The 72,089-nt window shown below is 36.0% G+C and overlaps 2 protein-coding genes across 2 annotated transcripts; one reads left to right on the top strand and one right to left on the bottom strand.

The window, feature by feature from the left end:
• Nucleotides 1-17,549: 17,549 nt before the first annotated feature.
• LOC131987739 (protein delta homolog 1) lies at nt 17,550-35,328 on the top strand. The gene is made up of 8 exons (XM_059352603.1): nt 17,550-17,808; nt 17,968-17,981; nt 18,224-18,295; nt 19,382-19,445; nt 20,888-21,018; nt 24,134-24,275; nt 33,025-33,392; nt 34,835-35,328. The coding sequence occupies exons 3-8, from the start codon at nt 18,244-18,246 to the stop codon at nt 35,326-35,328; spliced, it is 1,251 nt and encodes a 416-aa protein (XP_059208586.1). The 5' UTR covers nt 17,550-17,808; nt 17,968-17,981; nt 18,224-18,243.
• A 20,407-nt stretch (nt 35,329-55,735) lies between these two features.
• dio3a (iodothyronine deiodinase 3a) lies at nt 55,736-57,109 on the bottom strand. The gene has a single exon (XM_059352610.1). It carries the CDS (start codon nt 56,898-56,900, stop codon nt 56,115-56,117), a length of 786 nt encoding a protein of 261 aa, XP_059208593.1. The 5' UTR covers nt 56,901-57,109; the 3' UTR covers nt 55,736-56,114.
• Between the last annotated feature and the right edge of the window lie 14,980 nt (nt 57,110-72,089).

A 72,089-nucleotide genomic window follows, 5' to 3' on the forward strand; every position in this document is an offset into this window, starting at 1 on the left:
TTGCAGTGTACTGTGTTTTCCCACAGTAATGTTTTGACTATTTTGTGATTTTTATAGTAAATTATACAGCAATATACTGTAAAAATCAAACACAGTGATGAACAGTTATTTACTGTATTATAGTAAATAACTGGAGATTTCACAGAGGTTATTTACGGAGCGATTTTCACAGGTGACCTATTATTATACTATACTATACTATACTATATTATACTATACTATACTATACTTTACTATACTATACTATACTATACTTTACTATATTATACTATACTATACTATACTATACTATACTATACTACACTATACTATATTATACTTTTATAATTATATCATGATGATGCAAGTCGTCAGCAAGGTGCAACCCACCCCAAAAAGAGAGAGCATCATCATCATCATCATCGTCCTGTTGCCATGGTAACAGGACAGGAATAACTGGCATCAGGTGAGTGAGGCATCAGGTGAAGTCATTCTTCTACATTTGGCTCTTTCTCCCCTTTCTTTCCCTCCTTCCCTCCTTCTCTCTCTCTCTCTCTCTCTCTCTCTCTCTCTCTCTCTCTCTCTCTCCCTCTCTCTCTCTCTCTCTCTCTCTCTCTCTCTCTATCAGTCTTGTCCATCTGCTTCCTCTTCGACCTTCCTGCTTCCTGACAATGAGAGGCTACTGTTGCCATGGAGATAACGGCTGCCCTATCTCCATTAATGAAATTTAGTTAACATCTCTCCAGCCGAGCAGATGGCAAATTCCTCAAATATCATCGTTTAGTTTCTGCCTCCTGCAGACACACACTTAGTGTTTTATAGTTTCAGCAGAGAGAATCATTCTGGCTGTTTACAGAGTAATTCAGCTTTAATTATAATTAAAACAACAGGAAATAATTATGCTATCAATGACTAAATGTCCCTCTTCTCATAACAAACTATTACAGCAGTATTGTAGATCAGAGTTGTGGTAGCTGGAGGTTAAATACTCATTAATAAACAAAGCAGTTCTGCCTGAAATTCACTTCATTAAACACTCCACGAAGAAAAAGACATTTTTGAGGAGCTCTAATCTAAAAAATGAACAACAAATTAATTTAATATTTCACCCATCAGCGCTAACGTGAGGCAACAGATTGCACGCAATATTATTAATTAAATCTAACGACGTTACAATTTGAGATAATAACAACTTAACAGGAAGTGCCTGTCAATTAAAAACGGACTAATTCTATTGTGTTGGATTCATTCAAAATTCTCTTGATTTAGAATTACAGACACATAAAGATTATATTTAATGTGATCAAAATAAGTAGATTCTATCTCAAACATTTTATATTAAAGTTACTTAAACAACTGCCTCAAAATCAAGGACGCATTTATATTTAATACATTTTATCAAATATATTAAGTAAAATTAAATGACTACAGAATAATTCATTACAGTGTTTTTATTTGTAAATTGTTAAAAAAAAGAAGTAAAGATTATCACGTTAACGACCTGTCAATCACAAGGTAGCCCCGCCCCAAATCACATCCTGCTTTATCGTCTGTTTCCTTCTAAATGGGAGAATTATTTACACAATAAACATCATATTGTATTGAAGAAGACTTGAAACTAGCGATTGAGATCATAATGTTGCCACGAGAGTATTTACTGAGGTCATAAATCAAGTGAGAAGTCGTCTCATTTTGTTTCGTTTCGTTTCGTATCCGTTTATTTCGGTCAATACAACATTAAAACAGAAGTAACAAACCAGAAAAAAAACATTGATCAAAGTAAACAATAAGTAAACAGAGAAAGAAAATTGATAATAGACAATTAGAGCGAAAAGGCTGAAGCAGCTTATTACGCCTGTTACAACTCAAGTTAATTTAAAAATTAGAAATGTACAATCTGTTATTCATTAATAAAAGAAATAAGCAGTCACAAAAGAAAGAAAAGAAAGAAGCTGCATGATTTTTCTTTTTCCTAAATAGTAGCCGTATAGTATTGTGATAGATAGGACCGGACTTCTTCTGCAGCAGACGGTGTCGCCCCCTGCTGGACGTTTGAGAGAATGCAGCTGATCGGACTTCCTTCACTGCTCAGAGCGGGAGGTTGCCTCCAACCTGAGGAAATGAACCCTGAGCTCCTGGTTTAACCCTTTGATGCTCAATATGATCTAAAGTCACCTGACTGAGTTTTTATATTCTATATCTTTGCAATTAATTAATTTAATCATTCAGTATTCCAGGTTTTCCTCAATTAGTTTGTTTTTGATCATCAAACGTCCTAATGTTTTGTTTTCAGTTTTTACTTTTTGAATAAAACCCCTTTTTTTTGTATCACTACGCTTCTAATGCACAACATGGGTCAAACATTTCACTATGGGGTATTATAGTGTGTATAATTTTAAGGAAAAATGAATTTAATCAGTTTTTGAATAAGACTGTAACACAACAACATGTGGAAGAAGTGAAGCGCTATGAAAACCTTCCAGATCCACTGTATGTGTGACAAAATGATACATAAACATGTTAAATATATTAAATATATGAGTGTTTGGCCCCTCTTACTGCTAAAGTAACTATTTGAAACAAATTACTATTATTATTATAGTATTAGGTAATTTTATTTTAAATCATTAAATGTGTGTAAAATTGATGTAATAATACAAAAACTATTTTTCTCCATATAGTATGAAAGGAAAAATGGATATAATGATCTGTTGTAATAAAAAAAAGATATTCAAAGAATACTTGGAATATTCAATCATAAAATTAGTTGAAATCAAAAGATAGAGCAAAGAAACACACAGCAGCATTAAATAACATGGGGAATGAATGGTTAAAGTCCTGTGTTTGACAGCTTCTTATTCTGACTGTCTCTTTGTCTTTCAGACTCCGCCTAGCAACCGATGTAAATATGTGGTAATAAGCAGATTGTATGCATTGGAGGGTTTTGGGGGGAAACAGACGAGCATTATAAACGTGTCATGATGCAAATGTGACAAGCTGTGCATCTGCAAGTATATGTGGTTATTTTAATCATATTTTAGATGCTACAGCGTCACATTACAGGCTGCACAGAGCACTGATGTTGTTATTACACTGGAAAAACTGTTAAACCATGACAGTAAAAGACGTAAAATGATAAATGAGTTAATTCAGTTTCAGTAACAATGAAACACTGTAAATGTTTTTATCAGACAAAACAGTATTATTTACATTGTTATTTTTATTTTAAATACATTACTCCACTGTAAAATACTCTGGCAGCGTGTTAGTAACAAAAATATACTGTAATATATATACAAACTTTTTTGTGTATTTGTCTTTTTTTATGTGTTTTTTTTTGTTTTAAAATAATTTGTTGTTAAACAGCACTATTAATGTCACAATTATGATAAATGTTGTGGAGAAAGAAAAAAGCTAATTTGTGTTTCTTTAAGCAGAAAATGTGTCTAGTTTTTATTTTATTTTAAAATAAGAAATATTATAAACTAAATCCCATAAACGGCCAATGTATCATTTATGTCACATCACAGATTTTTGACATTTAGAGGTAAAATGTTTCTTTAAACCATCATAAATGTGCTCTACGTGGTAAATCCCCATTAATCTCCCTTTAAGGATAAACAGGTCTGGGTTCTGATGACTTCATCATATTTTAGATGCTACAGTGACACATTGATGTTGTTATTTATGTTGTTTAGTTGTTTATTGCTCAGGTCTCTACTGCAGTGTGTCCTGTGGAATTATTCCTGTCAGAAAGTCTAAATGTTTGGATGAGATGGAGATTTATTCACCAGCAACAAGAGGAGCTCAGACAGCCGTCGGCCCGTTGCTGCGGCAACCTTCACCCGGCCTTGTTCCCGCCGCTCACACTCAATATATGAAACCACGTCCCAACAATCAATGTGGTCCTCTTATTTACTTCCTTTACATCTCACAGCTTCCTCCAGAAAAGACTCAAAACCATCCGGTTATAACTGAAGCGTGAAGGTTGCTTTTTGGGTTTGAGAGGACGGACTTTAACCTTCTGAACTCTAAAAACGAATCTTGAAATTGAAAAATCAATGTCCCAGATACTGTTAGACTTACATTTTTTAGTTAATCAAAAAAAAATTTCAGCAAAGGTAAATAAAAACACCTTGACCAAGTGTAAATTGTTATTTTCCCTTTTTTGTAGATATTTTCAAATTCTGCAGTGTGCATTCAGCATTTTTATGTAATGTTTTATGTTTAATGTTTTTTTTTGTCATTTTTATAGGTTTTTTTATGTGTGTTTCATGTGCTTTTATATGTGCTTTTTGTCATATTTTGTGTGTTCTTTGTTTGTTTTCTGTGTGCTTTTTGTAATTTTTTGTGGTTTTAAAAAAAATGTATGTGTCTTTCGGTGTGTTTTTGTGTCTTTTTTGTGTGTTTATGTCTTTTTTATGTGTGTTTTTGTTATTTTTTGTGTGTTATTTTCCCTTTTGTTGCAGATATTTTCAAATTCTGCAGTGTGCATTCAGCATTTTTATGTAATGTTTGATGTTTAATGTTTTTTGTGATTTTTCTGTATTTTTGTGTGTTTTTATTTGTGATTTTTGTCATATTTGTGTGTTTTGGTGTGTAATTTATGTGTGTTTTTGTAATTGTTGTGTGTGTTTTTAAAAAAAATGTATGTGTTTTCGTTGTGGTTTTTTAAAATGTTTTTTTGTGGATTTTTTTAAGTATATATGTCTTTTTATGTGCTTTTTGTCATTTTTTGTGTGATTTTTGTCATTTTGTGTGTGTTTTTGGTGTGTTTTTTGTGTTCAAAATGTTGACCCAGTCAGTCAAAATGAAAAAATGACCATGTCATATATAGGTGAGGTTGTGCTGAAAGAAAAAAAAAAAGATTAGTGGTTTATACAGGCAGAATGAAAAGGAGTCAAAAAAGTCCCAAACTCCAAAGAGTTAAAGTGTTGCAGCAGAAAATCAAAGCAAGTTTGGTTTCACTTCGGGGCAGCAGCAGCTTGTTCTGAGAGGAGAGAGGCTAAAAAAAGGACACAAGGAATAAAAAACCCTGCTGCATTTATAAAACAGATTAATCACCATCTTCTCTCAGAGATACAGAGAGTTGATGTAACTGCAGAGCAACAGAAGCTCTCAAGAGTTTTTAGTGTTTAAATGATTAGAGATCATTCAGCAGACATTATATGACATTATATCACATTATATGAATCCTCCTGTGAACCTGCCGATCAATAGTAACCATTAAATGACTGGTTGGCTTCAGGCTGCTGAGTCTTCTAATCGACCATCAGATTGTCATTAATTGCTCATTCGTGCAACAACTGAATAATGTCAGCAGAGGTCGACCCATACGGGTTTTTAAAGGCTGATACAGATTATCAGTCTGAATGATCCCTGATATCTGCTGCTGATTCTTTTGGGCTGATTCTTGAAGCCGATATTGTCTTTTCTCCCTCATTTACATGATAAAAATGACACAATGATAACAAATGTTACAGTTTAAGTCTCAGTTTAACCCATTTAGACCTAAAACGGCTGTAAAACTGCCTGTAAAACCTCTGATTGGCGATTTTAAAATCAGCCCCTAAAACCTGTAGTTTCTCTGTAAATCCAACAGAAGTGTCAACGCTTCTACTAAATAATAGATTTTTCAGCCTCTGTAGCAGATAGAAATGAAATTCATAAAGTATCTGAGAGCGTATAGCTGTTATATCTGAGCTCCCTCCACTATAGTCGTCTTCACCATGATTTATAAGTTCTGGAAAAGTCCCATGATGCATTGGGACACTCCCACATGGATTCTCATTTTGTGTCTTTTTGTGTCTTTTTTTGGTCATTTTGTGTCTTTTTTTAGTCAATTTGCGTCTTTTTTGGGTCATTTTGTGTCTTTTTTGGTCATTTTGTGTCTTTTTTTAGTCATTTTGTGTCTTTTTTTTTATCATTTTGTGTCTTTTTTTAGTCATTTTGTGTCTTTTTTGGTCATTTTATGTCTTTTTTTAGTCAATTTGTGTCTTTTCTTGTCATTTTGTGTCTTTTTTAGTCAATTTGTGTCTTTTTTTGGTCATTTTGTGTCTTTTTTGGTCATTTTGTGTCTTTTTTTAGTCAATTTGTGTCTTTTTTTGGTCATTTTGTGTCTTTTTTGGTCATTTTGTATCTTTTATTTAGTCATTTTGTATCTTTTATTTAGTCATTTTGTGTCTTTTTTGGTCATTTTGTGTCTTTTTTAGTCATTTTGTGTCTTTTTTGATCATTTTGTGTCTTTTTTTAGTCATTTTGTGTCTTTTTTGATCATTTTGTGTCTTTTTTTAGTCAATTTGTGTCTTTTTTTTCATTTTGTGTCTTTTTTGGTCATTCTGTATCTTTTTTTTTAGTAATTTTGTGTCTTTATTTAGTCATTTTGTGTCTTTTGTTTTTTAGGTGATGATTTCAAAGTTCTGGAAAAGTCCCATGATGCATTGGGACACTCCCACATGTATTCTGATGCATTTCATTGGCCAAGAGACCGAAAATAGGTGGAAAAAACTACAAATACTACAAAACCACGTATCCTCTTTCCTCTTTAATGGTAGAATAACTCAACAGGACCCAACAGGTTTTAATGGTAGAATGTGTTGATGCTTTTCTACCGTTTCTGCCGTCTGGCATGATACTGAATCCAACTCACACCCTTCAGCCTCTCCATATACCAGAGAATGGCAGATGTTGCCCCGAACCTTTTCTTTGCTGCATTATGAGACAATGTTCCTGCACTGAAGCATTAAAGTGGAGCTGAAGGAGCTTGAAGTCCTGCTGACCCTCTGGGGGCCTCAGTCTGCAGAGCGTTGGGCCCCCAGGGGTCGAGCCGGGCCGGTCCTCCTCCAGTCAGCTGGAGACGGATGGTCTTCTTATAATTATTTCTACTGAAAGAGAGAAATGTTCTCTGAGTGTTCGGCCACCAGCCAGATGTCTGCAGGGCTGAAAGAGAAAATCTTTCTGTTCTCAGCAGAGACAGGAAGGAGAGGGATGCTTTACCTGGGAGCACCTGCACCGTGATGCCTTCACTGGCACCGTGATGCCTTCACTGTACCTGTTTGGCTCTAAAAGTAGAGGAATTACTAGCTCTCTGGAGGTAAACTCTGAATGGAGTTTGGTTTTGATTATAAAAAACAGTTTAAGGAGATTTTAAGATGCTGAAACACGAAACAAAAACACAATAAGTTCACTGAAAAAATGTAGATAATTTAAGGTATAAATTAATTTCATGTTATTTGGGCAATTTTATCTTTTTTACACAATCAGTATGAAGACAAAATAAAGTGATTAATCTGTGTCGGGGCGTTTTTAAAGCAATTCTGTAAAACAAATGCAAATTTACTAGATTAAAGTGCCAAATCTACAAGAAAGAAATGTGCAGATTTAAGAGGTTTAAAGTGGCAAATCTACGCAAAAAAAGTTGCAGATTTACGAGACAAAAGTGGGGAAAAATACTTTTTTTCTCGCAGATTCACCACTTTAAATCTCATAATCAACAATGTTGGGTTAGCATTGATACGCTAATGGCTACTCTTGTAGCTTTAACAAGCAGCGCCGCTAGCATCAGTTAGCCGCTAGCATCAGTTAGCCGCTAGCATCAGTTAGCCGCTAGCTTTCGCTAATGACCGAATTTCACCGCTTTCCAGCATTTCCCAACAAAGAAATAAGAGTTATCAGAACTATTGTCCCTTGTTGTGAACCCCAACTTAAAGATATAAGTAACAACAACTCACCAACTTGTTTTTGAGCAGACAACTGGCTTCCTTTGTTGTGCTAACTTACATTATTGCCCTAAATGTCAATAATTCATATTTCCAAAAAAATCACTGTTTTAGGCCAAAAAATACAAGTTGGCTTGGGACATTTTAACAGTGCAGCAGTTATTGAAGGAGATAGAAATAGTCAGCTATCCCAGCTGTTGGAGTCCATGTAATTGGAGCCGCAGTGCAGAAATGAGAATAAATGAGCAGCAGAATCAGTGAGGAAGTGACAGAGATTTTGTCTTTCACCTTTTCACCGAGCCGTGATTAAATAAGCCAGTGGTTCCCCACAGCCAGACACAGGTTCCTCTCCTTTGTGACTAATTACTGCATGTATTTAGAAGTCGGGAAGGCAGAAATAGAATTAGCCGACACATCACAGTCTCCTCTCTCCCTCCACAGAGACAGAAAACTGAAGCTGGCAGCGTCCCGCCATCACCAGGAGCCACAACATCGCCATGACACGGGAAACTGGAGTCAAGAGACCAAATGACTGAAGGAATCAGCTCCGTCTGTCTGTCAGCTACAGACTCTCTGACTGGTTCAGAGACGATAAAACCACAGACTGTATATAAATAATGGACCTAGTCACCATGACGTCATGCGTTGGTTTGTGGCCCGTTGGAAGCATCGAGTTCAGCGTTACACTCGTCGCCATCCTGTTTCTGATACAGGAAGCAGACCATATTTGGACTGTGGAGGAGGAGAGGGATCTGATCACTGACTACAGCCTCTCTACACCTCAACCTGACTGAGAGAAGCTGCTGCTAATTACTGTTAGCATTAGCGTTAGCATTAACTGGGATGTTAGTTTTGGCTAGCAAAAAACAAAAACAAAATGTATCTTTCTGACCTCAGAAAACTGAGCAGCGACTCCTTGGAGTGTCTGTTAGTCCAACCAAACACTGAACAAGACATTTACTGAACAAAACGTTCAAATAAACTGTCATTAAGTGAAAATACAGTGAAAGGGTCAAAGTTATGAGACCAAACCGATAAACGTCCTCTTTTCTATCTATATTACGTTATATATAACTTTATTGACACGTTGCCGTGGATACGCATTGTTCTGCCTCTCTCCTGGTGACGGCTCGCCTTGTCAGTGACCTGTCAATCAAAGGTAGCCCCGCCCCAAATCATACGATTCTTTATCTTCTATTTTCTTCTAAATGGGGCCATTATTAGAACTATTAACATCAGATTTTTTACTAGCGATTGAGACCATAGTGTCATCCTGAAAAAAATGTTCTGAGGTAATAAATCAAGTGAGAAGTTTTCAAATTTTGCACTGAAATGAATGGGCAGATTTTTTCTGCAGCCAAACTTAGCGCCCCCTGCTGGAATTTTCGGTGGATTGCAGGCTTACGGCACTTCCTGGTTGGCCTCCATGCTCAGACACGGAGGTTGCCGCCTGGTTTAAACTATAAATCCAAAGCAGACGCTCCGACTAATAGAACCATCAACGATCTCCTTTATATGCATGTTTATGGTTCTATGGCAGCTTTATTGCTGTGGATCATGTGTGTTAGTGTTCCTGCTGAGCTCCACCTGCTCACATCCGCTGGCTAATGAAGCTCCTGACACACACACACACACACACAAACACACAGACACACACACACACACACACACACACACACACACACACACACACTATTATCCACATAATGTGTTTAGAATTCAATACTCCAGATTCATTTCCTGCACAGACACAGTGTGAGAGCTTGAGTGAGATGATTTGTATCAGAGCTGATCTTTACATTTCCACTCAACAGGGATTTCTTTAATCAGATCTCAGAGTGAGACGAGAGACTTTATAGCTAATTTTACTCTTGCATGTTGAAAATTCAGATGAATTCATTTTGAATCTCTGGTGGATTTAAAATTAAATAATCTACAGCGGTAATAAGCAGATCTGCTGGCTGATTCTCATTGATATAGTAAAGTCCAAGAGCATTAAATACATATTTTATTTGACCCTTTATAACAAATACAATCTAAAGCCACTGTTATAATCTATTTTTAAACATTTTTAAGGTATTTTCTGACATGTTTAGAGACACTGTGAGCTAAATTCATTACCGTAACACATTTTTAAATAAAAAATAAAAAAAATAAAAAATTTTTTTTTTCTTTGGCAAGCTCTTAAATATGCTCAAAGGTAGCTGGTATCACCAGCATTTATTTTATTAAAATATACACATATTTTAATTCAAACAATTCTATCATTACCGTAACATTTAACCATTTTTTATCAACAATTTTCATTCAGATTTTGTTCTTTATACATTGCTAAAAACCATTATGTTTGATTATATTCTATTGAAATGTATTTATTTTATTTGTATAAAGTTTATTAAATATTTATTGTATATAAGTGTAAGGAAACCATGACATTTTTATCCGGACGCATTACAGGAATGAATTTGTGAATCAAAAATATGTTTAAAAATATAGAAAATATTATTTTAGCACAAAACAATGAATTGTGCCTCATTATGGCGATATTGTTCATTCATATAAAAGTGAAATATATGTAGTTTAATAAAGAATGTCCTTATAATCTCCACAGAAAGACCTTAGACTGGCTTCATGACAGTAACCCTGCTGTGTCTCTAGGTGTGTGATGTTTTCTTCCCAGTGTGGAGAAAAAAAAAAACATCTGAGTGTGTCTGACCTTCACTGGGATTAGAAATAATCCTGGTGTATCTCTGAGATCAGAGAGGAACGCTGGTTCCCTGCAGACCAGAATTATTATTACTGGGAAGGAGATCTGACTGCACTGTGATTTTAACCTAACCTTTCATATACATGCACACATGGGTGATTGTCATTTAAATAAGCCAGAAATACTAGAAACGAGCACGTTTTGGTGGTAGAAAATGCTTTTGAAATATCATTTAAACTTCATGCAACTAAAACTCTCAACTGGAGCCAATATAAAAAGCTCACAATGTCAATCCTGAAAACAAGTCTTTACAGTGTGTACACTATGATGAGATTCTTCAGAGATTTCAAACTATGCCCTTTAACCTCAAAATGTGTGTGTGTGTGTGTGTGTGTGCGTGTATCTGTAACTGTAATCACATCAAAGCATCAAAGCGTGGGGTCGACCAATCAGATCAGAGCAATCAACAGAATTAACAGCTGTGGAATCTTCTGGCAGAGTGAAAGCAGCCAGAGGTGGGCAGAGTGAAATTTCTGGCCTCGAACAGAAAGCATTTTTGGCAAAACCATAATACCTATCATTGATCCGACTTCACTTTGAGCGTCCTGAGTTCTTCCTGAACCTCTACATATGTTTTTTTTTTAAGAAAAATAAAAAAAAATAGCTTTGTTAGAGCGATCTAAAAAAACTGTTCCATCACCCTTTTTCAGAAATCTTCCTGTGTTTTTAATATGGGAGCCAATGAGGCTGTTGGTGGTGTTGGTGGATCATCTGTGCGTCCTACGCCCAAACTATAACTCTGACAGCTTTACCAGAGGATTGTGAGGGAGAAGACTAATTTTCCTACGTTTCTATGTATAAATTATTTCTGTAGAGTGGAATTTGCGGCCTGGAGCGCAGTTTTCAAATTTATTTTTTGACAGTTTTTTCTCTCCCTCTACACTCTGGCGATGATGTCACACACTGTGACACGAACATTCCGTGCAATACACACCCATTATAATCTCAGAATTTCTCCAAAAATGATCATGGTCATTGAACAGGGATTGATAAAAAACTATATGACCTATCGAAACGTGGATTAATACACCGATACACAAGACTTGTGTCTACTGTTTAAAGTTTAAATGGAGTCTCCAGGTGAAATTATGCCGGAGAAGTAGACGTTTAAAAATCTCCAATTATTGTTCTTTTTCGGTCATTTTTTGTCAGCCGTCCCATTCACTTCAATGCCAAATTTTGGGCAGTTTTTCGTGACTTACGTTGTGAAAAATTCATATTCTGTAGAGAAAAGTAATAGCACACCGATCCCGATCAAACCGCATGTTTTGATATATAATTAATAACTAAATAAGCACATAAAGCTATGGTCAGTAGGTACATTATCCTCAAAACAAGATAATTCAGATGCTATTGATAGATAGAAGAAGAAAATACTTGGTAAGCTTCATGTTTTTTTGCAGTGTACACATTTTAAACATTACAACTTTTTCCTGAGTGGAAACCAAATGTAACCTCAAAGTGTCACAGAGCGACACAAACACTCATATCTCAGATCCATAATGTAACCCTCTGGACCTCAGAGATCAGAGAGCTGATGAGATCAGTGGTGGGAGGAAAATAAATCAATGGAAGAGTCCTTCACTTTAATAAAGCAGATAGAAAGCTGAGACATTTCATTAAGGACGGAGTGATGCGGATCAGACTGATAGCAGAGAATCACATCAGAGCAGATACAAGCTCCACAAGCTCTAAAGTCTCTGGAGGAGTGAAATAAACTCGATCACGCTGGATATGAGACCTGAAAAACATTAGATCTGTTGCTGCTGCAGCTCCTCTCTTTATAACCTCTCATTGGATGCCACAAAATGACAAAAAAAAGATGCAAAATGTCCAAAAAGAACACAAAATGACCCAAAAAGGACACAAATTGACCAAAAAAAGACACAAAATGACCAAAAAAGACACAAAATTACCCAAAAAAAGAAGCAAATTTACCCAAAAAAAGACACAAAATGACAAAAAAAGACTCAAAAGACAAAAAAGACACAAAATGTCCTTCTCCCACAAATAATAATTGATTGTGTGCAGGAAGGAGAGGGAGCTTCTTTCTTTCTTCCTTTTACCCACATTTCACTGGAAAAACTATTGATTTACTCACTCATTTACATTCATATATGGATCCCTCGTGCTCTCGGTCTAGACGCAGAACTCACACTCTGAAAAAACTGAATCTAAGTAAGATGAAATATGTCCGATCAAGGGAATGTCTGCTTTTGTTTGTCTGATAAGATAGTTCTAAATATAAAATATTGTACATACAGATGAAAATCTTTGGAGCTGTATGAAGAAAATGACCACAAAACCCCCCCACAAATTGACCAAAAAAAGACACAAAATCATCAAAAGAAGACGCCAAATGGCCAAAAATAGATGCAAAATGACCAAAAGAGACACAAATTGACAAAAAAAACACAAAATGGCAAAAATAAGCCACAAATGTACCCAAGAAAAGCCACAAAATTACCAAAAAAGCCACAAATGACCAAAAAAAAAGCCACAAAATTACCAAAAAAGCCACAAAATGACCAAAAAAAGCCACAAAATGACCAAAAAAAGCCACAAAATTACCAAAAAAAGCCACAAAATTACCAAAGAAAGTATTTGTGGCTTCATTGAGATTAGATATTTTTACTGGTTTTGGAAAGTCTTGACAAGACAAATTTTCTTGTTCCACTGGCAGATAATTTTGATATTTTTAATATATCAAAATGCAAAATACACCTAATTTTTCTACTTTTTTACTGTTTTTAAGAGCTGTCTTTTTGCAGTGTGGACCTGTTTCAGCCAGAAAGCCTTTGACATATCTGTGTAATAAAGGCAGTAAACTGTAATGTGTGAACCCTGAAGGTGAGAAAGGAAACACAAAGCTGCCGTGTTGAGGATTAGAAGCTCAGAGACTCAGAGACGGTAGATTTCCCCTGACGGTTACCTCGGCCACCGTTTCCCACATCTTTATTTCCGAGCTGCTAACGGCTGAGAGAAGTGAAATTCATAATGAGTTCCCTCGGACCATAAGTCATATTATAGTTTGTGTGGGAAGGAGAACAGTGTGAGTCCCCTTGGGGAGCAGCAGAGAAGGTTGGACACAATAAGTGGACTAAGAATAGAACATAAGGCCATTATTATGGACGACATGTAGGCTGCTATCACTCACAGCATCGGACAGCACGCTGTAAAAAATGTCTAAATCTGATAAACCATGACAGTAAACGACGTAAAATGATAAATGAGTTAATTCAGTTTCAGTAACAATGAAGCACTGTAGATGTTTATATCAGCCAAAACAGGATTTACAGTTTTTTCTTTTTTAAAATACATTACTCTACTGTAAAATACTCTGGCACCGTGTTTGTAACAAAAATATACTGTAAATTTACAAACAAACTTGAATATCATGAATAAAGATGACAATGGCAAAAGACAAAAACTCAGATAAATCAGATATTCTTTGATATAAAAAACGGTAAATTTACGAGTACAAAAAAAAAAAAATCTGAGATTTTAGATGGAAATTTAATTGAAAACAACTGATATTCTGAGATAAAGTTCTAATGTGTTCAATCATCACTGTAATTTTTGCATTTATTTTTTGTAAAAATACTTTTTCTCACTGTTAAATGTACTAAACACCATATCTCTAACAGAAATATACTGTAATATTTAATGGTAAAATATTTAATTTATGCAGCATTTATGAAGTATATTGTCAATTATATGGCAGAACAGTGTTTCTTTTGATGGAATTTTTTTTTTGTCTTTTTTAGTCATTTTGTGTCTTTTTTTGTCATTTTGTGTATTTTGTATGTTTTAAGGTAAAATATGTTATAAAATGTCAATATTAAACGTGAAATCTAGCCTGGCTAACACCAGACCAAATCTCATTTGAGATTTGGTCTGGGAACCAGCCGTTCATTTCTCCGTAGAGGAGGTGTGGTTTACGATCCTCCGGAGCCGTTTATTGGACGCTTAGAATGTCTATCAAAGCGTCTGTAGGTAGCTCTTAGCCAATCAGATCAGTTATACCAGATGACGTAGTAGAGCAACAGAGATGGATGTTTGTTGTGTGTGTGTCTGTGAGAGAGTGTTGCTGCTGCTTTGCTTCTCCAGTTCTCGCTTTCTGCAAGATTATTTATTTTCACGCTTTATTCCCCCTCATGTCATTCAGCCACACATCCACTGATTTTATGGGCAACAAACAAGCTGCTGGGGGCCTCTGGGGGCTCCGCTGTCCCCCGGCTCGGAGCCAGATCACCGCCGTTACGGTAGCGCCGGTGATTAGCGCCGCTAGCGCTGGCGACGCTAATCACCGGCGGTCTCGCCTCAACCTTTCGCTTTTCAACTGTCACTCTAAACTATTTAAAACACCATCTAGAGCTAAAGAGAGTTTCGTGTCTGCTGCAGCCATGTTGGATCTGTAAGAAAACTACAAAACTACAAGCTTCCATCGTCTTGCCGTCCCTCCCCGCTCTGTGATTGGATCCTAAAACAGGGCTAAGAAACCTCTCTGGTTGCCAGACTGGATGGAGATTCGAAATTAAATTCGAGCGCGCAAGGCAGTCTGGGTATACCCAGGCTACGTGAAATCAACAGTGTTAATATCATTTTACCGTAATATTAGAAAAAGTTGCACCGTATTTATTACGGTAAAGTTCTGGTAACCACAGCTGCTGGTTTTTACCCTAAAAACAACAATTGTTTTTTTTACAGTGTGGGAGGAAAACTGAGTCCCTCATTATGGATTTGCGTCTCTGATCCTGGAGGTTTTTACCTTCATCTGATCTTGTCTGCTGGTTGTTTTCTCATATTTTCGTGCGTCTGTCTTAAATCAACGAGGCCGTCAATGATTTATCAAGTTCAGATAAAGGTTTATTGACAGCTGGCTGATATGAAAGTCTTCCATCCTGGATGATAGAAGTCATTTCATACCTCAATAACAATATATATCATGATATACAGTCATGGAATAAAATCATTAGACCCTTGTTTCTTCAATTTCTTGTTCATTTAATGGCTGGTACAACTGAAGCTACATCAGCTAAAATATCTAGACATTTTTGTACCAGACATTAAAATGCATTGAAGAAAACAACAACAAATTGACCAAAAAAGATGTAAAATGACCAATAAAAACACACAAGATGAACAAAAAAGACGTGGAATGACCAAAAAAGAAACAAATTTACAAATTTGGGGTTTTTGTTATTATTGATTTGTCATTCGAGACTGTATAAAATGGTCAAGAACCCTGTGGAATATTACATCAATAAAGCCAGACCTTTGGATCAATGGAGACAAACCCATGCCGTGATCTGGTTTTTAAAGATATTTTGGAGATTTCTGTATTTTCTGTGATTGGATGACGGCCACTTCTGTTTCCTCTGCAGTGCTGAGAAAACCTCCTTATTGATGTATATATTATATTTACATAGTGAATCTCTAGGTTTGTAGTTTGTGAAATGCTCTGACTGCAGAGAAAAAGCGACTTCAGGGACTCACACATGAATAAAAATAGGCTCATTAAATCCACAAAGTCACAGCTCTCCAGTGAAATCCAGTTGATGTGATTCCCAGGCTGCTTAGGGACCCAGTATGCAAAACTATTCATATGCAATATGCAACAAATAATGCATGAAAGAAAAAGATGTGGTTTTGGTTTTAAAGTGCATTTGGTCACCACAGAGCAGCTTGTAGAGTAAAAAGGAGACTGGAGCCTGTTTTCATTCATGGCGGTCTGATCTTCCACTGGGGGGCAAGTCAGATAATAAATCAGGTCCAGTAGTTTCTGATCTTGTTTGTGCAATAAATAAGAACAATTCCCTCACATGCATACTGCACTTTAAACAGTCAGTGTCTTTACTCTGTACAGTCTCACATTTTTTTTTTATTTTTGTGTTTTGTGTGTCTTTTTGTAATTTTTTGTGCTTTTTGTGTGTTTCGTGTGTTTTTTGTATTTTTTTGTGTGTTTTGTCATTTTTCGTGTTTTGTGTTTTTTTTTGTAATTTTTGTGTTTTTAATGTGTTTCATGTGTGTTTTTTGTATTTTTTTGTATCATTTTTTGTTTTTTATATATTTTTTTGTGACTGTGTTTTTTTAAATAGGCGGTCGCCGATAGTGCCATCTGCAGGAGGGGCACCGCCAGTCACCCTCAAGGGACAACAAAATAATATAACAATAATAATAAACAATAATAATTTTGGATGCCCGTTGTCGCCCTCGCTTCGTGTTCTGTCTTGAAATAAAGAAACAGATAAACAATGACATTTTGTGACTGTGACGTGTGGTCATTGCCTTGCCCCCCTTGAGACGGTCAGACCCCCCCCCCCCCTTTAGATGGTCAGATCGACGAACACAATTTCCCTGCGGGGATTATTAAAGTATTTCTATTCTATTCTATTCTATTCTATTCTATTCTAACAGGTTTAAGTAAATGATCTGAATCACGGCAGAGCTTCAGACCAGCAGAGCGTAGATTCGATTGTGTTTTTGATAAAGAAATCAGAGCAAAGAAAGAACAAAAGAAGCAGAACTAATCTGTGATAGAGCTGTTAATAACATCCTCTTTTATACATAAAGAGAAACACAGACACTAATGAGCTCTCTCTCTCTCTCTCTCTCTCTCTCTCTCTCTCTCTCTCTCTCTCAGACTAGAAAACAAAGCAGAGACAAGCTCAAATAGATTTAGTATCAAATGATAGAACTGGATGGAACCCTCTTATATGGTAGATTTGACTCCTTTGGTCACATTTGACACATTTAAAATTCTTTATTGAGCATGATAGTGTTTTGAAAGTAAAAAAAAAGATTCAAAATCACATTTTATGTTGGACTAAAAAAAAATGACCAAAAAAAGACACAAAATGACCAAAAAAAAGATACAAAATGACCAAAAAAGGCACAAAAAGACACAAAATTACTAAAAAATGACTAAAAAGACACAAAAAAGACACAAATTACCAAAAAAGATACAAAATGACATGAAAATGATTAAACAATGGACAAAATAGCCCAATCAGACTCCATCGAGTTAAATGAAACACAGACACTAATGATCTCTCTCTCTCTCTCCTCTTTGGGGGGTCAGCCTGGTGCACCTCCTCCTCCTCTCCTCCTCCTGGTGGGAGGTGCATGGGAGGAGCGTGGTGCTCCGGGACGCGGCTCTCTGCAGCATCCCGTCCAGACCCGCAGGTCCTCCTCCAGCAGCCGGACCTCCTCCTGCTCCTCCTGGACTCCCACTTTCTCTCCTCTCAGCGCCGCTTTGGACTAAAACAAGTCAGATCTGATCCATCAGACAGTGGAATATGATCGGAGGCGCGTGGAGGAGGAGCGACACAGCGACATAAGGTGAGAAACCGATCCGGAGCTCCGGGACCCGCACTATTAAACAGGTTATAAGACCTTAAATAACCTAAATCAATCAATCAATAAGGAGGTCAGTTTTAAATGAAATGGATTTTCTCTTCTTGTCTCCTGGTTGTGGTAACGGACCTCCCCTGGGAGCAGAACATATGATCCAGGTGCGTCAATTATATTATATTAGAGAGAAAAACTACTAAATATAAGATATTTTCACTATGACATTTTTCTGCATAAGCTCACAACATTTGCCATATTTGTAAAAACATCGCTCTGAATTCTGCATTTAAGGTTTCTTTTGTTTCCCTAGAATGAACTTTTAAATAATGTCTATTAAATAATAAATCTTCAAACCAAACAGCTTTTTCTGCAACTTCACCAGCTAATATTGTGTGTTTTGCAGGACAAAGGAGGGAAATAACGATGCATGTCACGGCGGTGCTGTTAGTGGTGGTCGTGACGGGCTTCACTGAAGGTAATGTCCCCTTTATTCATCAGTCCTCAGAGACAAACAGAAACTAACTCTGGACTCATTCACTGCCTGCGTGCAGAGAAAGTCCAACTGATTAATATTTCATCGCTGTGGATGCTTTATTTTGATTTGTGATGTAAGCACACTGTAAAAAAGGAACTGTTGTTTTTATGGTAAAAAAAAAAAACCCAGCAGCTGTGGTTGACAGAACTTTACCGTAATAAATACGGTGCAACTTTTTTTGTAATATTACGGTAAAATGATATTAGCACAAATTAGTGATTTCACGTTTAAGATTGCCATTTTATTCCATATTTTACCGTAAAAAATGCACAAAACGACTAAAAGAGACACCAAAATGACGAAAAAAATAGACAAAATTACTAAAAAAAAGACACAAAAAAGACACAGAAAGACACAAAATTACCAAAAAAGACACAAAATGACAAAAAATACACAAAATGACACAAAATGACACAAAATGACTAAAAATTACACAAAATGACAAAAAAAGACAAAAAAGACAAAAAATGACTAAAAAAGACACAAAATGACTAAAAAAATACACAAAAAAGACAAAGAAAGACACAAAACAAAATGACTTAAAAAGCCACAAGATCACTAAAAAGAGACTAAACAAGTTTTTCCATCAAAAAAAAAAAAAAAAAAAAATTTATATATATATATATATATACATATTATAAATAAAAATTTTTACCATTAAATATTACGGTACAACAGTATATTTATGTTAGGGATATGGTGTTTAGTACATTTAACAGTGAGAAAAATTATTTTTGCAAAAAAATAAATGCAAAAATTACAGTGATGCTTGTTTATATATTACAGTATATTTTTGTTTACAAACACGGTGCCAGAGTATTTTACAGTGGAGTCATGTATTTTATTTTTTTAAATGTAAAAAATCCAGTTTTGTCTGATATAAACATTTACAGTGTTTCATTGTTAGTGAAACTGAATTAACTCATTTATCATTTTACGTCTTTTACTGTCATGGTTTAGTAGTTTTTCACCCTAAAACCTGCAGAGGTTATTTTTTACAGTGTGTGTCCTCTGTGTGTGTCTCAGGTTGGGAGTGCAGTGCGGGGTGCAGCACGGAGAACGGGTTCTGTGAGAAGCCGGGGAGGTGCAGGTATAGACCGCCTCATTCTGCTGGGGATGATCATAGCCTTGAGCCCTGCGGGGTTTCTTTTTTTTTTTTGCCTTATTTCCATAAATCGCTGGAGCTGTAAATGTTCTTCCCTTGGAGAAATGCAATCATAACCCAGCCAACTGGATCTTCTGTTTCTCTGTTTGTTTGGCTCTTGTTTTGTGTTCAGTCAATTGCCAATTCAGCCCTTTGTTGGTTTGAACAGCAGAAAGCTTTGTGATCTCACACAGAGCTCCAAGGACCCTGCTGCAGCATCATTTTATTTAGATTTACAAGACAAATGCTACTGTCGTTCTGCTCTTGAGCCAAAATGACTCTTCCTTGGCATTTTGGGTATTTATTCTACTGAAGAATTGGAAATGATAGCTTTTATATTTCAGTTATTGTTAAACGTCTCCTCCTTCTGAACTGGAAATACACAGCAGCTCCTTCTGGAACACTGTAATTTCCCAGCTAGGGATGAATAAAGTCTGTCTATCTATCTATCTATCTATCTATCTATCTATCTATCTATCTATCTATCTATCTATCTATCTATCTATCTAACACAATGGGTTAAATAGGCTATATTTCATTTTTAAAAATAGAGAAAATTAGATATTCAAGAAGGGAAACTTGAGCAAATTCTATAATAAATGGTGACCGTTTATGGACTTTTTTGTGACGATGTAACACACACACACACACACACACACACACACACACACTCCTTTCTTTTCTTTTTCTTTTGTGTGTTTTTTGTGCTTTTTTGTGAATTCATGTCTTTTTTGTGTGTTTTTACTTGTGTTTTTGTGTGTGTTTTTTATGTGTGTTTTTGTGTGTGTTTTATGTGTGTTTTGTGTGTGTTTTATGTGTGTTTTGTGTGTGTTTTATGTGTGTTTTTGTCATTTTTTGTCTGTGTGTTTTTTTAAGTATGTATTTTCGGTGTGTTTCAAGTGCGTTTTTGTGTGTCTTTTTTGCAAAAAAAAGTTTGTTTTGTGTGTTTTTTTTGTGTATTTATGTCTTGTTTTTCCTCCTCTTTCCCCTCTCTCTTTTACTATTATTCATGGATTTTATCTGTTATGTTTATGTCGTCAGTTTAATCATTTTATACAGACTGTCCAAATATCTAAATATTGTATCGTTTATTTGGTTTCATTTTTTATGTGACAGGTTTGTTCTTAAAATTATACAAATCTAAATCTACAACATGTCTAATTGACACTAATGTAGCCTGAAATATATCGGTATGTCCCTCTGTTGTTTTTGTTTACACATCATTAAAAATATGGAACACAAAATGACTTCCATCTCCGTTCCTGCATGATTTAAATGATGCAAACACGCAGCTTTAACGTGTCATCTCACTAGGAGATAAGGAGCGTGCAGAGGGACCAGATATATGTGGGTGGTGTATTAATAGTCTGGTTGTCCTCCTCCGTCAGGTGTAAACCGGGCTGGCAGGGCGAGGACTGTGCCCGGTGCGTCCCGTTCCCCGGATGCCTCCACGGATCCTGTGAGAAGGCGTGGCAGTGTTCGTGTCAGGACGGCTGGGTGGGAAGCCTCTGTGACCAGGGTGAGTCTACTCACATCACTGTTACATAATGTGTGGAGGAATTACAGGAAAACTCTGTTGGATTACATCAGAAATAGGGTGTGAAATTTAAAATTGTATATCACTGTAGGAGATGCTTTTAATCACCGTAAATCAAGGACACTTGTAAAAAAAAATGACTAAAAAAAGACACAAAAAGGACAGAAAGACACAAAATGACTAAAAAAGATTCCAAATTACAAAAAAAGACACAAAATGACTAAAAAAAGACACAAAATTACTAAAAAATGACTAAAAATAAAAAAAGACAGAAAATGACAAAAAAGACAAAATAACAAAAAAGACACAAAATGACTACAAAAAGACACAAAATGACTAAAAAATGACTAACAAAAGACACAAAATGATTAAAAAACTACTAAAAATTAAAAAAAGACACAAAATGACTAAAAAAGACAAAATGACAAAAAAGACAAAATAACAAAAAAGACACAAAATGACTACAAAATGACTAAAAAATGACTAACAAAAGACACAAAATGACTAAAAAATTACTAAAAATAAAAAAAAAGACACAAAATGACTAAAAAAGACACAAAATGACTAAAAAATGATTTAAAATAAAAAAAGACACAAAAAGACACAAAATGACAAAAAAGACACAAAATGCCAAAAAAGACACAAAATGCCAAAAAAAGACACAAAATGACCAAAAAAAGACACAAAATGACCAAAAAAAAGACACAAAATGACAAAAAAAGACACAAAATGACTAAAAAAGGACACAAATGACACAAAACAAAAAGTTTTTCCATCAAAAGAAACGCTGTTCTGCCATATAATTGACAAGAAAATACTTTATAAATGCTGCATGAATTAAATATTTTACCACTAAATATGACAGTATATTCCTGTCAGAGATATGGTGTTTAGGGCTGGTGGCAGCCTGTGACCAGGTGAGTCTAATTAAGCTCTCTGAGTCTGAGTGTGACAGGGTCAGAGGTGAGTCACGGGGCCCCGGGGCCACAAAGAGCCTCAACATGTCTGGAGAACAGAGTTAACTGTGTTTATAGACGGGAGAAAAGACGAGGCTATAAATAATTAGGGCTTCATGATGAAATATGCAGCAACAAAATAACTGCAGGAATCCACATTATTAATTGCTGCTTTGTGCTTCTGACCAAGACTGCAGAAATTAAAACGTTCAAGTGAATTAAAAGTCACATTTCTACTAGTTTGTACTAGTCTGAGTCGTGCTTTGTCACCATCTCTAAAAGCTGCCTTCTTCCCATTGAGGATTGCCTTTAAATCACTAGTAATCCAAGGTTTGTTACTGTGGAAACAGCGTTCAGTCCTAGTGGGTGTGACCGGGTCTCAATGTCCATACTGGTGTCCATTTCCTGACTGTGAGTTTAGCTGCAGGTTGCCTCCACACACAGGGTTTGTAACAAGTCTCTAAAAAAACTAAGTTGTGGTCTGATCGTCCTATTGGGGGCATGGCAGTAGCTCTGTAAGCATGTTTGACATTAGCATACAGCAGATCAAGGGTTTTATTTTCTCTGGTGGGACAATTAACGAGGAATAGTTTGAATATTTTGAAGTGAGGTTGTATGAGGCACTCCCCATAGTCTACCATAGATGCACTGTAAAAAGGTGTCTAAAACCAGATCAAACAGTAAATCTAAAGGTCTAAAACCAGATCAAATAGTAAATCTAAAGGTCTAAAACCAGATCAAACAGTAAATCTAAAGGTCTAAAACCAGATCAAACAGTAAATCTGAGGGAAATGATCTTGCTGCATGGACAGATAATTTACCTTGACAAGATTTATTAAATTAAGATTATTACATCTAGAAATGTTGTTGAACACTTAAAATAATAAATTAACTCTTAAAACCAGATAAATTAAAGCTGCCAGCAGTGATGAACTGGCCCGAGCAGAGTGCATTTTTTTGTCTTTTGTGTCTTTTTTGGTGTTTTATTGGTGTTTTTGTGTCTTTTTTGTGTCTTTTTGTGTATTTTTTTGTCTTTTTGTGTCTTTTTTGGAGTCTTTGCGTCTTTTTTTGGTCATTTTGTGTCTTTTTACATCTTCTTTTGGTCAAAAAATGACCAAATGAACTGGCCCGAGCAGAGTGACCTGATGATTATTTGTTTCTAACCAAGAAAAAAAAAACTTTAGATTTAGAAGTGTTAAGAATAATAATTGATCTTGTCTTATGAGTTAATTTCTCATTTTAAGTGTTCAACATGCTTATTTCTAGATTTAATAATCTTAATTGCAGAAATCTTGTCAAGGTAAATTATCTGTCCATGCAGCAAGATCATTTCCCTCAGATTTACTGTTTGATCTGGTTTTAGACCTTTAGATTTACTGTTTGATCTGGTTTTAGACCTTTAGATTTACTGTTTGATCTGGTTTTAGACCTTTAGATTTACTGTTTGATCTGGTTTTAGACCTTTAGATTTACTGTTTGATCTGGTTTTAGACCTTTAGATTTACTGTTTGATCTGGTTTTAGACCTTTAGATTTACTGTTTGATCTGGTTTTAGACCTTTAGATTTACTGTTTGATCTGGTTTTAGACCTTTAGATTTACTGTTTGATCTGGTTTTAGACCTTTAGATTTACTGTTTGATCTGGTTTTAGACCTTTAGATTTACTGTTTGATCTGGTTTTAAACCTTTAGATTTACTGTTTATCTGGTTTTAGACACATATTTTTTACAGTGTGCTGGTTCTCCTGCCTGGTTCTACCTCATACAACCTCATCTTAAACCCTCCAGCCCGTTCCTCATTAGTGCATCTACCACCTCCATTATCACAGAGTGTAGAAGTGACTTGTTGGCCCTGAAGCAACAGTAGAAACAAACGAGGAGAAGATTAAAAGAAGTGAGATGCTCCTCAGGCTCCTGGCTCAGTCTGACCTCCTTATCAGCCCACACACACACTGAATGTATTATTGTGTTGAACATATGAGCTACTGTTGGTTCAGTTCTCACTTCTGTTCTGGTGACAAGATGGAGCTGAGAGAGTGGAAACAAAGGAGAGCAGCAGGGAAAACACACAGAGAGACAGGAAGTGAGAGAGAGAGTACACGGTCTATAAAAAGCTCCTTTTCTCTGTTTCTCCTCCAACAGACACTCGGCGCTGCTCCTCCAGGCCTTGTGCTGGTAACTCCTCCTGCATAGAGACCGGGGAGGGGGGCTTCCTCTGCATCTGCCCCCCCGGGTACACCGGAGACCACTGCCACCTGAGGACCGGACTCTGCCTCTCAGACAGGTAACACAGCCCGTTTTATTTATTAACAGTCTGGGGGCTACAAAAGCTCTAAAGCAGGGGTAATTTGAGTTTTTTGGTATGAAAATGACCCAAAAAAGACACAGAATTACTAAAAAAAAGACACAAAATGATAGGAAAAAACTAAATTAATTAAAAAAGATGCAAAATGACCAAAAACAAGACACAAAAAAGACACAAAATCACAAAAAATGCCGGAAAAAAATCACAAAAAAGACACAGAATGAGCAAAAAATACACAGAATCACCAAAAAAGACACAAAATTACTAAAAAAAGACACAAAATTACTAAAAAAAGACACAAAATGACAGAAAAAGGACACAAAATTACTAAAAAAAGACACAAAATGACAGAAAAAGGACACAAAATTACAAAAAAATACCACAAAAAAATCACAAAAAGACACAAAATTACCCAAAAATACACGGAATCACCAAAAAAAGACACAAAATTATTAAAAACGACACAAAATGATTAAAAAAGACACAAAATTACTAAAAAAAAGACACAAAATTACCAAAAAAGACACAAAATTACAAAAAAGACACAAAAAGACAAAAAATGGCCAAAAAAGATACTGAATTACCAAAAAAGATTAAAAAAATTATTAAAAAAGACACAAAATGACAGAAAAAAAACTAAATTACTTAAATAAGACAGAAAATTACAATAAAAGACACAAAATGACCAAAAAAAGACACAAAATTACAAAAAAGACACAAAATTACAAAAAAGACACAAAAAGACAAAGAAATGGCCAAAAAAGACACTGAATTACCAAAAAAGACACAAAATTATTAAAAAAAGACACACAATGACAGAAAAAAACTAAATTACAAAAAAAGACACAAAATTACCAAAACAGTAATTAAAGGGACCTTCCACCACAACACGGTAAAGTGCCATTCATATAAAACTCACATTAAACTTTCATATCAAGGTGGGGGCCACAAAATATCATCACGAGGGCCACAATTGGCCCGCGGGCCGCCAGTTTGAGACCCCTGCTCTAAAGCATGACTTCTTCATCATCCTACTTCTGATGTAATTTGACAGTTTTACTGTAACATCTTTTTACAGTGCAGCAACAAACCTTTTACAGCGTCACATAGTGTGGACCAATCCAATCAATCAATACTGGTATCAGGTTCCCACAGTGTCCTGGATCAATAATCAGATACCAGACTGACGTCACTAATCCATGTCCTGTTCATACGTTTAGAACAATGGTGGACGTTCCCTCCAGACTCAAAGGTTCTGCTCCAAGAACCAGAACCTCGTGAGCTCATCAGGAGAGATTTAGACCAGTTTAACCCATCAGAACCCATAAGAACCCATTAGAACCCATTAGAACCCAGACCCAGTGATCCTTAAAGGAACATTATGGAGGATAGAACACAGACCCAGTGGAACACATAGAACACATGTATGATGTTTTCTCAAAAACATTCTCCCTAAATGTGAAACATGTGTGATGTGACACCTTTAATGTATTCATCAGACTGTAACTGTGTTTATTCAGACTAAACAAACAGGATTCATGAATTCTCCAACATGAATCTTCTGATGTAAAGACAGAATCAGAGGATTAACTCTTCATCTTCCTGCTGTGATGAAGACCACAGCAGCATGTTGCTCTCTAGTTGGATTCACTATCTGTTAGAGAAGCTGCAGCTTCACGAAGATGCTTCATTCAAACATCTTTTGAACTCATGAATTATATTGAAACAAATCATATTTCCTCAATGAGGCTGCCACATTCTGCGTCTTTTTTGATGATTTTTTAATCTATTTTTTGTCATTTTGCGTTATTTTTAATGTTTTTTTTTTTTTTTTTTTTACCATTTTTACATCTATTTTTCATATACTTTTTGTCATTTTGTCTTTTTTTTAAATCATTTTTACATATATTTTTTGTCATTTTGTGTCTTTTTTTAATCATTTTTTTCATCAATTTTTTGTCATTTTGTCTTTTTTGATGATTTTTTTCATCTATTTTTTGTCATTTTGTGTCTTTTAAAATCATTTTTACATCAATTTTTTTGTCACTTTGTGTCTTTTAAAATCATTTTTACATCAATTTTTTTTGTCATTTTGTGTCTTTTAAAATCATTTTTACATCTATTTTTTGCCAATTTGTGTCCTTTTTGATCATTTTTACATCTGGTAATATTATAAAGAAATGTTATATTTCAGTCTTAATATCATTTAATCTCACTTTTTTACTTCATCACTCTAGATAATAATTTCACTGTCATATAAACTTATAATTTCTATCATTTTTATGTTTAAATTAGTATATTTTTCCAAATCAGACTGTGGTAAGTAGAATTACTGCTTGGTTTGAGTTGGATTTTGTGGTTTTTGCATCATTATTTCTCAAAAATAAAGCAAAATTGAAATCTAAAACTTAGTCACAAGATAAAACAGACATCAAGGAGTTAATTTTTAGTTTTAACTCAAGAATGTAGCTACTGCAGTTAGACTGTAGAGCAGCACAGGTATCCCACAATGCATTGCTCCACAGGGGACAGTTTAATGATACATTCAGGGTCTGTCCTTGTCTCCATGTAATTACATCTGCGTTACCTATTACCAGGACTCTAACGGCTCCAGGCTGATAAATATATCTCAACTCAACCAATTACTGTAAAACACACAGGAAGCAGCCTGTACTGCAGCAGGAACCAACTATTTAACACTAAAACTCATATTAAATCACCAAACATCAAGATTTTTCTGATTTTTTCCCCATAAATCTCTTAAACAACATCAGACATGTTCAAAACTACCAAATATTAAATCATTTTTCAGAATTTTAACCCTTTATATGCCAGTTTATGTATTTTAATTTTTCCAAAATTTATTTCAAAAGAACACAAAAGATGAATTATTTCCCATATAATAAATATTATGGAGCTGAGGGTTTTGGTGGTGATTAGAGTCTTTGATATGTCAAATATTAGCAACAGAATTGATTTGATTGCATTAGTATTTTTTATGTAGTAGCAAAAAAGTCCACGAACACGAAAACTGCTATTAAATCACCATGACTGACATTTGTGTTTTGAAAGTAATAAAAGATTAAAAATCACATTTTATTTGGACTAAAGGACTAAAATAGACACGAAATGACTAAAAAGACACAAATTGACCAAAAAAAGACACAAAATGACAACAATGACCAAAAAAAGACACAAAATTACAAAAAAGACACATAATGACTAAAAAAAAAGAAACAAAATGACTAAAAAAAAGACACAAAATGACCAAAAAAAGACACAAAATGACAAAAAAAGACACAACAACAGACACAAAAGTACCAAAAAGACACAAAAAAATGACAAAAAAGACACAAAATGACCAAAAAAGACACAAAATGATAAAAAAAAGACACAAAATGACCAAATTTGTTGGGCTAAACACAAAGAGCCAAATCAAACAGAGTCCCACTAGAATAAAACCAGAGTTGATGACAGGATCACACACAATCACAAGATCACATTTATGTTGGTTTTTCTTTGTTTCTTTTTGGTTCACAATGTTTTAATCCAGTAAGTCAGAATAAAAAATCTATTATTATTATTATCAGGTCATATAGGTGAAAAATATACCAACATGGTATTTAAACATGTTTTAAGGTGAATACAGGCAGGATGGAAGGAGTCAGACATGGAGGAAACAGAACAAACTCTAAAGGGTTAATGTCTAAAAACGGCCTCATCGCTGCCTTTTCTCCGCTGGATTACAGACTGAATGATCCTCCTCCAGCCGTCAGACTCCGATATGAAAGAGTCTCCGGGGGAACGAGGAGCTGAATCAGCCTCCAGACGCTGAAACCGCCATGTTTGTTCTCTGACAGCAGTCTGTTGACATGAACGACACAACGAGAATCCAATAACCTGCAGCTCAGCCTCAAACAGCTGACAGCTCTCCTCCTCCTCCCAAACATCACACTAGTATTATTTACACAGTAAGCTGCAAAAACATGAAGCTCACCAAGTATTTTCTTCTTCTATCTATCAATAGTTTCTTAATGATATTGTTTTGAGGATGATTTACCTACTGACCATAGCTTTATGTGCTTAGTTAGTTATTAGTATTATTATTATGTGCTTATTTAATTATCTTATTGTTTAAAGACTTGTTTTTAGCACCGAACACTGGCCCCTACAGCTGTGCAAAATTTTGCATTGAAGTGAATGGGAGGGACGAAAAAAATGAGTGAAAAGAACAATAATTGGAGATTTTTAAACGTCTACTTCTCCGGCATAATTTCACCTAGAGACTCCATTTAAACTTTAAACAGTAGACACAAGTCTTGTGTATCGGTGTATTAATCCACGTTTCGATAGGTCATATAGTTTTTTATCAATCCCTGTTCAATGACCATGATAATTTCTGGAGAAATTCTGAGATTATAATGGGTGTGTATTGCACGGAATGTTCGTGTCACAGTGTGTGACATCATCACCAGAGTGTAGAGGGAGAGAAAAAACTGTCAAAAAATAAATTTGAAAACTGCGCTCCAGGCCGCAAATTCCACTCTACAGAAATAATTTATACATAGAAACGTAGGAAAATTAGTCTTCTCCCTCACAATCCTCTGGTAAAGCTGTCAGAGTTATAGTTTGGGCGTAGGACGCACAGATGATCCACCAACACCACCAACAGCCTCATTGGGTCCCATATTAAAAACGCAGGAAGATTTCTGAAAAAGGGAGATGTAACAGTTTTTTTAGATCGCTCTAACAAAGCTATTTTTTCATTTTTCTTCACAAAAAACATATGTAGACGTTCAGGAAGAACTCAGGACACTCAAAGTGAAGTCGGATCAATGATAGGTATTATGGTTTTGACAAAAATGCTTTCTGTTCGAGGCCAGAAATTCCAGTCTGTCCACCTCTGGCTGCTGTCACTGTTCAGGAACATTCTACAGCTGCCAGTTAATTCTGTTGATTGCTCTGCTCTGATTGGTCGACCACAAAGCCTTTGATCCTTTGATGTATCTCTCACAGAAAGAGAGAACCAGACACACACACACACACACACACACACACACACACACACATTTAGAGGTTAAAGGTCATAGGTTGCTGTATAAATAAATACTTGTAAAGGAATGCTTGTTGTAGGTGTGCTCCTTGTATATTATATAGTATCATAACATTACTAGTATTAATTGTTATAAATCTCTGAAGAATCTCATCATAGTGTACACACACCGGCAGTAGCCCCCGTGGCCCTTTCACTATTTACCCAGAGGACATTTTCTCGTTTTAATGTTACTACAGTCGGGCTTTTCAAGCAATAATTGCTCTAATTAAGTATTTTTGGATTAATTTCCAGACATCATTGTTCTTCCAGTGCCGAGACAATTTTACTTACTTGAAGAAAAAATGACTTTCTGCACTGGCAGATAATTTTGCTTGTTTCCAGCATGTATTTGCTTATTTGTAGCTATTTATTTCTTATCTTTAGTCGGCTGGTTGTTGCCGTGAGACGAATGAAGCTTCAGAGGAATCCGTCTCCATTAAAAGGCCTCCGTGAGGTTTCATTAATCAGCTCCTCTTCAAAACACCAGGAGACGTCTAAACCCAGAGCTATTTTTCTCTTGGCTCACACAGACGGATTGTTAGGGACTTGTGTAATTACACGAGGTGCATTTAGAGACATCGATTGTTTTTATCCTGCGGTTTCCATCAGAGTTTAAACTGATCAGATCTGCTTTTGCTGCTTTTATATCTTGTTACGGCAACAGATTTTTCATTTGCAGAAAATGGGATTCAGCCAACGACTTTCATTAGGGCTGGGCAAAATAAATCAATATCTAATATAAAATGTTACTCTAGAGCTGAAACCACCAACATCGGTTGATTTGATTCACTGATTAAGTTATTTTGTAGTTAACCCTTTGAAGTTTGGGGCTATTTTGTTGGTTTTTGACTCCTTTTCATTCTGTCTGTATAAAAACCAGTTAAAAATCTTCACCATGATGTGTTGGTATCATTGTTTTCAGCACAACCTCACCTTTATGACATGATTATTAATTATTTTCATTTTGACTTACTGGATCAACATTTTGAAATATACACAAACGAATATTACAAAAAAGCACAGAAAAATACACAAAAACACACAAAAAACACAAAAACCTCACAAAAAAGACAAAAAACACACAAGAAACACAAAAAATACAAAAAAACACATTTAAACACAAAAATACAAAAAAACACATAAAAACACAAACAATTACAAGAAAACACATATAAAAACACAAAGAAACACAAAAAATACACAAACATAAAAACACTCAAAAAATACAAAAACCTCACAAAAATGACAAAAAACACAAAAAAAATACAAAAAATGATATGGGTATAGTAAACATTTTAGAGCAAAATCAAAATTATTCAAATACGACCAAAATAGGCTCAGAGCCCAGAGGGTTTAGTCTTTAATACAGCATGATCATCATTATATAAATGATGGTCTCATTTAGAGTAAAACAGATGTTGAACCAGGTTTTCTTTAGGATTTTAATGTCTCCTCTAGATAATAAACGGCCTCCTTTTAAATGTCTGGATACTTGGTGCAGCAATATCACAGCATCACGTTCCGCTTAACATCATTATCTTTATTATCACGATCCAAATCATAGTTTTAATGAGCAGGCATATAGATAATAGAGTCTCTGGGGTCAGATCCATGTAACAGAGACCGGAGAGTGGTTTATAATTAAGGATTTAAAATTCACTCCTCAATCAAACTAATTAACGGGGCTCAGCAGGAGGACGTGCCATCTGTAAATGTCTGCTAGGGTTCAGATCCTGGAGATTATTCTTATAACCACAAAAAAAAGAAAAGAAAAAGATACCGACATGACGTGGTAAACATTGTTTTAAGTGTTTTATACAGGCAGAACGAAAATGATTCAAAAACGGCCAAAATAGCCCCAAACTCCAGAGGGTTAATATCCAGCAGGGAAATACTGTCGGTTATCTGGTGCAGCAGCTTATAAAACAATAAATCAACCATCCAATCCTGTTTTACAGCAGATTTCATGAAGTGAAAGTTAATGGGATGCTTTCTAGACCTGAATCCATATTTTGCGGGATCCCCCAGGGGAGCGTCATGGGGTCATTGCTTTTGTTGCATATTAATGAGCTAAAATTGACCTACAGACGTGACCTTTTTTTCATGCACACATGCAGTGCTGCACTCATTATTATTACACAGAGAATGTGTTGCTGTCCACAGGAAACCTTTAACATTGTGTTTCTCTGTTCTGCATATTTGTGGTTTTATTGTAGTCGATAGTATAATTTTTTCAACTCGGATTTCATGATTTTTGGGCTCAATGTCTTGATAAAGTCGGTTAAAGTGAGAAAATAACCGTCTGATCATATAGGTGAAGAAAAAATGAACACCAAATATGGGTATAGTAAACATTTTAGGCCAAAATCAAAAGTATTCAAAAACGGCCACACAGTGCTGCATTCATTATTTCAATACAATAACATTTCAATGTTTCTATTGATATATTTTATTTATTGTCTCTTTGCCTTGTTCTGTATTTTTCTATACTAATTTTGTATGTATTGTTCCATCAACCTGATGGAAAATAGCAATCAGCTAGAACCTGCTAGTACGATGCATCTTCTCTTGTTGTACAAGATTAATGTCTTATTGTGCGCTGTCCCTGTTTTGAAATAAATAAATTACAAATTATTATTATTACACAGAGACTGTGTGACTTTATCAACATATTGAGCAAAAAAATCATGAAATCCGAGTTGAAAAGTTATACTTTTTGCTACAATAAAAACTACAAATATGCTCAATGAACTGTTTTGGAACTTAAAAATGTAAACATAGGATGCAAATATGAACATATAAAAAGGTAAAAATTACAAAAAAGTACAAGAAGTCCCATAAAAACATGTATATTTATAGGCTTTTTTCCTTGTTAGCTGCAACTCTTCAAAACAAACTATGTGTTCAATGACACAGAGAGCTCCACCAACGCTCAAATATTTCTGTTCTATCAAATTAAAACTATCATATCTTTGGTTTTACATGAGCTAGGAATGTCAAACAAAAACTGGGAGAAGGTTTCTGGTCTGTACTTTGGAGTGAAGTTGATAGCAGCGCTCCATATGACCTCGTTTTTTTGTTAAACGTCACATGATCTGATCAGGACGCCACCATCACAGACCCCAGAGGGTTAACATCCAGAACGGTTATCTGGTGCAGCAGCTTATAAATCAGTAAATCAACCATCAAATCCTGTTTTACAGTAGATTTCTTGAAGTGAAAGTTAATGGGGTGCTTTCTAGACCTGAATCCATATTTTGCGGGATCCCACAAGGGAGCGTCATGGGGTCATTGCTTTTGTTGCATATGAATGAGCTAAAATTGACCTACAGACGTGACCTTTTTTTTCATGCACACATGCAGTGCTGCATTCATTATTATTACACAGAGAATGTGTTGCTGTCGACAGGAAACCTTTAACATTGTGTTTCTGTGTCTGTTTTTTTGTGGTAAATCAACTCGGATTTCATGATTTTTGGGCTCAATATGTTGATAAAGTAGGTTAAAGTGAGAAAATAACTGTCAGATCATATAGGTGAAGAAAAATGGACACCAAATATGGATATAGTAAACATTTTAGACTGTGTTGCTGTCCAGAGGAAACCTTTAACTTTGTGTTTCTGTGTCCTGCAGCTCTCCTTGTCAGAACGGAGGAACATGTACAGAAAACTCCGACGTCTCGTCTGGTTTCTCTTCCTGTTTGTGTCCTCCGGGGTTTTCTGGAGACTTCTGTGAGATCAGCGCTGACAGCTGCCAGCCCAACCCGTGTCTCCACGGAGGGAACTGCACCAACCACGGCCTGGCCTTCAGCTGCGTCTGTCCGCTCGGCTTCACCGGCTTCACCTGCAACACCACCACCACCACCACCACCAGCAGCAGCAGCAGCAGCAGCATTAGCAGCCTGTCGCCCTGCAGCAGCCTGTCGCCCTGCACCAACGGGGCCACATGTGTCGGTCGACCTGACGGGACCTTCCACTGCATTTGCCAGAAATGGTTTACAGGTATAGGGTTGTCACCAATACTCATACGCATATAAATATTTGACCTGAGAACAGGGAGAAGTCATTTTTTCACATGGATTTTTAGTATACCATTGAATAATGACTGAATACATAAGCTTAAGCAACAAAAATATTGTTTATTTTTGTTCAAGTCCAACAGACCAGTGCAATTTTTGCCATCAAGTGTAGCAATAGCATATTTATAAATATAGAACATTTCATAAATCCAGGTAGCCTATAGGTAGGTAGACCTTCTGTAAACTAGAATACTTTGTTTTTTGAAGTAAAACACAATCCACGCTAGCTAGCACACTAGCCGCTAGCTGCTATATGTTTAGCATTGAGGTGACACTTGAGGCTGGATGTGCTGCTATGGTGATATGTGAATTCCTTGTTGCCTAGCAACACAACCATGCTCTTATGGACGCTTCCATCCGTTGGTTTTTAGTAACTAAATGTCCCATCATCCACGGGGCCAACCAAAGGTCTCATCAGCTTCTTCCTTCATGTTCACTGTGGTTTGTTGTTGTCTCAACTCATCAACGCTAGTTGGTGCGTTCCAAGTGCCATTAAAATGCGTCAATTTTTTTAACCCGTTAATTTTTGTGTAATTAATTCATCTTAATTAACGCGTTAAAGTCCCGGCCCTAGTAATTCGATATTTCTACATGCACCCAAACAGCTGAAACTTTGAAACCCAGTGCTGACATAATTTTCCTGTAAACGTTTTAGCATCAATACTTACCCCCCGTTGGTCCAAGGCAATCCAGACTCTTTGCACTTCTTGTTCCCCGCTGGTGGAACCACTACCAGTTCCAACCAGAGCAGGGGCGTCCCTCTCTACCTTTAAAAAACTCCTGAAGACCTTCAGAGAGCATCTTCTCTCCTAGCACCACACCATAATTCTACTCCTTAAAGAATTGTCACTAGCACTTATTGATGCACTAATAGCTCTTATTGCACTAGACCTTGATTGTTTGCTTTTATTCTTCCTGTAAGTCGCTTTGGATAAAAGTGTCTGCTAAATGACTAAATGTAAATGTAAATGTACATGCACCCAAACAGCTGACATAATTTTCCTGTAAATGTTTTAGTATCAATAACCTCTTCATAGGGATTTCAGTCATGTGTAAAGACTTGTTTTTAGGATTGACATTGTGAGCTTTTTCATGCTTTTCAATCTCTTCAACTGTTGAATATGGTGAGTTTTTACCTAAAATATTGGCTCCAGTTGAGAGTTTTAGTTTAATTATATTTCAAAAGCATTTTCTATCCACCAAAACGTGCTAGTTTCAAGTATTTCTGGCTTATTTTAATGTTACTACAGTCGGGCTTTTCAAGCCACAATTTCTCGAAATAAGTATATTTGTATTTATTTCAAGACATCATTGTTTTTTCCATACTTTTTCGAGTATCAATACTTTTTTTGACCCTGTTTCCAGGTCCGACGTGCTCCGTGCTGCAGCACCGGCCCCGGGCCAAGCCCTCCAAGCCGTCCGGTGGTTCCAGACCCGTGGTGGACCACCGGGTCTTCGCCCTGACCCCCCAGCACTACTCCCTCCCTGCTCACACCTTCCACAAGCTGCTGAGGCCTCCGGAGAGAGACCTGCTGAAGATCACCCTGAAGGAGACGGTGCACTCCCCGGGCGTCCTGGTCACCCACGGCCAGCTCGTCTGCTTCGGCATGCTGGCGCTGCTCACCTGCGTGGTCATCCTCGGCACCACCGGCATCGTCTTCTTCGGACGCTGCGAGGCGTGGCTCGCCAACGCCAAGTACAGCCAGCTGGTCCGCCAGCAGAGGGAACACCTGCTGAGAGAAGCTGGAGGAGGAGGAGGAGGAGGAGGCCACCAGGAGGAGCCGGAGCACTCCGTCAACATCATCCTGCCCGAGAAGATCAGACTCACCAGCTTCGGGAGACATTACACCTCCATCTGATTATGAAGCGTCTTCTCCCTCTGGAAGGAGTTTAATAAACAACAAGATTAAAGTGGCAGATCTACCAGAAAAAAAAGTGCAGATTTATGAGATTTAACGTGGTGAATCTGCGAGAAAAAAAAGTTGCTTCTTTTCACTTTTTTCTCGTGAATCTACGACTTTTTTCGCGCAGATTTGCAATTTTAAATCTCTTAAATCTGCAACTTTTTTTCTTGTAGATTGCGCAGATTTATGAGATTTAAAATGGTGAGTCTGCGAGGAAAAAAAGTTGCTTTTTTCACTTTTTTCCCGTAAATCTACGACTTCTTTCGCGCAGATTTGCTACTTTAAATCTCTTAAATCTGCAACTTTTTTTCTTGTAGATTTGCCACTTTAATCTAGTAGATTTGAAGGAGCCGGAGCACTCCGTCAACATCATCCTGCCCGAGAAGATCAGACTCACCAGCTTTGGGAGACATTACACCTCCATCTGATTATAAAGGAGTTTAATAAACTTGTCTAAAAGTGCCACAAAGGGAATATAATGACTGTTGTACAGTTGTATTAATAAAGAGAGACACACTGGACTACATACTGGAATATATATGAATGTATCGTCTCCTGGACCAAGTGGACCACCATGACACGGGACTGTAAATATACTTTTTATCAAACTGTTGAAAACATTTAAGCTGTATTAACCATTAACCCTTTGATGCACAACAACATGGTCTCAAGTGACCCGACAGAGTTTTTATGTTCTATATCTTTGCAATGAATTATTTTCATCATTCAGTATTCCAGGTTTTCCTCAATGAGTTTGTTTTTGATCATCATACATCCTAATTTTATGTTTTCCTTGATTCGTTTTTAATAAAATCCTGTTTTGTGTCACTACCCTTCTAATGCACAAAATGAGTAAAAAATGACCCATATCCATTTTTTTTTAGCTAAGTAGCTTGACAAGCTAACTACTTAGCTAACATCTTGGCTAAGTAGTTAGCTAAGTAGCTTGCTAAACTAACTACGTAGCTATCTTCTTGGCTAAGTAGTTAGCTAAGTACCTTGCTAAGCTAACTTCTTAGCTAACTTCTTGGCTAAGTAGTTAGCTAAGTAGCTTGCTAAGCTAACTACTTAGTTAACTTATTGGTTCAGTAGCTTGCTAAGCTAACTACTTAGCTAACTTATTGGCTAAGTAGTTAACTAAGTAGCTTGATAAGCTAACTACTTAGCTAACTTGTTGGCTAAGTAGTTAACTAAGTAGCTTGATAAGCTAACTACTTAGCTAACTTCTTGGCTAAGTAGTTAGCTAAGTAGCTTGCTAAGCTAACTACTTAGTTAACTTATTGGTTCAGTAGCTTGCTAAGCTAACTACTTAGCTAACTTCTTGGCTAAGTAGTAAGCTAAGTAGCTTGATAAGCTAACTACTTAGTTAACTTATTGGCTTAGTAGCTTGCTAAGCTAACTACTTAGTTAACTTATTGGTTTAGTAACTTGCTAAGCTAACTACTTAGCTAACTTCTTGGCTAAGTATTTAGCTAATTATAATGATCTGTTGTTATCAAAAACAAGATATTTGAAGAATACTTGTAATATTCAACCATAAAATAAGTTGATATAAAAAGATAAAGCACATTAGGGCATTAAATAACACAGGAAATGAATGAGGGTCATTTTTGACCCATGTTGTGCATTAGAAGGTGTTTATATGTTGTACATCAAAGGGTTAAGAGGACACTCGCAAATTCCAGATTTCAACCCTCACCAGCTTTGGGAGACATTACACCTCCATCTGATTATAAAGGACTTTAATGAACGTGTCTAAATGTGCCACAAAGGGAATATAATGACTGTTGTACAGTTGTATTAATAAAGAGAGACGTACTGGACTACATACTGGAATATATATGAATGTATCGTCTCCTGGACCAAGTGGACCACCATGACACGGGACTGTAAATATACTTTTTATCAAACTGTTGAAAACATTTAAGCTGTATTATATGTTCTACCTTGCTGGCTCATAAAACGATGTCATTGTGATGCGTTAAGATACAATTTTAGACTTTTTGCAATCATGGATCAAGCTTTGTGATCTTTATGTTCATTTGGAATACAATGATGGGGTTCTTATTTCAAAGTAGCTGATTTTAACCCATTTAGGCCTAAACGGCTGTAAAAGAAAAAGCCTGTAAAACGTTTAGGAGATTTTAAAATCAGCCCCTAAAACCTGAAGTTTTTCTGTAAATTCAACAGAAGTGTCAACTCTTCCTACTAAATAATAGATTTTTGCAACACTACCGCATGTATTCTGATGCATTTCATTGGCCAAGAGACCGAAAATAGGTGGAAAAAACTACAAATACTACAAAACAACGTATCCTCTTTCCTCTTTAATGGTAGAATAACCCAACAGGTTTTAATGGTAGAAATGAGGTAATGCTTTCCCGCCTTTAATGGGTTAAAGGAGAATAAGGGTTCTTGTATATTTTATTTAAGGCATCTTATTTTGACAGTCTTCTTGTAAATTATGTGGTGGATTCTGTTAACACACTGCGCTCTTATTTTGAAAGCTGCATGCGTTCAGCGACAGGAAGTTATTCAAAACAGTAAGTCACAGTTTAGTGTGATTAAAACAACTTGAACTGTTAGCTAATGTTAGCTTGCGGCTTTAATGGTAAAAATGCGGTAATGCGTTCCCGCCTTAAATAGGTTAAATTGTATTAAGTTATAAAAGAGGTTCTACCTTGCAACATTATTATAGTTAACGAAAACTTACAAAATAACGAAAACTAGAATTGAAAAAACATTTTCGTTAACTGAAATAAAAATAAAAACTAGAGTTTTTTAAGGGACGATAACTAACTGAAACTGTATTTTGTGGTTACAAAACTAACTGAAAATAACTAAAATTATCGTGAAAATGTCCTTTGTTTTTGCCTAAAAACTAATGAAAACTATCTGAATTTGAAAACAAAAATTCACAACTAAAACTAATGAAAAATCCAAAACTATTGCTCCGCCCCTCCTCCACCGCTTCACATTCACTCTCGCTTTTTTTTTTCCAGAAATGTCCCAAACACAGAAAAAATGAAATGAAAACAGAAAATACAGGCCAGATGATTGACACTGATACTTCTGTAATTCCTGCATAGTGTACCTTTAAAGTATTTTTCCATGCAAAATGGCAGAAAAAGCAACTTTTCAGTCTCTGAAAAGTTGCTTTTCTCTCTGTTTTATATCAGATGAACTGAATATCTTTTAGACTTTTAGAGACATCAGAGGCCTCAGAGATTAATCTATAATGAAAGTAATCTTCAGTTACAGCCCGAACCGTCTTCATGCAGCTTGTTGGGAATTTGCCATTTCATACTTAATGCAAAAATACATATTGTGAGTTTATCTGGTACGTGCAGTTCAAACGTGTAATTAGATATTTCTACATGCAGCAGACAACTTAAACTTTAAAACCCAGAGGTGACATCATTTCCTGTAAAGGTAATTATTGTTCAGAATGTAGCTGGAGGTGATTTCACCTCAATCATCTCTCTCTGCACATGTTAAGGTGTTAATGATAAATATGAGTAGATGTAATAAAGAGTTTATTTCACAGTTCCTCAAGAAATGCCACTTTCTATTCCCATCACCATCTACACTGTAAAAAATGTCTGTAGACGTAATATGATAAATGAGTTAATTCAGTTTCAGTAACAATGAAACACTGTAAATGTTTATATCAGACAAAACTGTGTTTTTTACAAAACAAAAATAAACTGTAATATATATACAAGCCGTCATTTTTGCATTTTTTTAAATGTGAAAAATACTTTTTCTAACTGTTAAATGTACTAATCACCATATCTCTAACAGAAATATACTGTAATATTTAATGGTGAAATCTTTAATTTATGCAGCATTTATGAAGTATTTTCTTGTCAATTATATGGCAGAACAGCGTTTCTTTTTAATGGAAAAACTTTTTTTGGTCATTTTGTGTCTTTTTGGTCTTTTTGTGTCTTTTTTGGTCATTTTGTGTCTTTATTGTGTCTTTTTTCATCATTTTGTGTCTTTTTTCGGTCATTTTGTGTCTTTTTCTGGTCATGTTGAGTCTTTTTGTGTCTTTTTTGTGTCTTTTTTGTCATTTTGTGTCTTTTTGGTCTTTTTGTGTCTATTTTGGTTATTTTGTGTCTTTTTGTGTCTATTTTGTCATTTTGTGTCTTTTTTTGGTCATTTTGTGTCTTTTTGTGTATTTTTTTTCTCATTTTGTGTCTTTTTTTTTTAAGGTAAAATACGGAATAAAATGTCAATCTTAAAGGTGAAATCAACAGTGTTAATATAATTTTACCGTAATATTAGAAACAGTTGCACCGTATTTATTACGGTAAAGTTCTGCTGGTTTTTACCATAAAAACAACAGTTTTTTTTACAGTGTATTGTCTCGTGCCTTGAATATCTTTACTCCTCCATCTATTGATCACTCTCAAACCCATTTGCAGTTTCTCAGAGGTTGTTAGATTTTAGAGTCGATGCTGAAGCTGCGAGGCCACGCAGCCTGAATGTCTGAGCCTCAGATCAATACTCCAACATCTGTTAAATGTTATTAGTTTGTCTCATCGTGCATGAGATGGAAACTCTCCTGCTGGGAGGAGAAGACGTTCCATGAATACTGAAAGTCTGGAAACCTTGAAATATGAGATGCTGTTCATTCTCTGATCTACACTGCAAAAAACATGAAGCTCACCAAGTACTTTCTTCTTCTATCTATCAATAGTATCTTAATTATCTTGTTATGAGTATAATTTACTTACTGACCATAGCTTTATGTGCTTATTTAATTATTAGTATTATTATTATCTCAGGATCTCAAGGCGCAGAGGTACTGCCTCCTCTGGGTGGAGACAGGTACTGCCCCCTCTGGGTGGAGACAGGTACTGCCCCCTCTCGGTGGAGAGAGGTACTGTCCCCTCTGGTTGGAGACAGGTGCTGCCCCCTCTGGGTGGAGACAGGTGCTGCCCCCTCTGGGTGGAGACAGGTGCTGCCCCCTCTGGGTGGAGACAGGTACTGCCCCCTCTGGGTGGAGAGAGGTACTGTCCCCTCTGGGTGGAGACAGGTACTGCCCCCTCTGGGTGGAGAGCGGTACTGCCTCCTCTGGGTGGAGACAGGTACTGCCCCCTCTGGGTGGAGAGAGGTACTGCCCCCTCTGGGTGGAGAGAGGTACTGCCTCCTCTGGGTGGAGACAGGTACTGCCCCCTCTGGGGGGAGAGAGGTACTGCCCCCTCTGGGTGGAGAGAGGTACTGCCCCCTCTGGGTGGAGAGGGGTACTGCCCCTTCTGGGTGGAGACAGGTACTGCCCCCTCTGGGTGGAGAGAGGTACTGCCCCCTCTGGGTGGAGACAGGTACTGCCCCTCTGGGTGGAGACAGGTACTGCCTCCTCTGGGTGGAGACAGGTACTGCCCCCTCTGGGTAGAGAGAGGTACTGCCTCCTCTGGGTGGAGACAGGTACTGCCTCCTCTGGGTGGAGACAGGTACTGCCCCCTCTGGGTGGAGAGAGGTACTGCCTCCTCTGGGTGGAGAGAGGTACTGCCCCCTCTGGGTGGAGACAGGTACTGCCTCAAGAGAAGGAGTTCCAGTATCTGGGGGTCTTGTTCAGCAGTGAGGGTAGAACGGAGCGTGAGATGGAGGCGGTTTGGTGCGGCGTCAGCAGTGATGTGGGCGTTGTACCGGACCGTCGTGGTGAAGAAGGAGCTGAGCCTGAAGGCAAAGCTCTCGATTTACCGCTCCATCTACGTTCCAACCCTCACCTATGGTCATGAGCTTTGGGTAGTGACCAAAGAGCAAGATCGTGGATACAAGCGGCTGAAATGAGCTTCCTCCGTAGGGTGGCTGGGCTCAGCCTTAGAGATAGGGGGAGGAGCTCAGACATCCAGAGGGAGCTCGGAGTAGAGCCGCTGCTCCTTCTCCTCTAAAGGAGCCAGCTGAGGAGGTTTGGGCATCTGGTAAGGATCCTCCCGGGCGCCTCCCGTTAGAGGAGTTCCAGGTCCAACTGGTAGGAGGCCCCGGGGAAGACCCAGAACACGGTGGAGGGATTATATCTCTCTCCTGGCCTGGGAACGCCTCGGGGTCCAGGAGGAGCTGGACGTTGTGGCTGGGAGAGGGACGTCTGGAACGCCCTGCTTAGCCTGCTGCCCCCGCGACCCGGCCCGGATAAGTGGACGAGAATGGATGGATGGATTATTATGTGCTTATGTAATTATCTTATTATTTAAAGACTTGTTTTTAGGATTGACAAAATGAGAAAAAATGACGAAAAAGACACAAAAAGACAAAAAAGACACAAAAAGACGAAAAAGACACAGAATGGCGAAAAAGACACAAAATGACAAAAATGACCACAATTGCTCAAAAGTATATTTGGATTCATTTTAAGACATCATTGGTTTTTACCAGAGCCGATATATTTTTAAAGAAACATTTACTTAATGCACTGGCAGATAATTTGACTTGTTTCCAGCATGTATTTGCTTAATTCTAGTTATTAATTTCTCATTTTTTATCAGTTGGTTTTTGCAGTGCAGTTTGCAGCTTTAATTTATCTTGTTTCAAGAGTTGATTTTTTGGTCATTTTACATCTTTTTGTGTCTTTTTTGTGTCTTTTTGTGTCTTTTTGTGTCTTTTTGTGTCTTTTTTTGGTCATTTTGTGTCTTTTAACATATTCTTTTGGTCACAAAATGACAAAAAAAGACAAACAATTTACAAAAGAGATAAATTAAAGCTGCCAGCAGTGATGAACTTGCTTAATTCTAGTTATTTATTTCTTATTTTTCAGTATATTCAGTTGTTTTTTGCAGTGAAGAAAAGTGGTTCCATGAATAATGAAAGTATGGCAACCTTGAGAAAAATCAGCAAACCATGTGGAGAATATTTAATGTGAAATATTCAAATTAAATAAGTGCTGATGGCAGGATTAAAGTTCCTTCTATTATAAATCCCCTTCAGTCACTTTCTGCTGCTTATCATAACACAGTTAGTGTCTCACATTGTAACATTGTTTTAATGATTAATAACTGGCGTTTCTGCAGGGAAACGTGACTGTAACTGTATTTATCAGAATGTGTTCCTGATTATTAGCTGTTGTGCTCTGGACAGATAATGTTTGGTTGTCTGTTCATTTCTTTAATAAAAAGATAATAAATCACCATCTTATTGCAGTTTGTCCGCTCAGCTCCTAAAAACTTATATCTAGTCTATTTCTTTGACATGAACTGTTAAAAAGGTCTAAAAACCAGATCAAACAGTAAATCTGAGGGAAATGATCTTGCTGCATGGACAGATAATTTACCTTGACAAGATTTATTAAATTAAGATTATTAAATCTAGAAATAAGCATGTTGAACACTTAAAATAAGAAATTAACTCTTAAAACAAGATAAATTAATTGTCAAGGTAAATTATCTGTCCATGCAGCAGATCATTTCCCTCAGATTTACTGTTTGATCTGGTTTTTAAACACCTTTTTTACAGTGTAGACAACCAGGATGTTGAGAGAAGATGAAGGTGTTTAACAGCATCAGATTGAACTGATGTTCATATTGATCCACCAGCTACCAGACTGAGATCAGTTGTTCTCTTCTTCTCTGGTGATTGATTGATTCCTCTTACTGATGATCATCTGATTGATACCAGAGCTTCTATCAGTCTCTGTCTCCACCTGGTGGAGAGACAGCTGGAATAACTCTATGGAGGCTATTCTGTCCATTTTTTAATCCTATTTGTGTCCTTGTAAGTCATTTGGTGTCTTTTTTGGTCATTTTGTGTCTGTTGTTGTGTCTTTTTGTTAGTTATTTTGTATCTTTTTTGGTCATTTTGTGTCTTTTTTTAGTAATCTTGTGTCTTTTTGTGTTTTTTTTGTTATTTTGTGTTTTTTTGGGTCATTTTGTGTCTTTTTTTTAGTCATTTTGTGTCTTTTTGTGTCATTTGTGTCTTTTCTGTGTCTTTTTTGGTCATTTTGTGTCTGTTGTGTCTTTTTTTAGTTATTTTGTGTCTTTTTCGGTCATTTTGTGTCTTTTTTTAGTAATCTTGTGTCTTTTTGTGTCTTTTTTGTTCAGTTTGTGGTCATTTCGTGTCTTTTTTGGTCATTTGTGTCTTTTTGTGTCTTTTTTGGTCTATTTGTGTCTGTTGTGTCTTTTTTAGTTATTTTGTGTCTTCTGTTTTTTTTTGGTCATTCTGTCTCCTCATTTTGTGTCTTTTTTTCGTCATTTTGTATATATATATATATATATATATATTATATATATATATGTATATATATATATGTATATATATATATACATATATACACTGCAGATAAAAACAAGGCAACAGGTACTAAAATGTAAAAGGAGCACACACAGAAAAAAACCTCCCTAGAATGAATGAATTCAACTAATGAATCCAGTTAACTAAATGTTCCCTGATCAATCATTATAGATCACAGAGAGAATCAACATCTCATTAAAACATTAATGATGTTGGATTCCTGTAGACGGAGATATTAACCTGTGACGATTTAAACCAGGAAAGATTTGATAAAACAAACATGTTGTGAATTTGTTGAGATCAGCAGTTTCCCATCAACACTAGTGGTTTTATGTTTTGTTATGTAAGAAGAGACCATATTCATTAAGAGTTATTAAGGGAGAATCATTATTCTTGTGGTACTATAAAGTCCATACAAAGTAAAGCATATTAAGATCATAACTCATATACAACAACTTCCTTACTTACTACTAATAATCAATAATTCTGAGGTTATTGAGGGAAAACTCTTAGTTAATGTCTTACTGGTTGTATAATAAGGCCATGCAGAATAAGGTATTAATAACTACTGAATAATGACTCATTAACACCAAACTCCATGAGGCCAGTTTCAGTTTGATGATGATATACCAAGTAAAACTGGAGACAAGCTCAAATAGATTTAGTATCAAATGATAGAACTGGATGGAACCCTCTTATATGGTAGATTTGACACCTTTGGTCACATTTGACACATTTACAATTCTTTATTGAGCATGATAGTCACAAAAGACACAAAATGACTAAAAAAAAGGTACAAAATAACACAAAATAACTAAAAAGACACAAAATGACCAAAAAAAGACACAAAATGAGTAAAAAAGACACAAAATAACCAAAGAACAGACATAAAATTACTAAAAAAAGGCACAAAATAACTAAAAAAGACACAAAATGATTAAAAAAGACTAAAAAAAGACACAAAATGACCCAAAAAAGACACAAAATGACTCAAAATGACACAAAATGACCATAAAAGAAACAAAATGACTAAAAAAAGATACAAAATAACTAAAAAAGACACAAAATGACCAAAAAAAGGACACAGAATGACTAAAAAAAGACACAAAATAACTATGACAGAAAATGACCAAAAAAGAAACAAATGAGGAAACAAAATGACAAAAAAACACACAAGACACAAACTAACTAAAAAAATACACAAAATGACAAAAAAAAGGCCAAAAAAGATACAAAAATGACAAAAAATGACCAAGAAAGACACAAATTACAAAAAAAAGACACAAAATTACAAAAAAAAGACACAAAATGACTAAAATTGTTGGGCTAAAAATACACAAGACCCAAATAAAATAGAGTCCCACTAGAATAAAAAGCAGCAAACAAACCACCAAAATGCCCCAAACTGTGACGTGTTAATGCTGCAGCCTGTAGAGAGAACAGACTGCAGACTCTAATGTCTGATGTGATAAACTGTGTGTTGTGTTATCAGAGTTGAACCACTAGGTGGCGTCCACATAAAGGAAACAGACGTTCAGTTCAACATCAACTGATTCATTTCACTGCATGTTGGTTTCACAAGTTCATGTGAAGTTATTGACTGTTTGAACATAGATGGGATCAATACACCAATATCTATCTATATATATAACATAGATGAACAAAACGCACATTTTATATCAATATCCTATTAAAAAACATGATGATCATCTATGAAACAAAAAAAGTTTTGACTTTTCCACAAGTTTCCATGTCCAATTTAATGCATCAAGTCTTTTTCGGGAAAGGTAAAAAAAACACTTTGAACAAGTGTAAAGTGTTATTTTTTCCTTTTTTTGCAGACATTTTCAAATTCTGCAGTGTGCATTCAGCATTTTTTTATGTTTAATGTTTTTTGTTGTTGTGATTTTTGTGTATTTGTATGTGTTTTTTGTATTTTGTTGTGCATTTTAAAAAAATTTCTTTGTATTTTTGTGTGTTTTTTGTCATTTTTTGTAGGTTTTTTTGTGTGTTTTATGTGTGTTTTTATTTGTGGTTTTTGTCATATTTTGTGTGTTTTTTGTCAATTTTGTGTGTTTTTTGTCAATTTTGTGTGTGTTTTTTTAAAGTATGTGTTTTTTGTGTATTTATGAATTTTTATGTGTGCTTTTAGTCATTTTTGTGTGTTTTTGGTATGTTTTTTTGTGTGCAAAATGTTGATCCAGTAAGTCAAAATGAAAAAATGATCAGGTGATATAGGTGAGGTTAAAAATAAACCACGAGAGGTTTATACAGGCAGAATGAAAAGGAGTCAAAAAGCCCCAAACTCCAAAGAGTTGAAGGAAATCTCAAAGTGCTAAAAGGTTAAAAGCATCACAGTCTAGTTATAAAAAGGATAAAACAGCTAAAACACTGAGTCACTGATCTGTTCCAGGTCACTCTGGGTGAAACTTTGTTTCTCCTCCTGAGCTCCTCCAACAGTTTCTCCTCCATCAGACTGGAGAACGTCTGGACCTCCTGCTGCTTTACTGCATCTCCATCACCAGTAAACCTCCAACAGATCTGAAGATCTGGATATCTGAAGATCTGGCTTCTATCATTCTCAACAGTTCAAATGTTAAACTGGATGTTCATCAGCATCGGCTGGAATCTTTTCCTCAGAATAAACTCATTCAGGTCAAACTGGAGACAAGTTTCCATTAACCCTCTGGAGTCTATTGGGGCTATTTAGTCCCTTTTTGACTCCTTTTCATTCTGCCTGTTATATAAAACACTTAACCCTTTGATGCTCAACATGGTCTAAAATGACCCGATATTTATTTTTATGTTCTATAACTTTGCAATAAATTAATTTCATCATTCAGTATTCCAGGTTTTCCTCAATTAGTTTGTTTTTGATCATCATACATCCTCATTTTATGTTTTCCTTTATTATTTTTTTAATAAAATCCCTTTTTCACGTCACTCTCCTTCTAATGCACAACATGGGTCAAAAATGACCCGTATCCATTTTTTATCTAAGTAGCTTGCTAAGCTAACTGCTTAGCTAACTTCTTGGCTAAGTGTTTAGCTAAGTAGCTTGCTAAGCTAACTGCTTAGCTAACTTCTTGACTAAGTATTTAGCTAAGTAGCTTGCTAAGCTAACTGCTTAGCTAACTTCTTGACTAAGTATTTAGCTAAGTAGCTTGCTAAGCTAACTGCTTAGCTAACTTCTTGGCTAAGTATTTAGCTAAGTAGCTTGCTAAGCTAACTGCTAAACTTCTTGGCTAAGTATTTAGCTAAGTAGCTTGCTAAGCTAACTGCTTAGCTAACTTCTTGGCTAAGTATTTAGCTAAGTAGCTTGCTAAGCTAACTGCTAAACTTCTTGGCTAAGTATTTAGCTAAGTAGCTTGCTAAGCTAACTGCTTAGCTAACTTCTTGACCAAGTATTTAGCTAAGTAGCTTGCTAAGCTAACTGCTAAACTTCTTGGCTAAGTATTTAGCTAAGTAGCTTGCTAAGCTAACTGCTTAGCTAACTTCTTGACTAAGTATTTAGCTAAGTAGCTTGCTAAGCTAACTGCTAAACTTCTTGGCTAAGTAGTTAGCTTAGCAAGCTACTTAGCCAATTAGTTAGCTATGTGATAAAACAAAAACCTTTTTTTCTTCATAAAGTATGAGAGGCAAAATGTAAATAATGATCTGTTGTTATCAAAAACAAGATATTTAAAGAATACTTGGAATATTCAATCATAAAATAAGCTGATATCAAAAGATAGAGCACAGAAACACACAGCAGCATTAAATAACATGAAGGAAATGAATGTGGGTCATTTTTGAACCATGTTGTGCATCAAAGGGTTAAAACAATGTTTACCACGTCATGTCGGTATCTTATTTATCAGACCAACCTCTGAACCTTTATCACCTGATCATTATTGTTTCACTTTGACTTACTGGATCAACATTTAGAACCCAAAGAAACAACAACATGTTGCAAATGTGGACACGAGTTGCATATAAGAGGTAAAACTAGAAAATGTCCTCTGGGTAAATAGTGAAAGGGCCACTACTGCCGGTGTGTGTACACTATGATGAGATTCTTCAGAGATTTATAACAATTAATACTAGTAATGTTATGATACTATATAATATACAAGGAGCACACCTACAACAAGCATTCCTTTTGAAACGTGTATCTAGAGGAGTGTGCGCACTTACGAGCGCATTTGTGTGTGTCTATCTGTAACTGTAATCACATCAAAGGATCAAAGGCAATCAGAGCAGAGCAATCAACAGAATTAACTGCAGCTGTAGAATGTTCCGGCACAGTGACAGCAGAGGTGGACAGACTGGAATTTCTGGCCTCGAACAGAAAGCATTTTTGGCAAAACCATAATACCTATCATTGATCCGACTTCACTTTGAGCGTCCTGAGTTCTTCCTGAACGTCTACAGGTGATTTTTTTTTAAGAAAAATGAAAAAATAGCTTTGTTAGAGCGATTGAAAAAAACTGTTACATCTCCCTTTTTCAGAAATCTTCCTGCGTTTTTAATATGGGAGCCAATGAGGCTGTTGGTGGTGTTGGTGCTTTAATCAGAGAGGCACATTAAAAACAGCAAAGATGATATTTAAGCATTCAAAACCTTTTTTTTAGCTTATTTAAAAATCTAATTTAAGTATATTTGGAAGATACAAATACATCGATTGAGACTTACCAACAATAACGACTATTTTTGTACAACAATGACATTTCTCATTTTTGTGCACAATTACTTTTTTTATTTTGAAAGTGCAGTACAGTGAGAATTATCTTTTCTTATATATGCACAAGCTTTTATTGCACAATTAAACTATTATACAATGTAACATTCTGGGTTCCTTTTGTGCACGATGAGATATTGTTTGAACAAAAAATAGGTTAGAATTGTTCCGTCTCTCATCTTTACAAATTGATTATTTTATTATTAATTTGACACAGGGGCAGTGGCCCCTGGAGGCCCCTGTGTAGAACCGCCACTGCACAAAATGACAAAAAAAATGGACCAAATAGCTTCCATTTTTTGGTCATTTTACGTCTTGTTGTGTCTTTTTTGTGTTTTTATGTGTCTTTTTTTGGTGTTTTTGTTTTGTCTTTTTATGTCTTTTTTGGGTCATTTAACATCTTTTGTTTCTTTTTTGGTCATTTTACGTCTTTTTTGGTGTTTTTGTGTCTTTTTTATGTTTTTTTTTGTCTTTTTTGTGTTTTTTTTTGTCATTTTGTGTCTTCTTTTGGTCACAAAAAGACAAGGCCAAAAAATGGACCAAATAGCTTCCATAGACTCCATAGAGTTAAAAGCTGCTGTATAGACTCCCAACAACACTTCTAGAGGTCCAGCGGTGTCTGTCTTCCTGGAAACTTGTCCTCAATCAACCTAAATCTGGTTCTGCATAAAGTTTATTTACATCAGTTGAAGTGAGGTTGTTCAGATGTTTAGATGTTTAGACCACCACTCATTGGTCTGTTAGGACCCCGAGGGGAGACAAAGCTGAACAGAGACTCTCAGACACCATCTGCTGCTGCAAGACATGAAGAAAACACAAGAACAGTTAAATATCTCCATGAGACCTTAACCCTTTAACCCTTTAACCCCCGCCCCTCCACACTGGAAAAAGGTCTAAAACCAGATCAAACAGTAAATCTGAGGGAAATGATCTTGCTGCATGGACAGATAATTTACCTTGACAAGATTTATTAAATTCAGATTATTAAAATTTAATCTGGTTTTAATCTGGTTTTAAGAGTTAATTCATTATTTTAAGTGTTCAGCATGTTTATTTCTAGATTTAATAATCTTAATTTAATTTTACTTTAATTTACTGTTTGATCTGGTTTTAGACCTTTAGATTTACTGCTTGATCTGGTTTTAGACCTTTAGATTTACTGTTTGATCTGGTTTTAGACCTTTAGATTTACTGTTTGATCTGGTTTTAGACCTTTAGATTTACTGTTTGATCTGGTTTTAGACCTTTAGATTTACTGTTTGATCTGGTTTTAGACCTTTAGATTTACTGTTTGATCTGGTTTTTAGACCTTTAGATTTACTGTTTGATCTGGTTTTAGACCTTTAGATTTACTGTTTGATCTGGTTTTAGACCTTTAGATTTACTGTTTGATCTGGTTTTAGACCTTTAGATTTACTGTTTGATCTGGTTTTAGACCTTTAGATTTACTGTTTATCTGGTTTTAGACCTTCAGATTTACTGTTTGATCTGGTTTTAGACCTTTAGATTTACTGTTTGATCTGGTTTTAGACCTTTAGATTTACTGTTTGATCTGGTTTTAGACCTTTAGATTTACTGTTTGATCTGGTTTTAGACCTTTAGATTTACTGTTTGATCTGGTTTTAGACCTTTAGATTTACTGTTTGATCTGTTTTTTTTACAGTGTTCTCATGTAAAACTCTCAGCTGGAATGAATCCAGGCTGGAGGAGCTGAAGTTGCTCCAGCGGGAGGAAAGGTAGAAACCCTCCGTCAGCTGTCGGCTCGACATAAATAAAGTGAGTTTGTGTGTTAAATGTGTTCCAGATGAGGAGGAAGTAAAGTCCCTGCAGACAAACCTTTAAATTCAAATCATATATTCATGTACAAGCAACATTTGTGGCCTTTAACATTTTAGACAATGTGGAAAACTGCATGACGGAGCATGAAAAGAACAAAACATAAACTCTTATTTAACTCAAATCAACTTTATCTGTAAAACACTTTAAAAACAACCACAGCCACAACAAAGTGCTGTACATAAACAAACAAATAAGAACAATAAAATACATAAAACAGGAAATAAACACTTAAATAAATAGCTTCATTGCTTTTTAAAAGACAATTTAAAAAATAATAAATAAAATGAAACCATAAAAACACTAAAACACGAGCAGAGTCTCCTGCTGGTTGGAAGCCAAAGAATAAAAACAGGTTATAATAAGAGTTTTAAAATACTTAATACAAATATGTTGTTGCATTTTTTGTGTTATTTTCTACAAATGATGAGTTGTTTGATCTAAACACTGCAACACTTTCACAGAAAAATGGCAGAAAAAAGAGAATGTTTGGTTTGTAGTAATAAACTTTTTTATTATTTCGTGTATTGCAAATCATTTTTCTGCAGACGTATAATGTGTAATAAGGTCTACGGAGGTTTTTATGATTAAAATACATATTTTTTTAGATTAATTATATTTCATGACTCATTCTTTTGTCCAGAGAAAAACCTGTAAACAATCATCAACCGGTTGTTTTTTTGCTCTATAAGCATTGCAATGTTTAAAACTCGTCTTTTCTGTAGCATAATATAATTTGTTCAATAAATAGTAACTTTTCTTCTCCTGCTTATTTTAATTCAAATCCGTAGCAATAGAATAAACACATTTAAACACAACAATGTGTAATATTGTGTAATATTTGACACACAGTCACTGTTTAAAAATCAAACACAAACCAGGTGTTAAAATCTCAACACAGGAATTGTGTTAAAAGTAACACAAAATGTGTTTATATCCTCATATAGACACATTGTGTTGTAATGACTAAAAAAGACACAAAATTAGTAAATAAAAGACACAAAATGACCAAAAAAAGACACAAAATGACAAAAAAGACACCAAATGACCAAAAAAAGACACAAAATGACAAAAAGACACAACAAAAGACACAAAATGACCAAAAAAAGACACAAAATAACTAAAAAAGACACAGAAAGACACAAATGAATAAAAAAACACACAACAAAAGACACAAAATGACAAAAAAAGACAAAATGACCAAAATTGTTTGTTTATTGATTTGTTGAAGGAATCAGTCATCTGAGTACTTTTACATCATCATATTGGTGCAAAATCTGCACAGAAAAACTCTATTTCATCTATTTTTCCTCTTTAAAAATGGTAATTTATAAAGATATAAGAAAGAAAAAATGCAGCAAGTTTTCATCTTGAACAACACAAACTGTCGACTCGTTCCTCTTCAGACTAAACGTTTCCTCATATAATAACGACACAATGAAACAAACAAAAGGATTTATATTTCACTGACCGGCTCCGACCTGAAGAAACAAAGAGTTTCTCACTGCGGTAACTTTATTACTGCACTGATTCCAAACATCAAGAGATCTCTGGAGCTGTAAGTCACATCAGGTTCAAAGACATAATTCATCAACATGTTTTCAGGTTTTGACTCTAAAGATCCTGGTTGTGTCTCTGTGGAGCTGCTGTGATGGAGGAGTCGACCGATATCTGAGTTTTTTACTGTATCAGCATCATCATCATGGAGCTGATAGCAGAAACAATAGAAACAGATCAGACATGAGGATCATCTGAGTCCCAGAACATCAGACACATTGTTTACTATCCAGCTGTTATTATGTTTGTTTGTTTTGTTAATAAATGTTTCTTTTGTTTTTTAAATTGAGATTTGTGTAACATTTGTTATCATTGTGTCATTTTATCATGTAAATGGAGGAGAAAAGGTAATATCAGCTTCAAGAACTTTTCAGATTTTGCAGATTTTGCAGTGTGAGTTTCAACATTTTTAATGCAATCTCTTGTGTTTACTGTTTTTTGTGTGTGTTTTTATCTGTGTTTTTTGTAATATTTTCATTTTTTTGTAATTTTAGTGTGTGTTTTTTGTGTTTTTTATGTGTATGTTCTGTGTGTTTTTATGTATTTTTGTAATTTTTTTGGTGTGTTTCTTCAGTGTTTTTTATGCGTGTTTTTGTTACAAAATTTTTTGTTCTTTGTATGTTTTTTATTTGTGTTTTTTGTAATTTTGCATGCGTTTTTTTAATTTTTTTTATACGTGTTTCTTGTATATTTTTTGTGTGTGTTTTTTTGTGTTTTTTGTATGTCAAAATGTTGACCCAGTAAGTCAAAATGACTTGATAATAATGAGGTTGAGCTGAAAAAGATGATCCAGCATGTCATGGTGATCATTATTTAAGTTTCATATACAGACAGAATGAAAAAGAGTAAAAAAACAACAAAATAGCCCCAAACTCCAAAGGCTTCAATTTTAGAATATTACAATAGTCATTAAATCATAAAAAAAATTTAATAGTTCATCATCTCTTCTTTTTATGTTTGTTATTTTGTGTCTTTTTTTTTTGTCATTTTGTGTCTTTTTTTTGTCATTTTGTGTCTTTTTTAGTTAATTTGTGTCTTTTTTTTGTCATTTTGTGCCTTTTTTTAGTTATTTTGTGTCTTTTTTTAGTTATTTTGTGTCTTTTTTTAGTTATTTTGTGTCTTTTTTAGTTATTTTGTGTCTTTTTTCAGTCATTTTGAGTCTTCTGTGGGGTTTTTTTTGGGTCATTGTGTCTTTTTTAATCATTTTGTGTCTTTTTTTGGTCATTTTGAATCTTTTTGTGTCTTTTTTTAGTTATTTTGTGTCTTTTTTTTGGTCGTTTTGTGTCTTTTTTCTGGTTGTTTTGTGTCTTTTTTGGTCATGTTGAACAACATTTTGGTCAACATGACCCCATCTGAAGTAGGGATGGGCATCGATGTTAGAATATTCCAATAGTCATTAAATCATAAAAAAATTGAATAGTTCATCACATCTGGAAGAGAAAAAAAGTTGTATTACTGGAGCCTTCTGCAGGGGGGCAGCGCAGCATCTGATGATAATCAGTATCGGCCTTAAAAACCCGTACGGGGCACCGTCTGTTGGGATATCTGCAGAGATCTGTGACTTTATGAATCTCAGCGCTGTAATAAACTAGAGACTCGGGGACCGGAGCGTCTGACTAGATGTTGCTGCAGGTTGTTGAGTTATTTCAGGTTTCCTGAGTCACCTGAGCCTGCTGGGACTTTACACTGTAAAAAATAAAGAACAACTGTTGTTTTTACGGTAAAAACCAGCAGAACTTTACCGTAATAAATACGGTGCAACTTTTTCTAATATTACGGTAAAATTATATTAACACTGTTGATTTCATGTTTAAGATTGACATTTTATTCCATTTTTTACTGTATAAATAAAAAGTTTTTCCATCAAAAGAAACTCTGTTCTGCCATATAATTGACAAGAAAATACTTTATAAATGCTGCATAAATTTAAGATTTTACCATTAAATATTACAGTATATTTCTGTTAGAGATATGGTGTTTAGTACATTTAACAGTGAGAAAAAGTATTTTTTTTAAAAATAAATGCAAAACTGATGGCTTGTGCATATATTAAAATACATATTATACTACAAACACGATGTCAGAGTATTTTACAGGGGAGTAATTTATTTATTTTTTTAATGTAAAATTTCGTGTCTTTTTTTAAATTCATTTTACATCTTTTTTTTGGGGGGGCGGGGGATTTTGTGTCTGTTTTAATGCATTTCACATCCTTTTTTAAAGTAATTTGGTGTCTTTTTTTATTCATTTTACATTTTTTTCGTAATTTTTTGTCTTTTTCATGCATTTTACATCTTTATTTTAGTAATTTTGTGTGTTTTTTAATGCATTTTACATTTTTTTCGTAATTTTTTGTCTTTTTTTATGCATTTTACATCTTTTTTTGTAATTTTGTGTCTTTTTTAATTCATTTTACATCCTTTTTTAGTAATTTTGAAAAACTGAATTAACCCATTTATCATTTTACGTCTTTTACTGTCATGATTTAGCAGTTTTTCACCCTAAAATCATCAATCAGACATTTTTTACAGTGTAGATGGTGTGAATAAAATCCCTTTTCAGGAAAAAATACAAAAATGATGGCTTGTATTGTAATATTGTATTGTAATATTATTACAATACATATGGAGTAATTTATTTAAAAGAAACTGTCAAAAACATTAGTTATTTTGTGTCTTTTTTAATGCATTTTACAGCCTTTTTTTTTAGTAATTTTGTGTATTTTTTTTTTATGCATTTTACATTCTTTTTTTTTTATTTTGTGTCTTTTGTTACAAACATGCAGCCAGAGTATTTTACAGTGGAGTAAGTCATTTAAAAAAATTTAAAAAATGTAAAAAAAAAATGCACTTTTGGCTGATATAAACATTTACAGTGTTTCATTGTTACTGAAACTGAATTAACCCATTTATTATGTTGCATTTTACGTCTTTTACTGTCATGGTTTAACAGTTTTTCACCCTAAAATCATCAATCACACATTTTTTACAGTGTGCACGATGTGAATAAAATCCCTTTTCAGGAAAAAATACAAAAAACATTTCTTTTTTTGTTGCACATCTGGGAACATGGAGACTTTCTGTGTATTTAGAGTGTTTTGCTGAAATGCTGAAGGCTCAAAGGAGAAATAATGCAGCATTCAGACAGACAGACAGGCAGACAGGAGGACAGACAGGCAGGCAGACAGACAGACAGACAGACAGGCAGACAGACAGACAGACAGGCAGACAGACAGAGAAACAGCGTCCACAGTTAAAAGCTTTGAGTCTAACTCTGTTTTGCTGCTAAGCCTGAAAACATTCATGTGTTTAGACCTTCAGGTGGAGATTTCACTCAGCATAATAGGATCAAGAGTGATTATCCTCCTTTAATTGTGAGAGGTCAGAGATTAGAACCAAACATCCATAATCACCTTCTACACGCTGCTCAAGCTGCTGCAGTATGATATTTCACCATGATTAGATACAAAAATGAGCATTTTCTGTGTGAGAAACACTGAAAAAATGATCCTGAAACATAAAAGACATTTAGAAAAATTCTAGAAAAGCCTTAAAAATGACACAATGTTCTCTAATAATTAATAAAATGCAAGTTTGTAGATTTTTGTCACTTTGACAATAATTGTAATAATTGTTAATCTCTAATAATCTGCATTAAAATGATGTAATAATAGCTGATTTTTCTGCAGAGTTTCTGTGTTTGCAGCTTTCGGAGATCTGATCATATTTTAAAGTGATTTCATATTTTCTGCTGCATTTCACAAAGAGATTTCTGCAGGAATCCACGAGGCCCGTCCTGCTTTATTGTGCTTTATTGTGCAGGAAATTGAACATTCATCCTTTTGTCTTCTTACTATAAAACACTAATTTAGTGTAAAATCTTCGCACAGCGTGATGTCACTGCAGAAGAAGAAGAATAAAAGGAGAATAAAACAGCAGCAGCAGCTGCATGAAACCACTATGATGCACCGCAGTTATTAAGCATTTAACATTAAATAAAACAGGCAATAAGGGCTGTAGATCAAAGCATTTTATTGTATGAAAAATATATCCATAAAACGGAACAATATTTACAAAAGAGCCGCAGCAGACAGAGACTCTGAGAGCTCCAGCATGAAAACATCAGCTCGGTTCTCTGGATTCATTCCCTTTAAAAACCGAACTTCACTCAATCCTGAAGAGCTCAGAGAGAAATCTGCTGCTTTAACGGCGCCACGAGGAGGAACATTCAACTTTAGACACATCAAATACTTCTGTAGGAGGAATAAAGCAGGTCTGACCCGGTCTAGAGGTCCCACATGGTCTAAATGACTCTGATATCAAAAATAAATACACTGAAGCATTATGACGGAGAGAATCTACCTACTGGAGTTATAATACTGAACACTATGCAGCAGACTCTAGACATGGAGGACCAGGCTGCTGGGTCTAGTCTCCAGAGTCTCTCGGTAGTGGTCCAGCCAGTCTCTGAGCTCCGTGATCCGGTACCCCTCGGGTCCGCGGCCCCCCTGGTACACGATCTTTCCCTCCTGCAGGATGTAAAGTCTGTCGAAATAAGCTCCGTACGCCGCGTTGGAGGAGTTGTCCATGGTGTCCACCACCACCGGGACCCCCGGAGCCTCCAGGCGCATCAGCTGCGCCGCGCTGAGCCGGTCCTCCAGGACCCGGTGCCGGGGGATCTGGTAGGGCGCGTCGGTGCTCACCCAGCCGTCCGACGGGTGCGCCTCCTCGATGTAGACCACCACGGAGTCCGCTATGTCCGCGTTGTGCTGCACGACGCCCTGGAAAGCCTTGAGGCGCGCCATGAAGGGGGGTCAGGTGCAGCTGCCGAAGTTGAGGATGAGGGGTCTGCGCTCCCGGGAGAAGTCCAGGATCCGGACCGGCCGCTGCTCCTCCAGCCGGACCACCTCCGTGTTCGGGGCTCCGCGTCCCAGCCGCGCCGCCTTCAGGAAGTCCAGCTTGTGGCCGTGCCAGACCGCCTTCAGGGACTCCAGGCTGAAGAGCCGGTTGGAGTCGGAGATGCAGAGCGGAGGGTCGATGGCGTCCTCCTCCTCTTCCTCCTCCTTCATCCTGAAGAAGACCCGCTTCCTGATGCACAAGAAGTCCAGCAGCCAGAAGAGCAGAGCTGCCATGAGGAAGCGGGGCAGCAGCACCAGGCACACCAGCGCGTTCTTCATGGTCTTCATCCTCTCCTAGTCCTCTAGTCCTCTAGTCCTGGTCCTCTCTCTAGTCCTGGAGCTCTGAGGTGAACCTGGGTTACTCCTCAACTTCTCCTCTTTTATACCAGATCAGGTCTGAATGGGTGATCCCGCCTCCAGCGGGCCGAGGGAGGCCTCACATGCTGGATTACCTCCTGTCACCTCTCCCTGACTGCCAGCCAGAGAGCTGCAACACACACACACACACACACACACACACACACACACACACACACACACACACACACACACACACACACACACACACACACACACACACACACACAACACTGCGCTGCGATTTTAGGTTTTTTTTTGACGGACTATTTTATCAGCAGAGAGACAAATTAACCTTTTTTATCCCAAATGTTCAGGATGTGAAATAGTTCCAACATGCAGCAACAGACTGAAGCTGCTGCAAAGACTTTCTGCTGCAATGACAGAAAACCAGAGAAAAGCAGCAGATGCTCCTCTTTAAGGAGGAGCCTGGACATGTGACAGTAATATAAAAGTATGAATACTAAATAAAAATGGACTAAACTCCAGGTCCATTTAGGTCACTAGTGTATAAAGTGACTAAAACATGTTTTATTGACTGTAAGAAATGATTGAAGGAGCCTGTAAATGTGACAATAATATAAAGATATCTCTAAAAAAAAATAACACTGGCTCAACTTTAAAACATTGTTGTAACAATTTGCATTTATCTTTTTAAGTAATTCCAACTAATTCCAACTATTATTGAGTATTCCCCATGAGACTTTTTATATGTGAACTAAGTCAACTAGTCTAATAAACCAACATGATTAGTTTTGTCTCTACAAGTTTAATTATGTTGAACCAACTCAATATTTAAATCAACGTTTTAGTGTTAATAAGTGGTGAAATTACTCTATTTAAGCTGCTATAACTCCTTTATTTTACTTTCTTTCTACTCATGCAAATTGTTACCTCAATGTTATTGAGTTTAAGTAACTTATTTCATGTAAGTCAGACATATTGTAATACAATATTAAGTTTCATTACCTGAATACTTTTCCTTGTTACGTGAAGGCAGAAACGCTGAGTTCAGACATCTTTCTTCATTTTTAACTTCTTGAAATAAGTTATCAACTTATTAAAACAACAGACATGTAATAAATAGTATTTTTTATGGTGAAAAAGCTCATGTTTTTACTAACAAACCTCCTGAATCTTTTCTTAGAGACAGACTGAGAGTCTGAAGTTGCTGCTGCAAAGACAGAAAACCAGAAAACCAGAGAAACTTTACTTTACAGTATGTTACTGTGATAAAACCACATAGTGAATTACAGTAAAATCCTGCATTTCATTGATTTCTACAGTAGACTAAAACACAGTATAGTGCTGAAGCTGTAAAACTTTTGCAGTAAACAATGCAGTCATTTTCTGTAAATAGAGCATATTACTGTCTGAAAGACAATTACTATGAATTAATCACTGTCTCCACTGTAACCTCAGTCATTTTAATAGACCATGAGTTAAGTAAAATACAGCCATTAAACATGTGGACAAGAAGAGACTTAGAAAATATTATAGCCTATATATATATATATATATATATATATATATATATATATATATATATATTGTGTTGTTTTGTAAATGTGTCTTGTCTGGATGTGATCAGAGTTTTTAATGTTTTTGATGTCAGTTATTGAACCAGCAAACCAAAGACACATTTCTGCCTTTTTGCACACAAATAAGTCACAAAATATATATTTTTTCTATTCTATTGTAAAAGATAGAACTTGGTTCAATACCTTTTTCTCAAAATCAATTCAATTTGATCTAAGACTTATTTTTGTTCCAATCTTAAAAAGAGTCAAAATCCATTCACTTTTCAGAAAAAGATTAAAAAGATTATGGCTCACGTTATGAATAATTGTATTGCCTTTACGGTGAATTTACTGTGTTTTATGTGTTATTGTCTAACTTTAACACACTGCTGAAGTTATTTGTCTCTTCAAACTGAGATATATGTTAACAAATTGTAATTATTGGGGAGAAAAATCATATTTTTAAAAGAAGAAAATAATATTTTGTGACTTGCAAACATCTTTCATATTTCAAAATACACCTCAGATCAAACTCTTATTTAGTGCAGCTTCCTTTTGCCTGCAGCTCTCTTTTTTTCTGTATTTATTTTTATTGTTTTCATAACAGAAAAATATACAAATTAGAGATATTTGTTGGAGCGACACAGAACCAGACGTGTTGTTTTGATATGAGACAAACAAAACATGAGTATAAAATAAACAGCACAGCAACAGAAGAGCACCAACTCAGTTTTTAGACATTAAATCAGGAAAAGGTTGCCAGATTTGAAAAAAGTAACCTGATCTTACAGGAATCCGTGGAATAGCCACGGAATCACTCAAATTTCCGTGAAACTGACACGGATTTCGCTACAATGCAAGTTAATGACAGTCATATCCCATATTTTCATATATATAGTCTTTTTGCGTCTTTTTGTGTGTCTTTTTTTTGTCATTTTACGTCTTTTGTTTCTTTTTTGGTCATTTTACGTCCTTTTTTGTTTATTTTTTGTGTCTTTTTGTGTCTTTTTTTGGTCTTTTTACGTCTTTTGTGTCTTCTTTGTATTTTGTTTTTCTTTTTGCGTCTTTTTGTGTTTTTATTGTGTTTTTTTTTCGGTCTTTTGTGTCTTTTTTGTGTCTTTTTTTTTGGTCTTTATGTGTGGTTGGTTTGGTCATTTTGTTCCTATTGGTTTGTTCCAAGTCACGTGACTTTCAAGGTCCCGGCGGTCAGAACAAAAAACATGGCGGACAGTTCTCTCATTTTTAGTGAAAAATGTATATTTTGACTTAGTTTCTGCATAAAAATGCATTTTGATCACATTTCTAGCGAGAAATATATGTTTTACTTTCTAAATATTCACTCAGTGAATGTACATAATCACTTTGTATGTTGGAATAGCCACGGGGTATGACTGTCATTAACTTGCATTGTAGCCAAATCCGTGTCAGTTTCACGGGAATTTGAGTGATTCCGTGGCTATTCCACGGATTTTGAGTTAAGCGTCATTTTGTGTCTTTTTTGAGTCATTTTGTGCATTTTTTGGTCATTTTGTGTCTTTTTTTTGGTCATTTTGTTTTCTTTTAGTCAATTTGTGTCTTTTTTTAGTCAATTTGTGTCTTTTTTTGGTCATTTTGTTTGGTTTTAGTCATTTTGTGTCTTTTGTTGCTCATTTTGTGTCTTTTTTTAGTCAATTTGTGTCTTTTTTTAGTCAATTTGTGTCTTTTTTTGGTCATTTTGTTTGGTTTTAGTCATTTTGTGTCTTTTGTTGGTCATTTTGTGTCTTTTTTAGTCAATTTGTGTCTTTTTTTAGTCAATTTGTGTCTTTTTTTGTCATTTTGTGTCATTTTGTGTCAGTTTCACAGAAATTTAAGTGATTCCGTGGCTATTCCACGGATTTTGAGTTAAGCGAATCCATGGCTATTCCACGGATTCCTGTGAGACCAGGTTAGAAAAAAGATATCCTCTTTACGGTTATGATGAACCTGATTTGCAGCGTTCTGCTGCTGGAGGAGCTCAGAGTTAAATGCAAATATTACCTGTCCCTGATCAACCCGTTCCTTTACAATACTTCCCCTGTTGGACCGGAGCCAGCTCTCATTCTACATTGTAATCATTCTGCCAGATTCTATTTTTAGCTCTTTATAACACTACAACACATACAGGTGCAGCTTTATTCATCAGCTTCACTACGAGCCACCAGCAGCTGATGGAGCTGATGGAGCTGATGGAGCTGCATGTCGGGACTCGTCCACTACAAACAGTTAGAAACTCTCTAACATGCAAAACAGAAAATCATAGAGCTGCCAGGAATATTCTATAAACATGTACGGGAGGACCCACTTTTCTTCTTCTTGTGCTTTTTGTTTCATCTGCTTTGTTGATGCTTTTGTCATTAGTGTCTTTCTGTTGTCAGGGATTCGTTTTTCTCTGTAAAAAACAAAGGAAACAGAAATGTCCACTGGTCATTTCTCTGTTAAGTGACTCGTTTCCCAATAAACATATTTGAAACCATCAAGAAATCTCAGTCATTTTGTGTCTTTTTTTAGTCATTTTGTGCCTTTTTTGGTCATTTTTGTGTCTTTTTTTGTCTTTTTGTGTGTTTTTTGGTCATTTTGTGTCTTTTTGTGTCATTTTGTGTCTTTTTTATGTCTTTTTTAGTGATTTTGTGTCTTTATTTAGTCAATTTGTGTCATTTTGTGCCTTTTTTTGGTCATTTTGTGTCTTTTGTTGTGCCTTTTTTAGTTATTTTGTGTCTTTATTTAGTCAATTTGTGTCATTTTGTGCCTTTTTTTGGTCATTTTGTGTCTTTTTGTGTCTTTTTTGGTCATTTTTTGTGTTTTTTGGTCATTTTGTGTCTTTTTTAGTCATTTTGTGACTTTTTTTAGTCATTTTGTGCTCTCATTTAGTTCTCAAAGTGCACAAGATTGATGCATTTTACTTAAAAATTTACAAATTGTATACTGGGGGGCCCCCAGACCCCCCTACATGGTTCGGTTTGGTTCAGTACCATATCAGTAATTATTTTGATCTGGATCTCCTTTAACTTAATGCTAATCATAATCAAGGATGAGGACTGGGCCCTTTTTATGTTTCCCCCCTTCTAACAGTCCTCCACTGGCTGAACACACTTGTTTTTTTTCACGTGGTCAACATCAACACCAACTTTAAAAGAACCATCTCTGTGTTGTCTCATTCTAAGAGTGAAACTTTGTTCATCAGAATATCAGACAGTTGAACGTTCTTCTTCCAGTCGAGCCATTTTTATCAACGTTAGCAGCAACACATCACTTCTACCATCTGTGCTGTCAGACTGACTCAACACGTCGCTTTTCTTATTTTATTCTATTCTTAATGCGAGCCGCGTTCAGACGCAACACCACAACTAACCTGAGGAACGGCTCATTGGACGAAGTCTGACAAAGTATCAACTCTATTTCAGGTTGTGAAACAGAAAGAACTGTTCATTCAGAGAGCTTCAGGCAGGGCCGGCTCTAGTCCAGTCGGTGCCCTCGTAAGTAAAAGTAAGTCAATTCTCAAAGAAGCCCAGCTGGAGACGCTAACAAAGTTAGAGACAAGAGAGACGATGGAAGTGCAAACCTCGCGAAAAATGTGCTTAACTGTGTTAAGCTAGCGTTGCTTTATTTCAACCTAGCTAGCAAGCTAATACAAATGAAACGTCTTCACACAAAACGGCATTTACAAAAAGATTGGGACTTCTTGTCCTCCTCTTTTCTTCTCTTTCGATACTGAGCACCGGAGAGCTTTGACGGTGTTTCATCTGGAAGATTTATCAAAACATAACGTGTCTGTGACAGCGATCTGACCGTCTAAAGGGGGGCCGATCTGACCGTCTAAAGGGGGCCGATCTGACCGTCTAAAGGGGGGCCGATCTGACCGTCTAAAGGGGGCAGGATCTGACCGTCTAAAGGGGGGAGGATCTGACCGTCTAAAGGGGGCAGGATCTGACCGTCTAAAGGGGGGAGGATCTGACCGTCTAAAGGGGGGCCGATCTGACCGTCTAAAGGGGGGCGATCTGACCGTCTAAAGGGGGCCGATCTGACCGTCTAAAGGGGGGCCGATCTGACCGTCTAAAGGGGGCCGATCTGACCGTCTAAAGGGGGCCGATCTGACCGTCTAAAGGGGGGCCGATCTGACCGTCTAAAGGGGGCCGATCTGACCGTCTAAAGGGGGGCCGATCTGACCGTCTAAAGGGGGCCGATCTGACCGTCTAAAGGGGGGCCGATCTGACCGTCTAAAGGGGGCGATCTGACCGTCTAAAGGGGGGCGATCTGACCGTCTAAAGGGGGCCCGATCTGACCGTCTAAAGGGGGCCGATCTGACTGTCTAAAGGGGGGCGATCTGACCGTCTAAAGGGGGGCCGATCTCACCGTCTAAAGGGGGGAGCGATCTGACCGTCTAAAGGGGGGCAAGGCAATGACCACACTTCACGTGACTCAGCACCACATGTGAGAAAATGTCATTGTTTATCTGTTTCTTTTGTTAATATTTATTATTTTCAAGACAGAACACGAAGCGAGGGCGACAATGGGCATCGAAAATTATTATTATTTTTTTTTTTTTCTCCCTCGAGGGTGGCTGGCGGCGCCCCTCCAGCAGATGTCGCTCTCTGTGTTAGCAGCTAAGGCACTTAATACTGCAGAGCTTTATGAATTATCCACATTCTACTACAACACGAGTTACATAGAGTCAAATGCTTCATCTTAACCTACAGAAATGTATTTAGCCTAAAACTGACTTTGGATATTAGACGTTTTTATTTTATGTTTTCCCCCGTTGGAACTGATGAAGTCTGTATACGTCTGTTTCCACTTGTGTCCTCTTAAAAGTTCCTTTTTCTCTGTTCTCCAGATATAAAAACTTAGTTCTGTAATTTTTTTGCTTACACAGAGCTGAGAGGAGAGGACAGGACAGGCTGTGAAAATGTAAATAGTTCTTGTGGAAAGTGTGTTGTGTATAAAAATCACTTGTACGTGTGTTATACTGCACAATAAAACATGTTTGAGTTGTTCACTTCCAGCCATATTGTGAGTCCACAGAGTTTCAGGATATATTACAGTGAAATATGAAGCCAGAGTGAGTAAACCTGGAACAGTTTGGGGTTCAGAGGGTTAATTAACCCTTTAGAGTTTGGGGCTATTCTGTTGGTTTCTGACTCCTTTTCATTCTGTAGAAACAACTTAACAAGTGTTCACCAAGTCCTGTTGGTTTCATTGTTTTCAGCACAACCTTAACTATATAACCTGATTATTATTTTTTCATTTTTACTTAACATTTTGAACACAAAAACACACCAAAAACACACACAAAAAATACAAAACACACAAAAAAAATAAACAAACAATAAAATGAGAAAAAAAGACATAAAAACACACAGAAATCACATAAAAAAATATAAAAAACACAAAAAATTACAACACACAAAAACACAAAAACTACATACAAACCCACACAAAAACAAAAAATTGCAGAAAATAAACAAAAACACACAAGAAACACATAAAAATGCACAAAAAATGCAAAAACACAAACAATTACAAAAAACATGTTAAGAACACACAAAAAATGAAAAATGAAAAAAAAAAAACACAAAAAATAACAAAAAACACATTCAAAATGCACACACAAAAAAGCCAAAAACACACACAAAATAATAAAAATTGCAAAAACCACTTTTTTCGGTCTTTCTCCCAGATCCTCAGTGACGTTTCATTCTGTAAGTAGAGTTATTATCTCTCCTCTGGTTTTGAATATTTCCACCCATTAATGCTCCAAAGCTGCTTTTTGCTCCAGAAAACATTTCAGCAAAAACATTTTCTACAAGCTTCATTTATTTCATTTTGATCACTGACTGAAACACAAAGTTATATTCCTGTTTTTTTTTTCTTTTTTTCTACGTAAAAGTGCAAATACCATAAAAAAATAAATTACATTTATTACATTTATTAACCATGAAATGGAAGTTGAAATTTGTAAAGAATATAATGGCACATTATAGATTTTTAGATTGTTCAATTGCTAAACTAAATTCACCCTAAAATCTACAGACATTTTTTACAGTGTTGTAGCTTTTAATTATTAATTAATTCTATTTTAAACTGTAAAAAATCCTGTTTTGTCTGATATATACATTTACAGTGTTTCATTGTTACTGAAACTGAATTAACTCATTTATCATTTTACGTTTTTTACTGTCATGGTTTAACAGTTTTTCACCCTAAAACCTCCAGACATTTTTTACAGTGTAGCAGCCGTTAGAGTCCACCAGCTGACTCATGATTCCTCACTCAGACTTTAACAGATCTGTCTTCTTTCTCTCTTTCTCTGCCCACATTGAAGCTGAATTAACACTCTATTATTAAAGCCGAGGTTAAAAAGACTCGCCTGCTGAGTCTAAATGACTCTTTTGTTGCTGCGTGTGTCTGAACACCAGATATCTCTAACCTGCTTTCTACTTTCACCTCCTATAAACTGTGCAGGATTCTTGGCAGCAGCTCCTGGTTCATCTGAGGACAATGCAGATCTGGGAAAACAGCCGTTTTTTTTTTGTTTTTTTTTCTCCCCCTGCTGCTCACTTATTGAGCTGGCGGAGAGCCAGAAACCACAACTGATGGAATATCATAAAGACTAACCTACAAAACAGATTTATGATAAGTTTCAATGCTGGCTCCTTCTCTTTCAAGTCTCTGATACCTGAGTGAATAGAGCGGAGGATAAAATCTACTGATTCACCTTCCACCACCCCGCCGCCTATCAAAGAGCGCCACTGTTCACGCTCAACTGGGATGAACTGCTGCTGCTGATACCTGCTGCTGCTGCTGCTAATGCTGCTGCTGATATCTGCTGCTGATACCTGCTGCTGCTGCTGCTGCTGATATCTGCTGCTGCTGCTGCTGCTGCTGCTAATGCTAATGCTGCTGATATCTGCTGCTGCTGCTAATGCTGCTGCTGATACCTGCTGCTGCTGCTGCTAATGCTGCTGCTGATACCTGCTGCTGCTGCTAATGCTAATGCTGCTGATATCTGCTGCTGCTGCTAATGCTGCTGCTGATATCTGCTGCTGCTGCTGCTGCTAATGCTAATGCTAATGCTGCTGATACCTGCTGCTGCTGCTAATGCTGCTGATACCTGCTGCTGCTGCTGCTGATACCTGCTGCTGCTGCTAATGCTGCTAATGCTAATGCTGCTGCTGACATCTGCTGCTGCTGCTGATACCTACTGCTGCTGCTAATGCTGCTGATACCTGCTGCTGCTGCTAATGCTGCTGCTGCTGATATCTGCTGCTGCTGCTGCTATCTACTGCTGCTGCTGATACCTACTGCTGCTGCTAATGCTGCTGCTGATATCTGCTGCTGCTGCTGCTAATGCTAATGCTGCTGCTGATATCTTCTGCTGCTGCTGATACCTACTGCTGCTGATATCTGCTGCTGCTGCTAATGCTGCTGCTGATATCTGCTGCTGCTGCTGATATCTGCTGCTGCTGCTGATACCTACTGCTGCTGCTAATGCTGCTGCTGATATCTGCTGCTGCTGCTGCTAATGCTAATGCTGCTGCTGATATCTTCTGCTGCTGCTGCTAATGCTGCTGATACCTACTGCTGCTGCTGATACCTGCAGCTGCTGCTAATGCTGTTGCTGCTGCTAATGCTAATGCTGCTGATGATATCTGCTGCTGCTGCTGATACCTGCTGCTGCTAATGCTGCTAATGCTGCTGCTAATGCTAATGCTAATGCTGCTGCTAATGCTAATGCTGCTGCTGCTGATACCTGCTGCTGCTGCTGCTGCTGCTAATGCTAATGCTAATGCTGCTGCTGCTGCTGCTGCTGCCTCTGGCCTGTTTGTTTCTCAGCAACTGGCCAGCCAATCAGCACAAGACTCAAAATGTTACAATAATCCATTTCAGGATATACTGCAGAAATTACAAAAAACAAACAAAAAATGACAAAGAAACACAAAAAAATACACAAAACACACACAAAAACACACCAAAAACACAAAAATTGACAAAAAACACAAAATACACAAAACACACACAAAACACACCAAAAACACACAAAAAAATACAAAAAACACAAAAAATGACACAGAAATACAAAAAATACACAAAACACACATAAAAACACACAAAAAGATACAAAAAAGATACAAAAAACACACAAAAAACACTAACACAATTGAATTACAAAAAACACACAAAAAATGACCAAAAAAATACAAAAAACACACAAAAAATGACAAAGAAAAACAAAAAATACACAAAACACACAAAAATTGACAGAAAACAAAAAATACACAAAACACACATAAAAACACAGATTTTTTTTTGTGTTGTTTTTTTTTCTTAGTCATTTCTTTGTCTTTTTTGGAATCTCAAACTGAAAGGGACTAGAAAGTGTTGTTACTTTCTCCCAGATCCTCAGTGATGTTTCATACTTTAAGTAGAGTTATTATCTCTCCTCCGTTTTTGAACAAGACTAAAAACTTTATAATAATCCATTTCACATCCCTCAGGTGTCCATTCAGTCTCAGTTTGGACTGAAACGCCAACAAACAGACACAAATACCCAGAGACGTATTTAAAGAAAGAGAAAAACGGGGTTTAAAATCTATAAATGTGTGATAAAACCAGTGCAGTAATGAGCTATAGCAGAGTGTTTGTGGATGTGTCACTGATACAGTAACATTATAGTGTTGAGAACTCTGCTGCTTTGTCTTCTCTCTGTTGTTTAGCTTCAGGCGTCTCACTACAGTTACAAACATAAAACCTGATGCACTTTAACTCTGTCTGCCTGTCTGATGGTGAACAAAACAACTCTGGTCTGAGACAAACCTCAGGGAGACGATCAGCTCTACAGAGAATCATTTCATCATTAAACCACTGCAGAACTTTACCAGGAAACTAAAGAATGGAACACAAATTCAACGTTAATTAGTTGCTTATTAGCATGCAAATAAGTAACATATTGGCTCTTAATTTGTCATTATTAAGTAGTTTTTTGTGTATCTGTAACTATAATCACATCAAAGCATCAAAGGCTGTTGGTGTCGACCAATCAGAGCAGAGCAATCAACGGAATCTAGAACAGTGACAGCAGCCAGAGGTGGACAGACTGGAATTTCTGGCCTCGAACAGAAAGCATTTTTGGCAAAACCATAATACCTATCATTGATCCGACTTCACTTTGAGCGTCCTGAGTTCTTCCTGAACGTCTACATATGTTTTTTTTTAAGAAAAATGAAAAAATAGCTTTGTTAGAGCGATCTATAAAAACTGTTACATCTCCCTTTTTCAGAAATCTCCCTGCGTTTTTAATATGGGAGCCAATGAGGCTGTTGGTGGTGTTGGTGGATCATCTGTGCGTCCTACGCCCAAACTATAACTCTGACAGCTTTACCAGAGGATTGTGAGGGAGAAGACTAATTTTCCTACGTTTCTATGTATAAATTATTTCTGTAGAGTGGAATTTGCGGCCTGGAGCGCAGTTTTCAAATTTATTTTTTGACAGTTTTTTCTCTCCCTCTACACTCTGGCGATGATGTCACACACTGTGACACGAACATTCCGTGCAATACACACCCATTATAATCTCAGAATTTCTCCAAAAATGATCATGGTCATTGAACAGGGATTGATAAAAAACTATATGACCTATCGAAACGTGGATTAATACACCGATACACAAGACTTGTGTCTACTGTTTAAAGTTTAAATGGAGTCTCTAGGTGAAATTGAATTGTGTCCTTGTGACATTATGGTATTTCTCCTTTAATTTTACATTCAAATGTGTGTTTTCTACACTTTAAAAGTTGTGTACTGTTCCTTGATTTATGGTAATTAAAAGCATCTAATAATGTGATATTCAATTTTTAGTCTTACAGACTATTTCTGATGCCTGACCCTGATCTGAACCGTGACTCCTGCACCCTAAAAACCCAGATATTTATATATATCCAGGTATATATCCAGGTAAGCAGAACACCTTTGGATTAACCTACATGCTATTTATCTGAGGCCTTTAGACCTTTTAATCTGGAGAGCAATTATTCCTGTCAGCTCGGCCAACAAGGTCGAGTTTTCCTCTCTTTGTTAGTCAGCAGGGTTAAATAAACCAACTAAACCTAAATCTAGAAATAAGCATATTGAACACTTAAAATAAGAAATTAACTCTTAAAACAAGATAAATTAAATTACTGCAATGAACTGGCCCGAGCAGAGTGACCTGATGATTATTTGGTTCTTACCAAGACAAAAAAAAAACTTTTTGTTTCTATTTTTTGGTGTTTTTTGTCTTTTTGAGTCTTTTCTGTGTATTATATATTATATATATTTTTCTGTCTTTTTGTGTCATTTTTGGTCTTTTTTGTACATTTTTTTGGTCTTTTTGTTTTTTTTTTTGGTTATTTTTTTTTAATCCTTGAATGTCTTTTTTGTGATTTTACATCTTTTGTTTCTTTTTTGGTCATTTTATGTCTTTTTTGCGGGGTTTTTTTGTCTTTTTTTGGTCTTTTTGTGTCTTTCTTTGGGTGTTTTTATTTTGTCTTTTTTGTGTCTTTTTACATCTTCTTTTGCTCACAAAATGACCTAAAAAGACAAAAAACGTACAAAAGAGTTTTATGAGTTAATTTCAACATGCTTATTTCTAGATTTAATAATCTTAATTTAATAAATCTTGTCAAGGTAAATTATCTGTCCATGCAGCAAGATCATTTCCCTCAGATTTACTGTTTGATCTGGTTTTAGACCTTTAGATTTACTGTTTGATCTGGTTTTAGACCTTTAGATTTACTGTCTGATCTGGTTTTAGACCTTTAGATTTACTGTTTGATCTGGTTTTAGACCTTTAGATTTACTGTTTGATCTGGTTTTAGACCTTTAGATTTACTGTTTGATCTGGTTTTAGACCTTTAGATTTACTGTTTGATCTGGTTTTAGACCTTTAGATTTACTGTTTGATCTGGTTTTAGACCTTTAGATTTACTGTTTGATCTGGTTTTTAGACCTTTAGATTTACTGTTTGATCTGGTTTTAGACCTTTAGATTTACTGTTTGATCTGGTTTTAGACCTTTAGATTTACTGTTTGATCTGGTTTTAGACCTTTAGATTTACTGTTTGATCTGGTTTTAGACCTTTAGATTTACTGTTTGATCTGGTTTTAGACCTTTAGATTTACTGTTTGATCTGGTTTTTAGACCTTTTTGCAGTGTGGAGGGGTGAAGCGTTGGCCGAGGAGGAATCCATTACATTTGGGAGCAGATCCAAATCATGAGGCAGATACAAAAATATATTTTCTCTGCTAACATTCAAATTGAGCATGTGTATAATTTAAAAAATGAGTTCCAGACTGGGTAAAGGTCAGAAGGTTGACAGAGAAACACTAGACCCTCTAGTTCTACTTTATTATTAACCCTTTTAGAGTCTCCACAAGACTTGTTGCCTCCATCAGAGTATAAAACAAAGCAGCGTGGAGCCCTACTGTACATTTACCTCTAAAGTTCTGGCTGTAAACTCCATGAGGCCAGTTTCAGTTTGATGATGATATACCAAGTAAAACTGGAGACAAGCTCAAATAGATTTAGTATCAAATGATAGAACTGGATGGAACCCTCTTATATGGTAGATTTGACTCCTTTGGTCACATTTGACACATTTAACATTCTTTATTGAGCATGATAGTGTTTTGAAAGTTAAAAAAAAGATTCAAAATCACATTTTATGTTGGACTAAAGGACTAAAAAAAGATACAAAATGACCAAAAAAAGACACAAAATGACCAAAAAAAAGACACAAAATCACAAAAAAGACACAAAATAACCAAAGACACAAAATTACCAAAAATAAGAGACAAAATGACACAAAAAAGACACAAAATGACCAAAAAAGCCACAAAAAGAGACAAGATGATTAAAAAAAAGACACAATAAGAAAAACAAAATGACCAAAAAGACACAAAAATACATAAAATGACCAAAAAAGACACAACAAAAGACACAAAATGACCCAAATTGTTCCTCTAAACACACCAGAGCCAAATCAAACAGAGTCCCACTAGAATAAAACCAGAGTTGATGACAGGATCACACACAATCACAAGATCACATTTATGTTGGTTTTTCTTTGTTTCTTTTTGGTTCTAAATGTTGATCCAGTAAGTCAGAATAAAAAATCTATTATTATTATTATCAGGTCATATAGGTGAAAAATATACCAACATGGTATTTAAACATGTTTTAAGGTGAATCCAGGCAGGATGGAAGGAGTCAGACATGGAGGAAACAGAACTAAACTACAGAGAGTTAAAGTCACAAATACCTGCAGAACTGTTCACGAGACCTGAGTACAGATAGTGTGTGTGTAGATATTGTGTGTGTAGTTTTCTGTGTGTAGTTAGTGGTGTGTAGTGTGTGTAGTTGGTGGTATTGGTGTTGTCCCGGTGTGAACCCAGCAGCAGGACGTCCTCATGTGGCTCTCTTCTCTCTGCTGCCTGTTTGAGCTTATTAGCGAGTGGCCGTCTGCACACTCATTGATGCCAGTCCTCAGGACAGATGGTGGCACACACACACACACACACACACACACTTGTACTTATATCTTTGTGAGGACCATTGGAACAGTGAATTCCCTTGCAAGGCTATAATAGTTTGGGATTTTTCATCAGTTTTAGTTTTAATTTCGTTGTGAATTTTTGTTTTCAAATTCAGACATTTTCACTATAATTTTAGTTAGTTTTGTAACCACACAATACAGTTCCAGTTAATTATCATTATCATGTAACCTTTAACCCTTAAAACAAAGTCTGAAATCTCAGAAAAGCCTTTAAAGAAGTGAGGACCGGCCGAAATGTCCTCACTTTGCAAAAATGTCCTCACTCTGTTGGTTAGAAACGTGTTCTTGTCCTCACTATGTAGGAAGAACAAGAACACACACACACACACACACACACACACACACACACACACGTTCTTGTACTTCTATCTTTGTGAGGACCCTCATTGTAACAGTGAATTCCCTTACAAGGTTATAATAGTTTTGGATTTTTCATCAGTTTTAGTTTTAATTTTGTTGTGAATTTTTGTTTTCAAATCCAGTTAGTTTTAATGAGTTTTTAGAGTGAGTTTGCTAGTTTTAGTTTAGTATTTATTGTTTGAAATGCTTTAGTTTTAGTTTAGTTTTTATTAGTTGTAGTTTTTGTAATGGGGTATTTGTTGGGTGGGAGATTAAAAGAGGTCACAGTAAATTTTGCCTTTATTTCCTTTTGTCTGATCCATCTTCATGACGAAAACGAAGGACATTTTCACTATAATTTGTTAGTTTTAGTTAGTTTTGTTACCACACAATACAGTTTCAGTTAGTTAATTAATAACCTTTTTTAAACATAAACCTAATGTAACCTTTAACCCTTAAAAAAAAGTCTGAAATCTAAAAAAAGCCTTTAAAGAAGTGAGGACCGGCCGAAATGTCCTCACTTTGCAAAAATGTCCTCACTATGTTGGTTAAAAACGTGTTCCGGTCCTCACTATGTAGGAAGTACAAGAACACACTTAATCCTTTTATTTGCTTCAAACCTTTTGTATTCCTATTTATACTGTTAAACATGCATTG

The sequence above is a fragment of the Centropristis striata genome, chromosome 16 (genome assembly GCF_030273125.1).
Source record: "Centropristis striata isolate RG_2023a ecotype Rhode Island chromosome 16, C.striata_1.0, whole genome shotgun sequence".
In the NCBI taxonomy this organism is placed as follows: Eukaryota; Metazoa; Chordata; class Actinopteri; order Perciformes; family Serranidae; genus Centropristis; species Centropristis striata.

Excerpts from the sequence above, each read along its gene's own strand:
- LOC131987739 (XM_059352603.1), top strand. The coding sequence starts at position 18,244 with ATGCATGTCACGGCGGTGCTGTTAGTGGTGGTCGTGACGGGCTTCACT. Across the intron at positions 21,019-24,133 it reads GGGAAGCCTCTGTGACCAGG|ACACTCGGCGCTGCTCCTCC; the intron begins GTGAGTCTACTC and ends CTCCTCCAACAG. Across the intron at positions 24,276-33,024 it reads GGACTCTGCCTCTCAGACAG|CTCTCCTTGTCAGAACGGAG; the intron begins GTAACACAGCCC and ends TGTGTCCTGCAG.